The sequence below is a fragment of the Triticum urartu genome, chromosome 5A (genome assembly GCF_056163025.1).
Source record: "Triticum urartu cultivar PI428250 chromosome 5A, HENAU_Tu73, whole genome shotgun sequence".
Classification (NCBI taxonomy): Eukaryota; Viridiplantae; Streptophyta; class Magnoliopsida; order Poales; family Poaceae; genus Triticum; species Triticum urartu.
Window position 1 is genome coordinate 308,494,727 of NC_141877.1, and position 72,089 is coordinate 308,566,815.

The 72,089-nt window shown below is 44.9% G+C and overlaps 3 protein-coding genes across 3 annotated transcripts in view; 1 reads left to right on the forward strand and 2 right to left on the reverse strand.

Moving 5' to 3' along the window:
* Positions 1–21,638: 21,638 nt before the first annotated feature.
* On the forward strand, positions 21,639–26,973 carry LOC125508656 (glutamine--fructose-6-phosphate aminotransferase [isomerizing] 1). Its single transcript, XM_048673418.2, has 11 exons — positions 21,639–22,208; positions 22,677–22,849; positions 23,427–23,538; positions 23,658–23,797; positions 24,611–24,772; positions 25,095–25,416; positions 25,550–25,800; positions 25,884–25,998; positions 26,093–26,348; positions 26,429–26,597; positions 26,691–26,973. Exons 1-11 carry the CDS (start codon positions 21,962–21,964, stop codon positions 26,772–26,774), a joined length of 2,031 nt encoding a protein of 676 aa, XP_048529375.1. The 5' UTR covers positions 21,639–21,961; the 3' UTR covers positions 26,775–26,973.
* Positions 26,974–32,111: 5,138 nt separating this feature from the next.
* LOC125555908 (uncharacterized) lies at positions 32,112–34,118 on the reverse strand. The gene is made up of 3 exons (XM_048718711.2): positions 33,853–34,118; positions 33,362–33,734; positions 32,112–32,365 (listed from the first exon to the last, which is right to left on the reverse strand). The coding sequence occupies exons 1-3, from the start codon at positions 33,923–33,925 to the stop codon at positions 32,269–32,271; spliced, it is 543 nt and encodes a 180-aa protein (XP_048574668.1). The 5' UTR covers positions 33,926–34,118; the 3' UTR covers positions 32,112–32,268.
* Positions 34,119–70,579: 36,461 nt separating this feature from the next.
* Positions 70,580–72,089, reverse strand: part of LOC125555909 (protein HEAT STRESS TOLERANT DWD 1-like) — a 9,421-nt gene continuing 7,911 nt past the window's right edge. The window contains exons 8-13 of the mRNA XM_087522743.1: positions 71,914–72,017; positions 71,673–71,815; positions 71,517–71,589; positions 71,228–71,352; positions 70,982–71,099; positions 70,580–70,853 (exon numbers count right to left, since the gene is read on the reverse strand). Of these exons, the coding sequence (XP_087378869.1) occupies positions 70,704–70,853; positions 70,982–71,099; positions 71,228–71,352; positions 71,517–71,589; positions 71,673–71,815; positions 71,914–72,017 (713 nt within the window). The 3' untranslated portion in view covers positions 70,580–70,703. The remainder of the gene's footprint in view (positions 70,854–70,981; positions 71,100–71,227; positions 71,353–71,516; positions 71,590–71,672; positions 71,816–71,913; positions 72,018–72,089) is intronic.

Sequence of the window (72,089 nt, forward strand, 5' to 3'; positions counted from 1 at the left end):
ATATTCCTTTTTCCCTGTCTCGTGCGTTTCATCGAGCACATTGCGCACGCACCACCGGCCGCTACCGCGAGAGACAGACGACCGGACCCGACCACACAGCCGCTGTCCGTGCCACCTCGCACCTTGACTCTTTCGACCGCCGACATCCTGATGCGTGCGCCACTATGAGTTGCCGAGCTCCCGACTGTGAACAAGGCTGAGCTTCGATGCACCTGCGCTTCAGCCCACTCACGCAAGACTAACTCCCTTGCGCATATGCCCCAGCCCACTCCGACTAGGTCGACTTGCCCTCATCCCTAGTCGCTACGACAAGATGCTCAATTACACAACTCTAGTGGGGTGCAAGAACATCTAGGATGCTTGCATAACCTCTCCCCTAGGACGGACATGGAGCTTGTCGGCTCATCCGAGATCCCGACCTGGCTGGAGGGAGATCTTCTTGCGCCGGAATGTCGAGCCCCGGATCCTGATGGTGATCGACTTGGTCACTGGCTTGTGGCGGTGGCTAGTGGCCTGCCCTGGATTCGGGCGGGATTCTGCGCCCTTGGTGCTTGTCGAAGGAGGATAAACCGTTGAGAGGGAAGGACAATGCCAAGGGAAAAGGTGGGTGGGTCGGGGTTGCCTCGATGGGTAGATGGATGTGGAGGAGAGAGAGAAGGGAGAGACTGACAGGTCGACCCTTCATCAAGTTAACACCCCAACCAAATAGTGTGAGATTTTGGTGTCAAGTCAGCCTGACAGTGGGACCCACCAGTCATATTCAACACCAAAACACGTTGAATCGAGCTTTCAGTGATTCATGCAAAAAACTTATTGAAAATCGGTGTTTTTAGCAAATTGTTAATGAAATGATGGTCTTGTTAGAAGGCATGCGTAATTGTGGCGGTTTTCGACAATTAAGTCTTTTTTTTGCAGAAAACTTTTGATCTATTCATCAATTGTCAAGGTAGTACAAAGAACACTAGAAGTCAAATTTACATCCAGGTCCGTAGACCACCTAGTGACGACTACAAGCACTGGAGCGAGCCGAAGGCGTGCCGCCATCATCGCCCCTCCCTCGTCGGAGCCGGACAAACATTGTTGTAGTAGACAGTCGGGAAGTCGTCGTGCTAAGGCCCCATAGGACCAGTGCATTAGAACAGCAACCGACGCCGATGAAGAGAAATATAGACCGGAAGGATCCAACCTACAGACACACAAACGTAGACGAACGAAGACCGGATCCCGTCGGATCCACTGAAGACCAACGGCAACCCGATCCCATGAGATCCATCGGAGACAAACCTCCACGCACCTTCCGACGATGCTTGAAACATCACCGGGACAGGGCTAGGTGGGGAGGACCTTATTCCATCTTCAAGAAGTCGCCGCCGCCTCGTCTTCTTGAGCATGGCACAAACCCTAACAAAACTCAGAAAAGCATCTAAAAATGGAGCCCTCCCACCGGCAAGGGCGGGGGTCCACCGCGCCTCCATACTCCAAGGACCATAGGAGATGAGGCGGACCGGCGGCGCCGGCGAGAGGCAAGGAAGCCCTAGATGGGAGTTTTGCACGTGGGCGGGAGCGAAGGTCTCTTAAAAAACGGTAACCCCACTGCTTTAAAACAATTTTGTATCTAAATTATGAAACCTATATTTCAGTAGAAATCTAACGATACTATTTTTATTTCAAGAACGAGGAGCTTGTCCAGCTTTAGCGCTAGAAGTTCATGGAAAGTACGCATGGAAAAACAAAAATGTCGAGCTCAACGGCCACACACACCAACCATACAAACCCTATGCAAGGGTTCTCATAACCTATCGCTAAGTTCATGAAAATCTCCACAAAAGGTAGGTGCCCAACTACACCCCGTAATATCCCTAAGACACATCTCCTGCACCCAAAGAAGATATGGTCACAATCCTCGATTTCACCGCATAGGGCACATAGGCCATTGTTCGGACCATGTCTCTTCTAAAACTCCACACCACTAGGAAGGTGGTCACCAATCAACTGCCAGAGAAAGATCTTGATTTTGGATGGAAGTCTCGCTTTCCAGCATCCACGACCTTTGATTTAGCAGCGCCTTGATGCAACGTTTGTAGAGCGAGTTGGTAATTAATAACCCAAACCGCTCCAACTCCCAACTGAACGTGTGTAGGGCCGAGCTAAGAGAGCAAGAGGACATCAAGGTGGCTAACCGATGCCATTTCTCCCTCCAGGTCTTCCTTGAAGAACAATGAAATAATGGTCTCCAATGACGTTGCACCACACATCCTCTACTATGATGTTGCCATCGGTTGCAATGGCATACAACTATGAAAAGTCATAGATAAAGGGGTGTCACCAATCCAAAGGTCTAGCCAAAACCAAGTATTCTTGCCATTCCCAACTTCATGAAGGCACCAATAAGAAGCAAGTGCCTCACCTTCTCAATGGCGCACTGCTACTTCTTGAGCTTGCGTTGGTTTTTTACTTAAAGAGGAAAGGGTGATGCAGCAAAGTAGAGATAAGTATTTCCCTCAGTTTGAGAATCAAGGTATCAATCCAGTAGGAGACAACGCACAAGTCACCTAATACCTGCACAAACAATCAAACATCTTGCACCCAACGCGATAAAGGGGTTGTCAATCCCTTGATGGTTACTTGCAAAAGTGAGATCTGATAGAGATAGATAAACAGTAAAGTAAATATTTTTGATATTTTTGGTTTATAAATCGTAAAGTAAAAAATTGCAAAATAGTGATCAGAAACTAATATAATGAAAAATAGTAGATCGGAAACTTATTTGATGGAAAATAGACTCGGGGGCCACAGATTTCACTAGAGGCTTCTCTCAAGATAGCAAATAATACGGTGCGTGAACAAATTACTGCCGAACAATTGATAGAAAAGCGCAAGGTTATGATGATATCTAAGGCAATGATCATGAATATAGGCATCACGTCCGTGTCAAGTTGACCGAAACTATTCTGCATCTACTACTATTACTCCACACATCGACCGACTCCTGCCCTCATCTAGTATTAAGTTCATGAAGAGCAGAGTAACACATTAAGTAAGATGACATGATGTAGGGGAATTAACTCAAGCAATATGATGAAAACCCCATCTTTTTAACCTCGATGACAACAATACAACACGTGCCTTGCTGCCCCTACTGTCACTGGGAAAGGACACCGCAAGATTGAACTCAAAGCTAAGCACTTCTCCTATTGCAAGAAAAACCAATCTAGTTTGCCAAACCAAACTGATAGTTCGGAGAGAATTACAAAGATATCAAATCATGCATAAAATAATTCAGAGAAGATTCAAATAATATTCATAGATAAGCTCGTCATAAATCCACAATTCATCGGATCTCGGCAAACACACCGCAAAAGAGTATTACATCAGATAGATCTCCAAGAACATCGAGGAGAACATGGTATTGAGAATCAAAGAAAGAGAAGAAGCCATCTAGCTACTAGCTATGGACCCATAGGTCTGAGGTAAACTACTTATGCTTCATCTGAAGGGCAATAGAGTTGATGTACAAGCCCTCCGTGATCGAATCCCCTCTGGTAGGGTGCCAGAAAAGGTCCCTAGATGGGATCTCACGGGTACAGAAGCTTGCGGCGGTGAAAAAGTATTTTCGTGGATGCCTATGGTGGTTTGGGGATATTTGAGAACATATAGGCGAAAGAATTAGGTCAGGAGGGTCACGGGGGACCCACAAGGGTGGGGGCGCGCCCTCCGTCCTTGTGGCAACCTCGTGGCTCCTCCGACTTCATATCTAAGTCTCTTGGTTGTCTTCTGGTCCAAGAAAAATCATCGTGAATGTTTCATTCCGTTTGGACTCTATTTGGTATTCTTTTTCTGCGAAACTCAAAAATAAGGAAAAAAACAGAAACTAGCACTGGGCTCTAGGTTAATAGGTTAGTGCCCAAAATAATATAGAATAACATATTCATGCATATAAAACATCCAAAATAGATAATATAATAGCATCGAACAATAAAAAATTATAGATACGTTGGAGACGTATCACGCACCAAAATTGGAATCCTCTAGAGTTGGTTGCCATGTCAAGAGGGGTCACTCACAAATGTTACTTTCGGATGATATCCGACCATAGACCGGTTAGGATTGTAGTTTTTAAAACAGGACCAAACCACCGGCCCGACCACAAAAAACAGAACTAGCAACTCTAGTGGCTTCTTAAGCACAGGGGACCATCCCGTAAGCGGACTAGCGGAAATCAGAAAAACCTGTGATTTTGTTGCAAATAGGAGATTAAATCAGAGCAATTGAACCGGTTAATGCACATAAGGTTTACTTTTAGAATGGTTAATGTATGTAAGGTGGAAACATCAATTGTGTTGTCCAGGTTTCAAGCCATATGTGCTTGATCATAGGCCGAAGCCTCAAACATGGCCTAATAATCAACTGATCCCAGACTAGTTGTGGTACATATCCATGTAAATACGTATATTTGACCCTCTCTATTGACATATTTTGCATTTATTTACATATTGAAACGACAACCGAACCGGTTGAACCGATGGTCTGATTGGTGAAAACCGAAACAACCAAGCTCACCGATTTTGTCACTTGTATAGTTTTGTAAACTATGGTTTGGATCTTTCAAGACCATTTTGCCATAAGGAAACCATTCACGAGCTTGGTGTTGCTGGTCCCTAAATCGTCGACTTCCTTGTGCGAATAGATAGTGCTCCCATGTGGTATTTTTGTTTCCCCATTTCTTTCAGCCAGAAGAATCTAGAACAAACCTTGTCAAACTTCTCATGGACTTGATACTGGTGAAGGAAGAAACCCACTGCATATATACAAAGGTTGGACAGGCACGCGTTGATGAGTATGGATTTGCCACATGCGTACTGGTGTTTACCCTTTGTTTGCAAAAGACTCAAATCTATTACAGAGGATTACATAGAGGATCTTGCACCACCGCACGACCATCGCCATCGCTAAACCGAGCTAGTGATGCACTGTTGTGGCTGCGCCTATACCGAAGCCAGGGTTGACCTTGTCGATGACCGTCGAAAAGTCTTTAATCGACTTGAAGCGCCTGATACCAAATCTCACTTTCGGGCACATACGACGAGAAACTCTAATCTTGCCGCCCTAAGGAGAAAACATGGATCTAAGCTGAAGCTTTGTCACCTCCATTCCAATGGATGAACTCAAGGAGGATTAGAGCTCTGAACATTGACTCGAAGATGAAGCGTCATCCGCTCGGACGACGCCCTCGCAAGAGAAAAAAACTAACCTAAACTATTAGTCAGAGCCGAGGCACTAGGACCCCTCTCCCTGCCACTGGCCACCTGAGAGGCAGGCAAAGGGGGGGTGGATCCACGGGCTCGCCGGTTAAGGTGGGAGGGGATGAATGCCCTAGATGCCAAAGTCATGAGAGGAAAAGAGACCCTAATATGAGGATGGAAATTTCCTTTAAGAGACAACCTCTTGGACAGGTGTTTACCGACCTAAGGGTCCACCCTATTAGCCACTATCTGTGAGAAACCAAAATTCATGATCATGAGGTGCTTGTATTAGGGGAAGCACAAGATAATTGACGGGAGATATCCCAATTTACAATTCATTATGTGGGCAACCCTAAGTGTATCTTCTAGGTCACCCGCTATGGCCATAGTCTCGCTTTTGTTGAAGTTCATCCTCAACCGATATCGATTAGGAACACATCAGTAGACACTTAATATTAATAATGTTGACTGGGTCGTTCTTGACAAGGATAAGAATGTCGTCATCGTATTATAGAGTAGTGATGCCGCCATCTATAATACTCGAGACCAACCCATGGATGCGACAAGCAGCCTTCTTTTATTTGATCAACATATTGTTTTAGTTAATTATATATTTGTTATTAACCCTAGACTACAGTAATATTTTGATATTATCTTAGCTATCAAGACATGTTTGTTGTTTATCAGTAAGCCACGGACACGAGGCTAATAGAACCTGCCATTCATGATAATCATGACTTAGTGCGTCTAGACCTTACTTAATGTAAGATCCGTGTTATAATAAACAACATTGACCAATACTACACATCTAGAAGATGTTATATTTTTATACACATTCGTCAGTTCACACACAACCGAAAGAAATGATAGTACCAATTGATCATGGTGGTATAAAGGAGCATCGCGTCGCGAGAGCCCGAGTCGGGGCGACGCCACTGGTGGCAACATCTTCGACAAGGCCTCATTAGGAGCGCGCCAAAATTAGGGATGGCGTGGTTGTATGCAACATCGTCGGTGGAGGAGCAGCAATAGATTGACTGGTCTGAGCGGGGAATGCGTGGTAGCCAACAACAAATTTGGCATGTGGAGGTTTAGAGGCTAGTTGGGGAGTGGCGACAACACGCCAGAGGCTCAGGCACGAACGCTACCGATTGGGCATTGCAGGGGTTAGCAGTTCGGTCGATAATGAGTGGGGAATGCTTGTAGCCGACAACAAATTTGGTATGTGGAGGTTTAGAGGGCTAGTTGGGGGGCGATGGCAACACGACAGAGGCTTCGACTTGAGCGCCGCTAATTGGGCGTTGCAGGGGTTGGTAGTTCGGCCGACAATGAGCGGGGAATGCATGGTAGCCGACAAAAAATTTGGTATGTGGAGGTTTAGAGGGCTAGTTGGGGGCTGGCGGCAACACGCCAGAGGCTCTGGCTCGAGCGCCGTCGATTGGGCGTTGTAGAGGTTGGTAGTTCGGCCAACAATGCACAGGGAATGCGTGGTAGCCGACAACAAATTTGGTATGTGGAGGTTTAGAGGCTAGTTGGGGAGTGGCGACAACACGCCAGAGGCTCAGGCATGAACGCTACCGATTGGGCATTGCAGGGGTTAGCAGTTCGGTCGATAATGAGTGGGGAATGCTTGGTAGCCGACAACAAATTTGGTATGTGGAGGTTTAGAGGGCTAGTTGGGGGGCGATGGCAACACGCCAGAGGCTCCGACTTGAGCGCCGCTGATTGGGCATTGCAGGGGTTGGCAATTCGGCCGATAATGAGCAGGGAATGCATGGTAGCCGACAAAAAATTTGGTATGTGGAGGTTTAGAGGGCTAGTTGGGGGCTGGCAGCAACACGCCAGAGGCTCTGGCTCGAGCGTTGTCGATTGGGCGTTGTAGAGGTTGGTAGTTTGGCCAACAAAGAGCAGGGAATGTGTGGTAGCCGACAATAAATTTGGTATGTGGAGGTTTAGAGGGCTAGTTGGGGGGAGGCGGCAACACAGCAGAGGCTCCGGCTCGAGCACTGTCGATTGGGCGTTGCAGGGGTTGGTAGTTTGGCCGACAATGAGCGGGGAATGCATGGTAGCCGACGACAAATTTGGTATGTGGAGGTTTAGAGGGCTAGTTGCCGGGGGGCAGCGGCAACACGCCAGAGGCTCTGGCTCGAGCGCTGCCGATTGGGCGTTGCGGGTGTTGGTAGTTCGGCCGACAATGAGCAGGGAGTGTGTGGTAGTCGACAACAAATTTGGTATGTGGAGGTTTAGAGGGCTAGTTGGGGGGCAGGGCAACATGCCAGAGGCTCCGGCTCGAGCGCTGCCGATTGGGCGTTGCCGGGTTAGCAGTTCGACCGAAAATGAGCAGGGAATGTGTCGTGGTTTTGTCACGGCAGATGTCCTAGAGAAAGGACTTAGTCGTGGAGCCATCGCGACAGGTTAGCTTGAAGGGGTTAAAGCGGACACAGGGACGCAAGAGAGTTTATACTAGTTCGGCCCCTTCAATGAAGGTAAAAGCCTACGTCTAGTTGTGATGGAATTGATGGGGTTTCGATGACTAGGGAGCAAATAAGCTTCGCCTATGTCTCGAGTTGTTGTCTGTTGTCCCTAAACCGCCGCCGGGTCGTCCCCTTATATACACGGGTGACACCCGTCGGTTCACAGAGTCCCAACACCGGTCGGTATTCGTATCCGGGTTGGTCTCTCCTTATTCCTAACTTACAATACAAGCTTGCATACAACTTCCGGTTTACAGCTACATGTCTTGAACCGGCTACGGGCCTTAGGCCCTCATCTGCCTTCTTGGGCTTTATCACTTCTGGAACTACTGATGAACTTGACCCGGCCCAGATAGGCCGGTTTACGCCCAGCAGTAATATCCTCAACATTAGGCCCCAGATTGATTTGAACGGGTTCATGTTAATCCTTTAACAAAAACTTCATCTTCAACGTCTTCTCATAAATTGGTAAACCGCCATGATGTCATGTTCTCTGATTATTGTAAACCGGAGTGACGTCACCTGTCATAACGAAGATATCCATTATGCTTCTTTGTTTAATATATCTGCGGAAATCGAGGCGACATCTCCGTTTCATGGCCCCTTGATTGTCGCGCCTGACACATGTCTTTTTGCCTTATAAATAGGACCGAAGGGTCATTTCCTTTCTCTTTCCCTTCTTCCCCTTCTGCTTCGTCTTCCTCGCATCGCCCGTCTTCAGAGCTCCGCCGCCACCGTCGACCTCTGCCTCAACCTTGGCCGCTGCATCAACCTGGGCGCACCAGAGCATCGCGGCAACCTTCCGCGTCTTCCGCAGCTCCGGTAAACCTTCTATCCTTTCCCCCGCAGATCTGTTTTTAGGGTTTCACAGTTCTTCAGTATTCATCGTCTGCTTCTTGCTCATGCGATAGATCTTTAGATGAATCCGCAAATCTTTATTCTGTGCAATGATAGTTGTTTGACCTCCACCTTCACTTATGCATCTCAAAACCATAGATTTATATGAACATTTTGCTCATAGGTTCGGTACTGCTCCTTTTGAACCTCTAAGTATTTATCTCTTTTCTGAACTTGCTTCAGATCCAATGCTGTAAAGAAATCTTGTGAAACTTGTTTCTGCGTACTTGTCCATCCGTAATCTCAGCTTTTCAATGCTTAGATCAGGCGGTTTAACCTTATAGAAAAATTTTCCAAACCGGTATATGCCATTAGTCCCCTTGTTGAACCGCCAGATGTTGGTTGCTTCATGAAACTCCGGTTCAGATAGTTTTGTCTCCGGTTTAACAGTGCACATACCAACGTACCTTGATCAAATGTATTTTTGAACCGGGATCTTCTACCTTGTAGATTCCATCATGGCCAAGCAAGTATATGAGTGCAATTGGGTTCCTTCTCGCGTCATAGAGGCTCAACTGGACCATTTAGTCCTGATTGGCGCTTTAGGCAGCAAAGATACCATCCATTGGAGGGCTCCTGGCAAAGAATGCCCTTCCACACCTCGAGAAGGAGAGGTTGTTGTTTTCGTAGATCACTTGGCCCAGGGCTTTAAGCCGCCCGGTTCTAAATTTTACCGAGATGTTTTAGCCGATTTCCAACTCCATCCACAAGACACTGGCCCCAACTCTGTTACAAATATGTGTCACTTCCAAGTGCTCTGTGAGGTGTTCTTTCAAGAGGAGCCCACAGTGGAATTGTTCAGAGACCTTTTCCATCTAAACTGCCGTACTGAGTTTACTGATGGCTCTAATATGGAATTGGGTGGCGTGGCGATTCAGAAAGGAAAGAGGTCACATACCCTCACGCCAAGCTGCACAGCCACCCCAAAGAGTGGAATCAGACATGGTTCTACTACAAAGACACCTCCCCTGCTGGTGAGAATCCCTTGCCTGGCTTTCGTCCGGAGCGGCTCAGCAATACACACCCTTTTCCTCAAAGATTGACTGCCCAGGAAAGAAGCAAATATGCTCCCCAACTGTCAAAGCTCAGAGCCTTTATGGCCAACGATTTAACAGGGGTTGATCTCGCTCGATGTTGGATATCATGGAGCATATTGCCCCTTAGTCAGCGCTCCAGTTTGATGTGCGAGTATACTGACAGTGTTGATGACCCACTGCGACATTCAAAAATCCAGCTCTTCGATGAAGAAATCACAGAGGCTGTGAATAAGATGCTGAATGAACCGAAACACGTCTGCGCTAGAACCGGCCTGTTTCCCTTCTGTGCGACCAACAAACCGCCAGCTGTAAGACTTTGATTTATCTCTTTGCTGAATCTGTTATTGATATGTCTGGTCATTGTTTAATATCAGTGTCTGTGTAATCAGGGCAATGATCCGTTTTGGAGCAAAAAACTGCCGCAGGAGAAACCAGAAAAACCAGACAAACCGGAACGAGCAACTCGGCAAAAGACTAAAGCTGTGAAGAAGACTGCCCACAGAAAAAGAACCACGGCATCTTCTAATCCGGCCCCTAATGATGATGTGGATAATCCGGACCTTGAGGTAGAGCTTGACTCACTTGGTTTATTTTTCATGCGTCTTATTGATGATGATATTTGTCAGGATGATGCCGAAGCCAGCCATGCGGATGCTGCAGAGATAATTATTCTCTCTTCCGATTCAGAACCTTTGCCTTCATAAAAAATCCATCAGGCAAACCGGAAAGTTAAATTTTCTCATCCTCTTGCTTATTTGGATCCTGAATTTCTTATGAAGACCCAACAACATGAAGCTCGTCGCACAACCCGGCACAGCGGCCAGGTAGTTACCTCCGCCGGTTTACCGAACAGTCCGGTTCAGAAACACCATTCAGAGGTCTCTAATTTGCTTTTCAGTGCTTGTCCTAAAGCGGACTGCTTTCGTCAACCTCTTAATCCGCCTGACTCCGATTACCAGGTTACTTCCCACTCATCTTCTGACGAGTCATCGGCTACTCAGCTGCCACCGCTCAAAACGGTGCTTGGGTAAGCTATACTTATTGTGATATTTGCAGTACATCGCCTTAGAACATATGCTGTATTTGATTTTTTTATTCTTCTCAGGGCCAAACCTAGGCCAAGCAAGAAGGCCCGCCTGGACAAAGCGGCCGAAGAAGATGCCGTTCTTGAGCCAGGCAAGACACTCGATCTTGAAGCGGCTATTCCTGAGGATATACCCAACGATCCACCGCAGCAAGACGACGATCTTATTGCTGAAGAGAGACCTACTGATGCCTCAGGTCCTGTCAATCAGCCCACGGGCTCCATCCGGATTGAAAGCTCCACCGGTCCAGCAAAACCTACTGACAAGCCAACAGCTCCAGTGCAAACCGGCGGTACCAAGGATGATGAGGTTGTCATTACTGGCACTGGCCATACTGAGCCAAGCAATCCTGTCGCTTTATCCAAACATTCTGCCAAGGAATAATTTGTTGCCTTTGGCAAAGGCAAGTGGAACGCTGATCTGACGACTTACGCTGCTCTGAACGCCCAAGATATTCATTCCGGCTATCTGAACCGGCTGTATAACAGTCGCGACTATGAAGCCGGTCTGGTTAATATGATGAAAGATAAATATGAGGTAACTTCCATATGCTCCTTCCTGCTTGTATGCTTCCATTCTTGCTGACTCTCCTAGCCCCCAAGGGCCGGTTTGTAATATTCTTTCAAACCGGGACTTAATAATATAAATCTTGATGCTTTGAAATTCGCTGATGTAGCCCCCAAGGGCCGGTTCAACTTAGCGTAGTTAAATCGGTACTTTCAGTAATTGAAATTGCCGCATCAGAATATATATGAGCAAATAGCCATTAGCCCCCAAGTGCCAAGTTGAATACTTATATTGATCTTGGGACTTTGTAAGCAATTGAAAGATGAAGATCGAATATGCATTAGCCCCCAAGTGCTAAGTGCATAACTTGTTATGTGGTTGGTACTTGAATCCTTATACCGATTTGTTGAAGCATATATCTGTATGCATGCAGGCGGAGCTGAAGACGAAAGAAAACCAAGTCACCGATCTCCAAGAAAACCTGAAAACCCAACAGGCTGAAACCTCCAAAACAAAAGAGGAATTGGCCAGTGCTTTAAGCGCCATGGAACAACTTAAGGAGAACTTCAAGAAGAAGCGGGCGAATTGGGCCACTGAAAATTCCGCTTTGATCAAACGAGCAGAGGATGCCGAGGCTGCACTAAAACCAGTGGCGGATGAACTGACCAGCATAAAGCGGCACGTGCATGCCATGACTACTGCTATCTTTGGTAAGCCAGTTTGCCTTCTGAAGTGGCTCTGCCTTCTTACAGAGTCGCCGGTTTATTAACCCTTTATGGTATTTCAGGGACACGCATTGGTCACTTGGGGTCAGATGTGCGGAAGAAATTGAAAGCCGCCTATACATTGGTTGAACAATTGTATACTGGTGCCCAGCGGATCATCTGTACCGCATCTCATAACAAACCGGCGCCCACTTTGATTCAAGATACTCTGATGAAACTGTCAGTGCTTCTTGCCCGGGTTGAAGAGCTGAAGAAATCTGCTGCTCGAACCGGTGCAATCAATGCCTTAATCCGGGCAAAAGCCTGGGTGCCGGATTTTGATCCTATTGAAGCGGCTCAGGTCTATCTCAGCTTGAAGGAAGACGGGTCAGAATTTGGTGAAGCGGATCTACGAGCAATAAACCAGGAGGTACGCCCGCTAGCTTGTCAATTGGCTGAAGAAGCAGACTTATCTCATTATCAAGCCCAATATGACAGTCAAAACAAGCGAATAGCTGCACCAATCCATGAATCGGAAAATCTGATCCCTCCAATCCGTAAGCATACTTACGCTCCCGATATTGACCCATCATTACTAATCCATGATGAAGCTGTTTTTCAAGAATTAATGGGAATCGACTGGACAACTGTGGATTTCCAGCCACTGGGTAGAGAAACGGAGGCTAAAGCGGCGCAGGATGACCCACAACCATCAGGCCAGGCTGGTGACCAAGCTTGAACCGGAAGCCGGTTTTAAAACTGCCTCTCCTTTGCGAAAAACAATTATATTATTATGGGCACCATGTTGCCTTGTAATAGGCTAGCTGATACTTTTGATGTTGATATGCCTTCGCGCATAATTCGTTCTTCCTGTGGTGATGAACTTTCCAAAGCACTTTCTGAAATGAGAAATTCGTCAAGTGCCACCGCGGTTGTACCGTCAGGCGGAATATGATGTCTGCATATATGAAATCAAAACATCCAAAACAAAATTTTAAGTATATGATCAAATTTTTGAGATACATAATACCTGCCATCGTTGAGCGTGAAGTTGGCTTGGCCAATCTTGAAGCGGAGTTTTGCAAACCCACACTATTGAGGAGATAACAGCTCCTGTATATATATGACTCTGGTTTACCATGTAAACCGTGCCGGGTTATAATAAACATCGTGTTAGTCCATAAAAGGATGTTAACAACAAGGATCAAACCGGGCAAATAGTCTCCGGATTGACATGAACTGTGTTCTGTCAATTGATTGGTTAAAAAACTTTGTCGTTTTAAAAAACACAATAAAAAGCAAAAAAAACCTTCAAAGAAAAGTGTGAAGCAAAAGCAATGACAAAACCGTTTGCCAAAAAAGGTTTATTTGAGCTGATCAAATGGCGTTACCATGGCCAAACACGACCAAGCTCCCGTTAGGTGTAACTATGGTTCTAGTCAGCCAGGTCCCCAAATGAAACCGTGGCATTTATGCCGACCAAATGGCATGGTCATGGTTCGGGTTCGACCAAGCCCCCAAGTGATTCGGTGGCCTTAGGCCGATCAAGAGGCATGACTGGTTCAGACATGACCAAGTCCCCAAGTGATCTGGTGGCTCTCGTCTATCAAGAGGTATGGTATTGGTTCGGACACGACCAAACCCCCAAGTGATATAACATGATGCTTTTTAAAAAGCAAACTCAAGGGGTAAACCGGAGGCCGTTTTAGAGCAACTCCGTGTAACCTCACATGATGTAAAGAACAGATACCCCGCTTTAGCTGAGGTTCCGGTTTATTATATTTAATCATAATATATACATTGTTGTAATATGTACATAAGTATAGCCAATGGCTCAGGTATAGTAAGGCCGGAGATGAGCTATGTTCCACGGCCTGTTGGTCTCCTCCTCTGATGTGCGTGAGTCTTTATGCTCTCGAATATCGATCAGATAGTACGACCCGTTGTGCAGATTCTTGCTAACCACGAAAGGCCCCTCCCAAGGTGGGGATAGCTTATGCATATCAGTCTGATCTTGGATGAGCCGAAGCACAAAATCTCCTTCCTGAAAGGTTCTGGTTCTGACTCGGCGACTGTGATAACGACGAAGATCCTGTTGGTAAATCGCCGACCGGGCGGCTGCGATTTCACGCTCTTCATCCAACCGGTCCAGAGCATCTTGCCATGCCATCTCGTTGTCCGCTTCAATATAAGCCGTCACACGAGGTGAATCATGACGGATATCACTGGGGAGAACCGCCTCCGCTTCATAAACCATGAAGAACGGTGTGTATCCTGTTGATCTGTTGGGTGTTGTATTGATGCTTCATAACACAGATGGTAATTCTTCTACCCAACAACCCGGCGTTCTCTGCAAAGGAACCATGAGCCGGGGCTTGATGCCTCTCAAGATCTCTTGATTAGCTCTTTCTGCTTGACCATTGGACTGTGGGTGTGCCACTGATGAACGTCAAGCCGGATGTGCTCCCGTTCGCAGAACTCCTTCATGGCACCTTTGGACAAATTGGTACCATTATCTGTAATGATACTGTGCGGAAAGCCAAACCGGAAAATCACCTTTTTGATGAACTGAACCGCCGTGGCCACATCACACTTGCTAACAGGTTCTGCCTCCACCCACTTTGTAAACTTGTCAACCGCCACCAGGAGGTGGGTCTTCTTATCTTTGGACCTTTTGAAAGGCCCAACCATATCCAGCCCCCAAGTCGCAAACGGCCAAGTAATTGGAATCATTCTCAATTCTTGAGCCGGTACATGAGCACGTCTTGAAAACCTTTGGCAACCATCACATTGTCTAACCAAATCCTCCGCATCAGTATGAGCAGTTAACCAATAGAAGCCATGGCGAAACGCTTTAGCCACCAGAGACTTTGAACCGGCGTGGTGACCACAATCTCCTTCGTGGATCTCACGCAAAATTTCACGGCCTTCTTCAGGAGACACGCAGCGTTGAAAAGCTCCTGATACACTGCAATGATGCAACTCGCCGTTGATGATAGCCATGGACTTGGATCGCCGGATTATCTGCCGGGCCAGAATCTCATCCTCTGACAACTCGCCCCGGTTCTTGTACGCCGGATAAGGAAGCGTCTAATCCGGAATAATATGAAGAGCTGCCACCAATTGAGCCTCCGGATCAGGAATAGCCAAATCCTCTTCACCAGGGATCTTGACCGACGGATTGTGCAGCACATCCAGAAAAACATTGGGCGGGACCGGTTTGCGCTGAGAGCCCAGCCGGCTTAAAGCGTCCGCCGCTTCATTTTTTCGCCGGTCCACGTGGTCCACATGATAGCCTTTGAAATAACCTGCCACAATATCCACCTCACGACGATATGCTGCCATGAGTGGGTCCTTGGAGTCCCAAGTGCCAGACACCTGCTGAGCCACAAGGTCCGAGTCACTGAAGCACTTAACTCGACTTAGATTCATCTCCTTAGCCATCCAAAGACCATGGAGCAAGGCTTCATACTTAGCTGCATTGTTAGTACAAGGGAACATTAAGCGGAGAACATAACAAAACTTATCACCTCGTGGGGAAGTTAATACGACTCCAGCCCCCGAGCCTTCCAATTGCCTGGATCCGTCAAAATGGATGGTCAAATACGTATGATCCGGCTTTTCTTCAGGTGCTTGCATTTCCGTCCAATCATTGATGAAATCAACAAGTGCTTGGGACTTAACCGCTGCCCGAGGCACATACTTCAAACCGTACGACCCCAGCTCTATAGCCCACTTTGCAATCCGGCCAGTTGCTTCCCGGTTCTGGATGATATCTCTCAAAGGAGCAGAACTGACCACCATAATTGGATGCCCTTGGAAGTATTGTTTAAGCTTCCGGCTTGCCATAAAAACTCCATACACCAGCTTCTGCCAATGCGGATACCTTTGCTTGGACTCAATGAGCACCTCGCTGATATAATAGACCGGACGTTGAACTGGATGCTCCTTACCTGCCTCCTTTCGCTCTACCACAATAGCCACGCTGACCGCCCGAGCATTAGCAGCAACATATAGCAGCAACGGCTCCTTGTCAATGGGAGCGGCGAGCACAGGCGGATTGGCCAATTGCCGTTTTAAGTCCTCAAATGCTTCATTAGCAGCAGAACTCCAGACAAACTGATTCGTCTTCTTCAACATCTGATACAAAGGGATTGCCTTCTCACCGAGGCGACTGATAAACCGGCTTAACGCAGCAATCCGGCCTGCCAGGCGCTGAACATCATTGATACACTTCGGTTTGGCGAGGGAGGTGATGGCTGTGATCTTCTCCGGATTAGCCTCAATTCCCCTATTGGACACCAAGAAGCCTAATAACTTGCCCGCCGGTACACCAAAGACGCATTTGTCCGGATTAAGCATCATCTTGTACGTCCTTAGGTTATCAAAATTTTCCTTTAAATCACCAATCAGAGTCTCCTTCTCCCTGGATTTAACCACGATATCATCCACGTAGGCGTGTACATTACGGCCAATCTGTTTATGTAGACAATTTTGCACACAACGTTGATAAGTTTCCTGGGCACTCTTGAGCCTAAAGGGCATAGACACATAGTAGAAGGCTCCAAAGGGAGTTATGAATGCCGTTTTCTCCTGGTCCTTAACTGCCATTTTGATCTGATGATAGCCAGAATATGCATCCAAAAAACTTAGACGCTCACAACCCGCCGTAGCATCAATAATTTGATCAATACGGGGGAGGGCAAAAGGATCTGCTGGACAAGCTTTATTAAGATCTGTGTAATCCACACACATGCGCCAGGTACCATTTTTCTTGAGTACCAGCACCGGATTGGCAAGCCACTCAGGGTGAAAAACTTCAACAATAAAGCCAGCTAGTAAGAGCCTGGCTACCTCTTCTCCAATCGCCTTGCGTCTTTCTTCGTTAAATCGGCGGAGGAACTGTTTCACCGGTTTATATTTAGGATCCACATTAAGTGTGTGCTCAGCGAGTTGCCTCAGTACACCTGGCATGTCAGAGGGCTTCCATGCAAAAATGTCCCGATTCTCATGGATGAACTCAATGAGCGCGCTTTCCTATTTCGGATCCAAGTTGGCGCTGATGCTGAACTGCTTGGACGAATCGCCAGGTATGAAGTCAACAAGCTTAGTTTCTGCTGTCGATTTGAACTTCAGGGCCGGATCATGCTCCGTAGTTGGCTTCTTCAACGGAGTCATGTTCGCCGGATCAACATTGTCTTTATAATACTTCAACTCCTCGGCGGCACAGACCGACTCTGCATAGGCCGCATCTCCTTCCTCACACTCCAAAGCGATTTTGCGGTTTCTGTGAACCGTTATTGTCCCCTTGTGACCCGGCATCTTGAGATGCAAATACACATAACAGGGCCGAGCCATAAACTTGGCGTAGGCCGGTCGCCCAAATAGGGCATGATATGGACTTTGGATTTTCACCACTTCAAACATCAATGTCTCCGACCTGGAATCATGATCATCCCCAAAGGCCACTTCCAGAGCTATCTTACCAACGAGATATGCTGATCTGCCAGGCACTACACCGTGGAATACTGTATTAGACGGTTTGAGATTCTTATCTGTTAGTCCCATACGACGGAAGGTCTCATAGTACAGGATGTTAATGCTGCTCCCTCCATCCATGAGCACCTTGGTGAACTTGTCACCTCCCACCTGAGGCGCCACCACCAGAGCCAACTGACCCGGATTATCGACCTGGGGAGGGTGATCTTCTCTACTCCATATGATTGGCTGTTCAGACCAACGTAGATAACGGGGTATGGCCGGTTCAACAGAGTTGACCGCCCGCCTCTGAACCTTCCGGTCTCGCTTGTCCAAGCTAGTGGTGAAGACATGGTACTGCCCATTACTCAACTGCTTTGGGTTGCTCTGGTAACCTGACTGTTGCTGCTGTTGGTTGTAACCACCCTGGTTGTTCTGACTACTTTGACCATTATGTCCGCCCAGATTACCATTGAATCCTGAACCGGAACTTCCTCCACCGTAACCCGGCCCGGATCCTGAGCCACCGCCAGATTCGTGATCATACCGGAAATTATTAGAATTCTTGAACTCCTGCATAATAAAGCAATCCTTCAAAAGGTGGTTTGCTGGCGCCTCCTTCGTCCCATGTCTTGGACAGGGCTGGCTTAGCAGATATTTTAGGTGGTTTGGGTTAGGGTTCGGTGCTCCATTACGATTTTTCGGTCTACCCTTACGTCGCTGGCCATCGTCCTATCCATTGGTATTAGCCACAAAGTCCATGCTACCATCCGCTTTACACTTGCCTCCACCACCATTGCCTGCCCAGTGATGCTGCTGACCTTTGGAGCTGCTGTTATTCTTCCCTTTCCCTGTCTTGTCATCATCAGATTCGGGATCCTTGGTACTATCGGAATTAGCATATTTTACCAAAGCGGCCATGAGGGTCCCCATGTCGGTGCAATGACGCTTCATCCGTCCCAACTTCAGCTTCAGGGGCCCAAACCGGCAGTTGCCTTCTAGGGTTAATACTGCGGTGTCAGCGTTGATGCGGTCTGAGGAGTGCAATACTTGTGAAACCCGGTGCACCCAATGAGTCATTGATTCTCCTTCCTCCTGGACGCATGCAGCTAAGTCCACTATCGACATAGGCTGCTTACAGTTATCCTTAAAATTGCTGATAAACCGGGCTTGTAATTGGGCCCATGAACTGATAGAATTAGCCGGCAAGCTTTTTAACCAAGTACGGGTCGTTCCTTCAAGCATCATGGTGAAGTATTTCGCACACGCCGCGTCATCCACATCAAGCATCTCCATGGCCATCTCATAGCTCTCCACCCATGTCTCTGGAGGTTGATCCGCCGTGTAATTTGGTACCTTGCGCGGGCCTTTGAAATCCTTGGGCAGGCGCACGTTGCGTAAAGCGGGGATAAGGCAAGGCACCCCCAAAGAACTAGAAGTAACTCCAGGTTCAGTCAAGGTGGTTGGACGAACCGGCGTGAGCTGCCGAGCCTGATGTTGTGTGGCTAGCTCGGCCTCCCTGCGCGCGCGGGCCCGGTCCACTACTCCCTGAGCGTTATCAGCACCACCCGCCGGGTTGTTGTCACGGGGTGCTCCACGTCGTTCATTACTCGACACTGCTGGTTCATCCATATGTCTGCTATAGCTCCGGCTTGGACGGGGGGTCGAGTGGATCCGGTCGCGGCTGTACGAGTACGCTTCCTGTTGGGCCAAAGCTGTCCTCAGAAGTTCCTTGACCCGTCGCGTCTCTACTTCCTGCGGCGAGTCACCTTCAATTGGAATGGCCTCCAGCCGTGCAGCAGCGGCAACAAGAATGTCCATTGGGTTGGAGTAGTGACCCGGAGGTGTTAAAGCAGCCTGAGGTATAACGGTGTTTTGATGAGGCGGGTCCATCTGACGAGGCTGAATCGGTGCGCCGGCCCCGGGAGCTTCAGCCCGGTTTCCCTCCATCGGATTGCCGGTTCCTACTCCTGGAGTGTTGAAAAGGTCTCTGGCCTCAAAAACCGGAGGCAAACGGGATCGGTACTTCCTCCTCATGACTTCCTGCGACGCACTCTGGTCCAACATGAGCTTGTAGGCTTGTGCGTCTAAAGCAGCCTGCTCTGCGGCCATCCTGGTGTCCTCGGCTGCCAGATCTGCCTTGGCCTGGGTGATCTGTTCCTTCACTTTTGCAATCTCGGCGTTGTGAACGCCCTGATCCGCCGGGTTAGCCTCCGCCATAAGCACAGCCAATGCATCAAATAGCTCTGATAGAACTTGAGCCGGCAGGCGCACAGGGCCTCCTGCCCCGGCAGCCATTGCCGCTGCTGAACCGGAGGTCGTTGCCGCAGCGGTCAAAGAATGAAGCGCTGCTTGTGTGCCAGTCATGAATATTCCAACCCGGTTGGGCAGATCAGAGGGGTCCGGAATACTGTCGCCATCGGAACAGCCCCCAATCCGTCCGTCTTGTAGCTGATAAAGAGATTCGGTTTCTCCGGTCGATGACTCATCATCGGAACAAAGGACGGTATCGCCGCGAGATTCCGATCTATCCTCATAACTTCCTCCATGGATGACTCCCACGAAGGCACGCTTCATGGCCGGTTTAACCCGGGCGGATCGCGCACGTTGAGCCGTCTCGACGAGGTCGGTGCAGATGTCCGGCTCAGGGCCCGGTTCACCGATCTTGCCAATGAAAACGTGAATGCTACCAAAGGGGACCCGGTACCCGTACTCAATTGAGCCGGCCTCGGGGCCCCAGCCTGCGTCGTCGATGTAGAGCTTGCCGCGACGACTCTTAGTCATCCGGCCTACAGCGTAGCCCTTGAGTCCTTCAAAGCGGCCCTCCAAGAACCGGAAACCATCGTGCGATAGCCCCACGGTGGGTGCCAACTGTCGTGGTTTTGTCACGACAGATGTCCTAGAGAAAGGACTTAGTCGTGGAGCCATCGCGACGGGTTAGCTTGAAGGGGTTAAAGCGGACACAGGGACGCAAGAGAGTTTATACTAGTTCGGTCCCTTCAATGAAGGTAAAAGCCTACGTCTAGTTGTGATGAAATTGATGGGGTTTCGATGACTAGGGAGCAAATAAGCTTCGCCTATGTCTCGAGTTGTTGTCTGTTGTCCCTAAACCGTCACCGGGTCGTCCCCTTATATACACGGGTGACACCCATCGGTTCACAGAGTCCCAACACCGGTCGGTATTCGTATCCGGGTTGGTCTCTCCTTATTCCAAACTTACAATACAAGCTTACATACAACTTCCGGTTTACAGCTACAAGTCTTGAACCGGCTACGGGCCTTAGGCCCTCATCCGCCTTCTTGGGCTTTATCACTTCTGTAACTACTGATGAAGTTGACCTGGCCCAGATAGGCCGGTTTACGCCCAGCAGTAATATCCTTAACAGATGTGTGGTAGCCGACGACAAAGTTGGTATGTGGAGGTTTAGAGGTCTAGTTGGGGGGGGGGGCAACACGCTAGAAGCTTCGGCTCAAACGCTGCCGATAGGGGTTGGTAGTTCGGTCGACAATGAGCGGGGAATGCGTGGTAGCCGACAACAAATTTAGTATGTGGATGTTTAGAGGGCTAGTTGGGGGTGGCAGCAACATGCTAGAGGGACCGCCTCGAGCGTTGCCGCGGCCGGGGGGGGGGGGGTAGGACTTCTATCTAAGGAGGAAGAAATCGGTCGTCGGGAAGAGAAAGAAATGGGTTTCGGGCCAATTCGACTGAATCAAAACTCCATTTCAGCTAACTAGTGACCCCATTTTTATTTAAAATAGTTGCAACATGTTTTTTTACACATTATAGACGCAAACGCTCATATATACGTGCATACACTCATCCTTGAACGCACACACACACATCCTACCCCTATGAGCACATATGAGAGACTAACTGAGCCGGCATATCATGTTGAGATTTTACGAAGTCAACGTAGACGTCTCGTAGTTGACGGAAACGTCTCCTCCCACCGAGCGAAACACACATCGTCGAAATTCATGAAATAAATACAGGACAAATGCGAGCGTCAGAACTTGAATCCTGATAGACTGAGATACCATTGTTCACCTAACCATCTCACATGTTAGTTCGTATGTCTTTTCTTTTTTCTTGATTGATGAACAAAAACGCTTTGCAACGTGTTTGTTAAACATGGACACATGGCTCTAAATCTGAAGTCCTCTCATTTCACCCAAATAACGCCCTCCTCCCCAGATCTCAGAGAAGCGAAGGCGACCCACTTCTCAATCTCCACAGCCGGTTCGTGATCGTCTCCTCTCCCACGCCGGCCGGCCGGCGGCGCCCTCCGTCCTCCTGATTTCAGTTAAACCGCTGACCTGACCTCTTCCCGTCAGCAGGTGTGTGCAAGTGCAACCCACACCAAACATATAAAACGTGCTCAAAGGGCGAGCCTCCGCCCAAAATACGCGGCCTTTTCCTTCCTCCTTCCTCCTCCAGCTCGGTCGGTCGACTCCTCCCTCCGAGTCTCCACCTCCGACCTCCTCCGCTCCTCTCCTCTCCAAGCAGCTCCCCCAGCCCCGGCCCGCGCGCCGAGGATGTGCGGGATCTTCGCCTACCTCAACTACAATGTCTCGCGGGAGCGCCGCTACGTCCTCGAGGTGCTCCTCAACGGCCTCCGCCGGCTCGAGTACCGCGGCTACGACTCCTCCGGGATAGCGGTCGACGCGGACCTCCCGGCGCCCCCTGCGCCCGGCTCCGCGCCGGCTCCCTACGCCGGGGCGCCCCCGCTCGTGTACCGGCAGGAGGGCAAGATCGAGAACCTCGTGCGATCCGTCTACGCCGGTGAGCGCCTGCTTTTCCGCCTCTGGTTGTGCTCCAGCCCGGTCCGCCTTCTAGGCGCTCCTTTCGGTCAAAGGAGGCATGGTTTTTACGTTTTAGGCGGCCAAAGCTTTCGGCAATTTGGATTCTGCTCCACTCAGTTTTGGATTTGATGATGATCTTCGGGAGGGGAATTCTGCGGTCAGCACCTTCGCATTTTGACTCGGGATCTCATAGGCCTCAACATTCTGGATCTCTCCAGATAACACACAATTCGTCCCGTTAGGATCAAAGTCAAAATTTGCCTTTTGAGATTTATTATTATGCCATCTGACAGTTATTGATGCAATTTGGCGCATGCTTTGGGCCAATTTTACTGCATGCAAGTCCCACTTCCAAATTCTGCCACTTATCCTGATGCACGGTAGGTTGGCTACCCAAATTTCAAGCACAGAATCTAACGACTTGCTCAACTTCTGTTTTGCTCTTCAGAGGTTGATGAGAAGGATGTGAACTTGGATGCCGCATTCAATGTGCATGCTGGAATTGCTCACACCAGGTGGGCCACACACGGCGTACCAGCCCCGAGGAACAGCCACCCGCAATCTTCCGGCGCCGGTGACGAGTTCTTGGTCGTGCACAATGGCATCATCACAAACTATGAGGTTTGCAGGTTTTTCCCCCAGCATTATACAGATCCCCCCCCCCCCCCCCCCCCCCATAAGTATACTAGTTGATTTTGATCCTAGTTATCCTTACAGTTGTAGAGTTGTAGATGCACATGCATTGTGCATTATTGCCACTAGGATGACCTTGTGCTAGTGGACTATAAGAATTTATTTATTTTTGGGCGGGAGGGACTATAATAAGTTTAATCTCCCGGTCCGCCACATGGGTTGTCTCCTTATCTCATATACTACTGCTAAACAGCAAAAAGGATTTCCAAAAGAAAAAACAAACTAAACCGAGTTCAGTCGATTATTTAGTAACTGGAATTTCAAGTGCTGTTACTCCAGTTTAAATGGTTCTTTAAATATTTAGACCATATTACAATACGTAATATCATAATTCGCAAGAGGATAATTTGTTTATCACACATTTGTGGCTCGCAAGTATCTGAAACTTGTATGCATGATTATGATTAACCTTGTGAGATATCAAATTAATATTGCATGGATAACATGATGCAATGAGAATTTTTGTGTTCTATTCTAACTTGGTCTTTGTGATGTATCTATACAGGTTCTGAAAGAGACACTTACTCGGCATGGGTTCACCTTTGAGTCTGATACCGACACAGAAGTCATCCCTAAGCTAGCAAAGTTTGTTTTTGATAAGGCTCATGATGGAGAAGGTATATATGTGCTTTATGGTGTGATATTGTCGCTATAGTGAGAACTCGCATGATATACTGTGCTCTGTTAATTTTATTTAAGGTGACTTCTTTGTTCTTACACTTTATTGTTTTCACAGGTGATGTGACATTTAGCCAAGTTGTTAACGAAGTCATGAGGCAGCTTGAAGGCGCCTACGCCCTTATTTTTAAAAGTCCACACTACCCCAACGAACTAATCGCATGCAAACGAGGCAGCACACTGATACTTGGTGTCAACGTAAGCAAAAGAGTCCTTGTATCTTTTCTTGCTATTTGGTTGGTGCACCTCAAGAAGTTTTTAGTATGCTCAGATTTCTTTTCTTGCTCTTCAAGTTATATGAAATTATTCTTCTAATTTCGTATGCCTTTTGACGTGTGCGGTATTACTGACCCTAACATGTTAATACATACCTTGTCATCTCTGCATGCTTGTGGCCGCTTGCTTCCAAAAATATGAAATGCGGTAAAACTGCAAAGCGACAGCACAAAGCTTTACCCCTAACAAAATATAAAGCTTTGAAGCAGGATGTTAGTTCTACTTCTGCATACATATGATTGGTATATGCCTTTTTGTCGTATGTGTTTTATCGTGAAGGGGACTACTCACAAGTTACACATCAACTACTCGATGTAGTAAATTACATGGCTAGCTGACACGTGTTTCATTCCACTTAACCCCTGCACAGTATACTGGTTGCAGATTAGTTTCAATGCTTTTTGGAGAAGTCTGTCTGTTTAATAGTGAGGATAGTTTGGTAATAATTTTCGACGTGGCCTCTCTGCATTGCACCGTGCAGGGATAAGGCTTGCCTTGTATAATCCTTCCCCAGACCCCACCTGGTGTGGGAGCTTCTAGCACTGGGTCTGTCCTTTATAGTTTGGTAATAATTTCCTTTTCTCTGTCAATCACTATTGTGTTGCTATGCTTTCCATTTTTTGGTTAATATGAACATATAGATCTTGTAATTCCGCTAGAGTTGTAATTCCGCTTCTGTTGAGTTGAACTTTTATGCTGTACAAATTTTGACTCTCTTGTCTCTTGTGTTTTCAGGAATTGAGTGGTCAAAAGAGCGGGAAATCTTTCAATGATGTCAAAGCCCTGACAGCAAACGGAAAGCCAAAAGAGCTATTCTTCTCCAGTGATTTATGTGCTATAGTGGAGCATACCAAGAACTATTTAGCTATTGAAGATAATGAAATCGTTCATATCAAGGTACAGCTCAAGTGTTCTCTTGTTAGTATGCATCCCTACCCATAATTGTTCTTTTCCCTCCTTTTTGTTACAAATGCTGTTTTCTTGATTGGCGTGGTTTTGGGAATATACTTTTGGAAAATATTCACTATTCTTGCTTGCCTGCTACCATGCTCTAAGAAGAATGATTCACTACCTTAATCTTTGTCATTGTTGACCCTCCTTTTTCGGTGATTCCAAACTAAAAGCCGAAGGCGTACTATCAGCCGCATTTTGTTTCTTTCGTGAAGCTTGCACTTTATAGTTCATACCTGCTCATGTTCTAACAATTTACATATTGCAGGATGGCAGTGTGTCTATCCTTAAGTTTGACCATGACAAAGAGAAGCCAGCATCTGTGCAACGAGCATTATCTGTTCTTGAGATGGAAGTTGAGCAAATAAAGAAAGGAAACTATGACCACTTCATGCAAAAAGAAATCCATGAACAACCACATTCACTGACGACAACGATGAGGGGTAGACTAAAGGATGGTGCAGTTCTTTTGGGGGGACTGAAGGAACACCTCAAAACAATTAGACGCAGTAGAAGAGTAGTCTTTATTGGCTGTGGTACTAGTTACAATGCTGCGTTAGCTGCGAGAACTTTTGTGGAAGAACTAACAGGTGAGTCAGTTCAGTTTGGTCTGCTGCATCGTCCTTATGTGGAAGCTTTAGAAATGAAAACACTAATGCAATGCTTATTTAGGTAGTGACCTTTTAACATGTCTTTCTATCCCTTGCATTACTTTTGCATTAGGTATTCCTGTGACAATGGAGGTTGCAAGTGACTTGCTGGACAGACAAGGTCCCATCTACAGAGAGGACACTGCGGTTTTTGTTAGCCAGTCAGGGGAGACAGCAGATACCCTTCTTGCTCTTGATTATGCACTGGAAAATGGAGCACTTTGTGTTGGCATAACAAATACTGTTGGAAGCACACTCTCAAGAAGAACACATTGTGGAATTCATATCAACGCTGGTTGTGAGATTGGTGTTGCTAGCACTAAGGTAAGCTTTTGTGCATTCTCCTCTTGCAGTAGTTTTCAGTTTTTTGGCATCTTGTTCCCTAACAGTCTTTGAAAATTGTGCAGGCATACACAAGTCAAATTGTAGTCATGGCAATGATGGCCTTGGCTATTGGATCTGACCAAATATCCACTCAAGCTAGAAGGGAAGCTATCATCAGTGGTCTTTTCAGTCTTCCAAGTATGTTTTTACTTGAATCAACCATGTACCATGCACTCTGTAGAAGTGCTATATTCCATTGACGTTTTCAAACATATGCAACATCACCATGCAGGCAATGCTAGTCAAGTTCTGAAACTTGACTCTGAAATGAAGGAACTTGCCTCTTCATTGATCGACTCGGAATCGCTCCTTGTGTTTGGAAGAGGTTATAACTATGCCACTGCCTTAGAGGGTGCTCTCAAAGTTAAGGAGGTTGCGCTGATGCATAGTGAAGGCATGTTTGCTGGTGAGATGAAGCACGGGCCTCTAGCCCTAGTGGATGAAAACCTCCCCATCATCGTCATTGCAACACGCGATGCATGCTTCAGGTAATCGCTTTGAACAGAGCTTCTCGATCAGTTTTTGTTTCAGACAGAAAATACCTAATACTGTTATTCTCCTTTTGCAGCAAGCAACAGTCCGTGATCCAGCAGCTCCTTTCTCGCAAGGGGCGTCTGATCATAATGTGTTCAAAGGGAGATGCCTCTGCTGTCAATCCCGGCGGATCTTGTAGAGTGATTGAAGTTCCAAAGGTCGCGGACTGTCTCCAGCCAGTGATTAACATAATACCATTACAGGTTAGCCCCAGCTTTCTTTTTTCTCTCGAATTTCGAATTCGATTTCTCACTGCAGTTTGCCCACTGAAGAATGTTGTGTTATCTCTGCTTCAGTTGCTCGCATACCATCTCACCGTTCTTCGTGGATTCGATGTTGACCAACCAAGGAATCTGGCGAAGAGCGTGACCACCCAGTAAGTAGAGGAAAAACATGCAGAGTCATAGCTCAGAAGTATTCAGGTATTTCTTCTAGAAAAGAAGAAAGAGTGCTGTAGCCGTGAATATCGTGATAGTGTATATTTGAGGAGGTTAGCATCGTCGGCAGCCTGTTGATCAGCTCGTTGTGAAAATGTATGAATGTTATTTGCGAAAAAGAAAGCAGGTTATCTTTCATGTATGCTTTGCTTGTCGTAAACCTAAGATGATGCATTGGCTCGCTGGAATTGCTCATGTTGTAATTACTGAAAGACCTTTGTTTCTTATTATTACTACCGTTGGAAACATATTGAGAAATTAATAAAAGAAGTCACAACCAAGGAAGTATACAGATACTCCCTCTGTAAACTTCTACTGTATAATAGAAGTGCAAAATAATAATAATTTATAAGGACCGATCTAGCGAGCGGCTGGCTGCTCGCTAGTCGTCCCGAGCGGCCGGTCCAAAACAGATAATTTTAGTCCCTAATCCATAAAAGGTAATAATTTGTTCCTTCCAATTGATAAAGCAATTCTATTTAGAAAAAGTATCACGTACTGTACTACAAAAGCAAACATGTAAACAGATATGAACGCATTTATTTTAGGTTTTCAAATTTTTAAAAAGTCATAACTTTTAGATCGCACTTCGGAATTAAGATCCGTTTTCACTATTGGAACCCTCGCGACGTGCTCTTCAAAAGTAGATCTCATATGGGGATGTTTCGACGAACTAGTCTTTCTGCCAACCAAATATCAATATGTGTGCAACTAGAGTACATGTCGCGGCAACTAAGCATATGCGCGTGCCGATAGTCCTTCTGCCAACTAAACATCAATGTGTGTGCAACTAGACTACATTGCCGCGCTAACTGAGTATATGTGTGTGCCAATAGTCCTGCCAACTAAACATCAATGCATGTGCAACCAGACTACATTGTCATGCCAACTGAGCATATATGTGTGTAACTAGTCCTGCAACTAAATATTAATTTGTGTGCAACTAGACTACATTAACACATCAATTGCGCATATGTATGTGCAACTAGTGTCCTGCCAACTAAACATCAATACGTGTGCAACTAGACTAAATTACAAGCCAACTGAGCATATGTGTGTGCAACTAGTGTCCTGCCAACTAAACATCAATGTGTGTGCAACTAGACTACGTTACATGTCAACTAAACATCAATGTGTGCAACTAGACTACATTATAAGCTATGACAATTCATATGCGACTATACGGATCAGATTGTGCAACTCTGTGGCCGTGCATGTGCCAAGTAGGACTACCATGTGTGCAATACAACTACTGTGGATGCAACTCCAAAAAATTGGGTTTGAAAAAAATTGCACAATGCAGTACTAAAGTTGCACAAAGCAGTACTGAAGTTGCACAATATAGCACGAAAGTTGGCATCAAAAAAATTTCGTCGAAACATACTCATGCGAGATCTAGTTTCAAAGATCTCGTCGTAAAGAATTCAACAGTGAAGACAGATTTGAATTCCGATGCGCAGTTTGAAAGATATGACTTTTTAAAAATTCGAAAAACCAAAATAATTGTACGGGAAGCTGTTTCTTTCAAATCAGACTAATTAATGTGAACTCATTAAATGCTGATAACGACATGCACTAGCAGACAAAAGAAAACAAATTCATGCATGGCTAGAAAGCCCGACCACTCGTTCTCGTCAATTAGTGCGCGGCCACTTTTTAGATTTTAGGAATTTATAAATATAATAAAGTGGTCACCGGTTAGGCCATGTTTGGTTATATATAGTATATAGAGAAACCAAAGTCCCCGAGGGCCATGTTTGGTTATACCCACCCCTATCCGGATCGGGGCTGAAACCTGATCGAACCCAGCGGTTTTGCACTGCCTGGGGTGAAATCGAGGTGAGCTTGGTATCTCTCTCTCTGGTTAAAGAAAAAGTCCATTTTACTACCCTGAATAAAGTTGGTGGTTCACATTACCCCCTCATCTATTTTTTTGTTCCTTTCACCCCCTAAACAAACCCACACTGGACGAAAGACCCCCCTCGGTGGTTTGTCACCACTTGCTGCTGATGTGGCATTGGTCAATGGTGGTTTTGACCTGCGGGTGGGCCTCCCTTGTCAGGTGCAGCTGAGATTGACGGGTGGGGCCTAGAGGAGGCAGGCCCACCTGGCAGGTCTATCTCCTTCATCCGTCGCTCGCCCGCGGGACAGAGAGGAGCTCGGGCACTCGTCTCGGTGGCACAGGCCACCCCCGGCGGAGCTACGACCATCCGAGTGACCCCTATGATGCGACGCGTCCTCCCATCCGGTTCATGATGTCTGGGAACAACAGGGGCCACGGCGGGATCGGGCAGGGCGGTCGGCGGCGTCGGCAGATGATGGGCATGGCCGCATCAGCAGAGGCCAAGGGGGATGGGGAGATGGCTGGACGGCAGAGACGGTGGGGCATCGGAGCATGCCAGTGCACTGCTTGTCGTGTTCGACTGCAGCAGCGGGCGACGGAGCATGGACACGCAGGGAGAGGTCCTCGGGGGCGTGTGGCTCCAAATGGACTAGCCTGTCAGCTTTAGGGGAGCGCCATGGTGAATGGGAATCAGAAGAGGAGAATCAGGGGTCACTGGAGGATGAGATCAATGAGGCGGCGCTCGATGTCGGGGACGGGGAAGAAGACATGGCAAGGGCGATTTACAACGATTCAAACTAATTCCTTTGGCAAGAATGTGCACTGGATCAAGGTGAAGCTCTCAGACAAGGTTTCACATCGAGGAGGAGGCACTGGCCGCGCGGACAAATAACTACAGTAGGCGCCAGAGCTTGGCCATGCGGGAAGAGGTCCTTGGGGACGCGCTGCTCCAGATGGAGGGGATGATTAGCTTCAGGGGAGCGCGATGGTGCTCGGGAAGAAGAGGAGGAGAATCGGGGGTCACTGGACGAAGAGATCGAGGTGGCAGTGGTCAATGCCTGAGGCAAGGAAGAAGACATGGGTGACGGTGATTTGCGGCGACCCGAAGAAATTCATTTTCTAGGAATGTATAGCTGAGCGAGGTGAATCTCTTGGACAAGATTTCAACATGAGGACGAGGCGCTAGCCGCGCGGACGAAGAACGACAACACCATCGGCATGAACTGAGCGCCGGCTGCGCTCTTCACCTGACCACAAGGCCCCTTTGGTCAACAAACCACTTTGACAATGTCCATGTCAGCAAACCACCCGAGAAAATCCGCCCAAGATTATTTCTGAACAGTATTGGATAGATCAGGGGGTTAAGTGAACAAAAAAAAGTTTAAGGGGTTATGCGAACAACCCATTTTCTTCAAGGGAGTAAAATGGACTTTTTTCTTGGTTAAACCCACAGGGGTTCACACCCCGACCGATCCCTTTCAAAAGCGCCGGGTTTCACTGGGGAATCAATCCCCGCCTCTCCCCGCGTGGAATCAACCATTGCCCTTGCACCGAAAAAATGAGTTGTGCCTCTCTCCCATTCTCCTCTCGCGAACCCTAGGCAACAGCGGCCACAATGAAGGTGGCAGGGACAGAGGCACGACATTGGTGGGACCAAGAAGCGTCAGACTTTCGTGAGTGTGTCACCCTCGTCGACTAGTGCATGCCATCTGAGGCTAAGGCTCATCCGTGCTATATTTTGCAACTGGCTATGTCTGTTGTGGCCATCCTCGATGAGATGTTCACCACCGGAGAGATGCTCGTTGGAATTCTGAAATACCCTATGGCTTAATTAGTACTTGATATCTAGTATTAAATCATATCATTCTGTAATATCATTGATGCACATGGATGTTATATGTTGGAAGTTGAAACCTGTAAGTTTTTAAGTATTGGCATGCGAACAATGCTTGGCGACTGTTGCTGCTGGTCCTTGTACTGTTGTGTTCTTCTATTCAATAATATAACCATTGTTCTGAACTTGTAAGTTTTCTGATCTTCCTTTTCAGTTCTGCAGCAATACAACAACACAACAGTACTTGAAAGCATTTTTATCTGATGTTCCTTTTTTTGAAAAATAATACACACAACTTTATTCATTTGAAATAATAGTTATATCATTTATGAGAAAGGGTACAAGTTCAATTGGAGGCTCCTCAAGCAAATCATACGTCAAAGGAAATCTAGCCAACCTAGCGAGCTCATGAGCAACTTTATTTGCTTCCCTATTATAATGTTCAAACCTACAAATAGTAAAATCGCGAATAGAATGATAACAGTCGTCGAAAACCGCCGCCGCCCCCGAGGAATGACCACCCGTCTTCATAGTGTCAATGACCTCAAGATTGTCATAATTAATAACGAGTTCGTTGCATCCCATCCTTTGCGCAAGGGCAAGACCGAATCTGAGGGCCAAAGTTTCCGTCGTAGTAAGTTTTCTATGATGTTCCTTGTACAACAGAGCAGCACAATAGTAAGTTTTACAACGATGTTCTTTATATGACAAAGCAGCACAATAGTATTGTTTGTTCAATGGGCTGAAGGTTTAACCGAATGAATATTAGTAGCAGGGGAATGGAGGGAGAAGGGTTAGTGGGGATTGAATGACGGGAGGGGGTTCACCCAATCCCTCCAGGGATGGGATCCCCTATAGGTTTAAACCCCCTAGAACGGAACAAAGTCTAATGAAACTAATCCTCCCAGAAAGTAATTAGGTTGATCTCATACTTGTGAACCAATCCCCTGAACTTTGAAGTGGGTTTCATTCAACGGCTTCAGAGGAGTCCCCCCCCCACCCACCCCATGAAACAGGGTGGATTGGGCCGGGACTTCCCCGTCCCGGCCTCAACCAAACACACACATCACTCACCCAAGTGGTGAGTTCACATGTCCTTCCATGGACAAGAGGGAGTAGACCTCAACTTTAAAAGGAATGTCAATATTTATTTAGTCTGATGTAGGTGGGTCCATCTCTATTAACTATTTTAACTTTTATCTAGGATTCTAGGTGAATTGACTGGTAGTTAGACAAAGGTCAACATCTATAAAGGATCCCTAGTTGTGTTTTTATTTTTCTTTGATAGTTTCACAACCGTTTTGCACCCACAAATGAATGTGTTTTTTCTTCGTTCAGCGAATTATTCTTTTAAACGAGGGTATTCGTGCATGGATGGTAGCTCTAGAACATCATCATGAAAATTTTATATTCCTTGAGGAGGTTCTACAACGTGGAAACACTCTTTAGTGAAACTTTTGTTTTAGCTGGCCGTGACTAATAGACCACTGGCTTTGCTTGGTTAGCCGGGAATGTTAGACTTATCATTTTGTCTGGTAAACCTACTTGGAGCTCACGTAGCCCATGCCGGAGTAATCATATTCTAGGCCAGAGCAATGAACCTATTTAAAGATTGGTGAATTAATGCATCTATAGGTAAAATCTCTCACTCTTGCGAATCACGAGGTATCCTGCTTTACTTGTTCTCACTCACTCGTTTACACCTCTTCCGACTGTAATTCAGACTATAAAAGCAAAAGAAAACCCTGAGATTTCTCTTCTTAGAGAATTGTACATGGGCAACCGCCCCCATCGCCGTGTGAGTGATCCGACCCACCGTGATCGCCAGCTCCATGTTCCTCCGCATTTGCTCGCCGTCTGCATATGCAAATGAACCGTGTACGCCGTTAGACCGAGCTTACAATTAAATTTCATTATTTCGTTTCACTCAGTTGGATTTCGTTGCACCACAACGGGCCCATATCGACTAGAAAATATTTGGTTGTAAGTCGACTATCATGACATTCCTTATCCAACAGAAATCAGATAATTGCGTATTCAGAAATAATGTGCAAATTTAAGCGTGGTAATATACAACCAAGCACACCCAAAGTTGCAAACAATGTTTTTGTGCAACTCTAGGTTTCATGATGGGCAACTTGATAACCTTCGGTCAAATGATGCTTTTGAACTTCGGTCTACCGCACATGGATGCTGCTTTTATGTTTGTTGTTCCATTACTGGTTGATAGGAGAACCCGATCCTCTCAAGGATCGCATGGGGAAAAAACTGACGTGCAACTTGATCTACCTAGAACCTTTTTTGCGAAAATGATCTACTTAGAATCTGACAATTAACTGGGAAATATCAAATCCAACATTATTCAACAATGCAACAATTTACTTAGGCCCTATTTGGTTCACCTTTTATCGACGGATTCCGCTGCCGCGCAGCAGAAAACCAAAGGGTGAATCCAGCAAAATCCGATTTCAGAAATCCGCTGCCAAAATCTGAACCAAAAGCGAAAGCAGCCCAGGACGTGCTTTTCAAAATCTGATTCTGCCGCGGGCCAAAATCTAAAAAAGTTGTATCAGCTAGTTTTTCAAATGACCTACATCTTTTCCACATTAGTTTTTTCACAGCTATTTTTCCACAGCAGATTTTAGAAATCCACAGTTGAACCAAACAGGGCTTTAGAACCTTTTTTTTTCGAAAATGATCTACTTAGAACCTTTTTTTAGATTGATCAGTAGGAGAAATTCAACAATGCAATCCTAGAGTGCTGATATGATCTGGAGAAGAATGGAATGGAATGGAATGTTGGTCAGCAGGCAGCAGGGTCGATTGGGTGGACATTGGAGGAGCAGTACTCACTTTGCCATCATGACCTTGGCGAACTCCTTGTAGTTAATCTGCCCGTCGCCGTCGGCGTCGGCCTCCTGGAGCATCTCGTTGAGCTCGTCCTCGGAGAGCTTCTCGCCGAGGTTCTTCATGACGGTGCGGAGCTCGTCGAGGGAGATGAAGCCATTGTTGTCCTTGTCGAAGACGCGGAAGGCCTCGTGGAGCTCCTCCTCGGCTTCGGCGTCCCCGCGCATCTGCCGCGCCACCAGCCCCAGGAACTCGTTGAAGTCGATGGTGCCGCTGCCGTCGGCGTCCACCTCCTCCACCATGTCCTTGAGCTCATCCTCCGTCGGGTGCTGCCCCAGCGACCGCATCACCGTCCCCAGCTCCTTGGTCGTGATCGTCCCTGCGCCCGCCCAAATCACCCGCCGTCGCAAAAATCAAAATCAATCCACAGCGCGCGCGAATCGATTGGTCGAATCGGATCAGGAGGAGGATTGAATTGATTGATTGATGGCACGTACCATCGCCGTCTTTGTCGAAGAGCTTGAAGGCCTCCCGGAACTCCTGGATCTGCTCCTGGGAAAGCTCGTCCATTTTGCTCCCGTCTTCCGCCGGAGCCCGAGAAGACGGCCGGTGATCGATGGGGACGACGATCGGAAGGATTCAGCGGCTGATTATTCTTCTCGTGTTGCCGCCAAATCCATCATTATTCCCCTCCCTTGGGCTGATCGCCTGGATGTCGTCTTGTTCGTCGCGTTGGCTAAAATAAGTAAGGAGAAGGCGGGAGGGGGGAGCCCGCCATTTATACGTACCTACATGGAACTTACGCTGTGGCCAACAGAAAACAATGAACAGCTAAAGTGCTCTTGTGAGCTTGAGCTGGCATGCACCCTTTGCTATAATAAAATTTTAAACAATTACTTAATAAATTTTAAAAAATCATTTTTTGGCGACATGTGGAACAAACATAAATATCATTTCATCGCGAAACTTCGCATGCATGTGAAACACACATCAATATTTGTTAAAGAAACAGATTTTTATTTTTTTTGTATTTTTTGGATTTTACTAGCAAAGGATGCATGTGAGCTCAAGCTCACAAACTCCATGTCCGAAGAGACAACTGTGACAGCTAGTACTCCCTTCGTTCTGAACTATAATATATTTTAACCTTTTTTGAATCAGATGTATGTATACATGTTTTATTTTATTTGTTCATTAATTTCAGTCCGTATTTATCGATATTGAAATATGTAAAACATCTTATAATTCAGAATATAGATGATAGTAAATTATTGTTCTATTTAGAAGAGAGAAAAAACTAGCTGAGGGGAGACAGATCTGTGCCGTCACATTTATCACATTTTGTTACCAGAAACGAATACCCAAATAAATTATCGAAAACGAATACCCAAATAAATTATCAAAAACAAATACGAAATATATGCGCCAAAATACAAGTCCCTTGAATTATGTGCAAAATAACACAGCAAAACCAACAAATTAGTTCAATTTACTATGACGGCTGTAAATAGTCGTAAATCCGCATCTGAGCCCGGGCTCAGATGCTCCCGCTCAGAAAAAAATTCAAAACAAAAATTAGAAAAATTCAAAAAAAATTGACTTTTTTTGTGTGGTAGATAATTTAATGTGTGATGTCCGCTCCAAATTTTAACTCATTTGAATATCTGAGCAGCTCTCGGCAAAAAAGATAAATCGGGTCAAAAGAGTTCCTGAACAATGAACTTTTTTATAGACCCCGACTTTGTCTTTTTTACAGAGAGCTGCTCAAATGTCTAAACGAGTTGAAATTTGCAGTGAACCTCACGCATCAAATTATTTACCACACAAAAGAATTGGAATTTTTCAATTTTCTAGCATTTGTTTTGATTTTTTCCATCAGAGCGGGTGCAGCTGAGCACGGGAGCCAAATTGACCTTCTCAATATCATATATTAATGTATATAATATAACATCACCTTCTCAAAACATATAATATATTACCAAACGGGTGATTAGGTGAACAAATGGGCTTGAGAACATTTAGGACGTGTTTGGTTGAAGTCCTTAGACACATCGGCCTGGCCCGAGACATGCCTGAAACGTGCTTGGTCCTTGTTGATTCACAACCTGGAATCTCGGAGATGTTCCTGGCTTGGAGGTCACATGCATCTTGCATCTTGATTAGCCTGGCTAGTTGCCAGGCATTTTGCTTAGCCTGGCCAGGCCGATGGAATCGGATGCTTGGCTTCCAGGCATATGCGATTTTCAGCAACTTCATTACATGCATGTTGCACGTCCTGTCAAATTAGACTGCCAACCTGTTTTTTTAGTCTTAAAGTGTTGGATCTTTTACATCTTTGTTCTTAATTCAAACCCACTATTCATATTTGCCTTTAATTTCGAAGCACGCTCAAATTTACCCCTCTGTCATCAAGTCACCTTATAGAAATACCTTTCTGTACCGTTACCTGATACGTCTCCAATGTATCTATAATTTTTGATTGTTTCATGTTGTTACATTATCAATCTTGGATGCTTTATAATCACTTTATAGTCATTTTATAACTCATAAACTCATAAACTCATAATATAACTGTCATTCGGGAGACAAGCAGACATGACCGAGACAACTCTCCGGCCAATAACCAACAGCGGGATCTGGATACCCATGTTGGCTCCCACATGCTCCACGATGATCTCATCGGATGAACCACGATGTCGAGGATTCAATCAACCCCGTATGCAATTCCCTTTATCAATCGATATGTTACTTGCCCGAGATTCGATCGCCGGTATCCCAATACCTCGTTCAATCTCGTTACCGGCAAGTCACTTTACTCGTACCGTAATGCATGATCCCGTGACCAGACACTTGGTCACTTTGAGCTCATTATGATGATGCATTACCGAGTGGGCCCAGTGATACCTCTCCGTCATACGGAGTGACAAATCCCAGTCTTGATCTATGTCAACCCAACAGACACTTTCGGAGATACCCTTAGTCTACCTTTATAGTCACCCAGTTACGTTGTGATGTTTGGTATACCCAAAGCACTCCTACGGTATCCGGGAGTTACACGATCTCATGGTCTAAGGAAAAGATACTTGACATTGGAAAACTCTAGCAAACGAACTATACGATCTTGTGCTATGTTTAGGATTGGGTCTTGTCCATCACATCATTCTCCTAATGATGTGATCTCGTTATCAATGACATCCAATGTCCATAGTCAGGAAACCATGACTATCTATTGATCAACGAGCTAGTCAACTAGAGGCTTACTAGGGACATGTTGGTGTCTGTTATTCACACATGTATTACGATTTCCGGATAACACAATTATAGCATGAATAAAGACAATTATCATGAACAAGGAAATATAATAATAATGCTTTTATTATTGCCTCTAGGGCATATTTCCAACAGTCTCCCACTTGCACTAGAGTCAATAATCTAGTTACATTGTGATGAATCGAACACCCATGGAATTCTGGTGTTGATCATGTTTTGCCCTAGGGAGAGGTTTAGTCAATGGATCTGCCACATTCAGGTCCGTATGTACTTTACAAATCTCTATGTCTCCATCTTGAACATTTTCACGTATGGAGTTGAAGCGACGCTTGATGTGCCTTGTCTTCTTATGAAACCTGGGCTCCTTGGCAAGAGCAATAGCTCCAGTGTTGTCACAGAAGAGCTTGATCGGCCCCGACGCATTGGGTATGACTCCTAGGTCGGTGATGAACTCCTTCACCCATATTGCTTCATGTGCTGCCTCCGAGGCTGCCATGTATTCCGCTTCACATGTAGATCTCGCCACGACGCTTTGCTTGCAACTGCACCAGCTTACTGCCCCACCATTCAAAATATACACGTATCCGGTTTGTGACTTAGAGTCATCCAGATCTGTGTCGAAGCTAGCATCGACGTAACCCTTTACGACGAGCTCTTCGTCACCTCCATAAATGAGAAACATTTCCTTAGTCCTTTTCAGGTACTTCAGGATATTCTTGACCGCTGTCCAGTGTTCCTTACCGGGATTACTTTGGTACCTTCCTACCAAACTTACGGCAAGGTTTACATCTGGTCTGGTACACAGCATGGCATACATAATAGAACCTATGGCTGATGCATAGGGGATGACGCTCATCTCTTCTATATCTTCTGCCGTGGTCGGACATTGAGCTGAGCTCAATTTCATACCTTGTAACACAGGCAAGAACCCCTTCTTAGACTGATCCATATTGAACTTCTTCAATATCTTATCAAGGTATGTGCTTTGTGAAAGACCTATGAGGCGTCTCGATCTATCCCTATAGATTTTGATGCCTAATATATAAGCAGCTTCTCCAAGGTCCTTCATTAAAAAACTCTTATTCAAGTAGGCCTTGATGCTGTCCAAGAGTTCTATATCATTTCCCATCAATAGTATGTCATCTACATATAATATGAGAAATGCTACAGAGCTCCCACTCACTTTCTTGTAAACACAGGCTTCTCCATAAGTCTGCGCAAACCCAAAACGCTTTGATCATCTCATCAAAGCGAATGTTCCAACTCCGAGATGCTTGCACCAGCCCATAAATCGAGCGTTGGAGCTTGCACACCTTGTCAGCATTCTTAGGATCGACAAAACCTTCTGGCTGCATCATATACAATTCTTCCTTAAGGAAACCATTAAGGAATGCCGTTTTGACGTCCATTTGCCAAATTTCATAATCATAAAATGCGGCAATTGCTAACATGATTCGGACGGACTTCAGCTTCGCTACCGGTGAGAAAGTCTCATCGTAGTCAACCCCTTTAACTTGTCGATAACCCTTAGCGACAAGTCGAGCTTTATAGATGGTCACATTACCATCCGCGTCTGTCTTCTTCTTAAAGATCCATTTATTTTCTATGGCTCGCCGTTCAACGGGCAAGTCAGTCAAAGTCCATACTTCATTTTCATACATGGATCCTATCTCGGATTTCATGGCTTCTAGCCATTTGTCGGAATCCGGGCCCGCCATCGCTTCTTCATAGTTCGAAGGTTCACCGTTGTCTAACAACATGATTTCCAAGACAGGGTTGCCGTACCACTCTGGTGCGGAACGTGTCCTTGTGGACCTTTGAATTTCAGTAGGAGCTTGATCAGAAGTATCTTGATCATTATCATTAACTTCCTCTCTAGTCGGTGCAGGCACCTCAGGAACATTTTCTTGAGTTGCGCCATTTTCCGGTTCAAGAGGTAATACTTCATCAAGCTCTACTTTCCTCCCACTTACTTCTTTCGAGAGAAACTCTTTCTCTAGAAAGGACGCATTCTTGGCAACAAAGATCTTGCCTTCGGATCTGAGGTAGAAGGTGTACCCAATAGTTTCTTTTGGGTATCCTATGAAGACACATTTTTCCGACTTGGGTTCGAGCTTTTCAGGTTGAAGTTTCTTGACATAAGCATCGCATCCCCAAACTTTTAGAGATGACAGCTTAGGTTTCTTCCCAAACCATAATTCATACGGTGTCGTCTCAACGGATTTCGACGGAGCCCTATTTAAAGTGAATGCGGCAGTCTCTAAAGCATAGCCCCAAAACGATAGCGGTAAATCGGTAAGAGACATCATAGATCGCACCATATCTAATAGAGTGCGATTACGACATTCGGACACACCATTACGCTGAGGTGTTCCAGGCGGCGTCAGTTGTGAAACTATTCCACATTTTCTTAAGTGTGTGCCAAACTCGTGACTCAAGTATTCTCCTCCACGATCTGATCGTAGAAACTTGATTTTCCTGTCACGTTGATTCTCAACCTCACTCTGAAATTCTTTGAACTTTTCAAAGGTTTCAGACTTGTGTTTCATTAAGTATATATACCCATATCTACTTAAATCATCAGTGAGCGTGAGAACATAACGATAGCCACCGCGAGCCTCAACACTCATTGGACCGCACACATCAGTATGTATGATTTCCAATAAGTTGGTTGCTCGCTCCATTGTTCCTGAGAATGGAGTCTTGGTCATTTTACCCATGAGGCATGGTTCGCACGTGTCAAATGATTCATAATCAAGAGACTCTAAAAGTCCATCAGCATGGAGCTTCTTCATGCGTTTGACACCTATGTGACCAAGGCGGCAGTGCCACAAATATGTGGGACTATCATTATCAATTTTACATCTTTTGGTACTCACACTATGAATATGTGTAGCAATACGCTCGAGATTCATTAAGAATAAACCATTTACCATAGGAGCATGACCATAAAACATATCTCTCATATAAATGGAACAACCATTATTCTCAGATTTAAATGAGTAGCCATCTCGAATTAAACGAGATCCCGATACAATGTTCATGCTCAAAGCTGGCAGTAAATAACAATTATTGAGGTTTAAAACTAATCCCGTAGGTAAATGTAGAGGTAGCGTGCCGACGGCGATCACATCGACCTTGGAACCATTCCCGACGCGCATCGTCACCTCGTCCTTTGCCAGTCTCCGTTTATTCCGCAGCTCCTGCTGTGAGTTACAAATATGAGCAACGGCACCGGTATCAAATACCCAGGAGTTACTACGAGTACTGGTGAGGTACACATCAATTACGTATATATCAAATATACCTTTGGCGTTGCCGGCCTTCTTGTCCGCTAAGTATTTGGGGCAGTTCCGCTTCCAGTGACCCTTCCCTTTGCAATAAAAGCACTCTATCTCAGGCTTGGGTCCATTCTTTGAGTTCTTCCCGGCAGCTTGCTTGTCGGGCGCGGCAACCTCCTTGCCGTCTTTCTTGATGTTCTTTTTACCCTTGCCCTTCTTGAACTTAGTGGTTTTATTGACCATCAACACTTGATGCTCCTTCTTGACTTCTACCTCCGCTGATTTCAGCATTGAGAACAACTCAGGAATGGTCTTTTGCATCCCCTGCATGTTGAAGTTCATCACAAAGCTCTTGTAGCTTGGTGGAAGCGACTGGAGGATTCTGTCAATGACCGCATCATCCAGGAGATTAACTCCCAGCTGAGACAAGCGGTTATGTAACCCAGACATTGTGAGTATGTGCTCACTGACAGAACTATTTTCCTCCATCTTACAGCTGAAGAACTTATCGGAGACTTCATATCTCTCGATCCGGGCATGAGCTTGAAAAACCATTTTCAGCTCTTCGAACATCTCATATGCTCCATGTCTCTCAAAACGCTTTTGGAGCCCCGGCTCTAAGCTGTAAAGCATGCCGCACTGAACGAGGAAGTAGTCGTCAACACGTGTCTGCCAAGCATTCATAACGTCTTGGTTCTGTGGGACGGGAGGATCACCTAGCGGTGCTTGTAGGACATAATCTTTCTTGGCAGCTATGAGGATGATCCTCAGGTTCCGGACCCAGTCCGTATAGTTGCTGCCATCATCTTTCAGCTTGGTTTTCTCTAGGAACGCGTTGAAGTTGAGGACTACGTTGGCCATTTGATCTACAAGACATATTGCAAAGATTTTAGACTAAGTTCATGATAATTAAGTTCATCTAATCAAATTATTAATGAACTCCCACTTAGATTAGACATCCCTCTAGTCATCTAAGTAATACATGATCCGAGTTAACTAGACCATGTCCGATCATCACGTGAGACGGACTAGTCAATGTCGGTGAACATCTTCATGTTGATCGTATCTTCTATATGACTCATGCTCGACCTTTCGGTCTTCTGTGTTCCGAGGCCATGTCTGTACATGCTAGGCTCGTCAAGTTAACCCTAAGTGTTTTGCATGTGTAAAACTGTCTTACACCCGTTGTATGTGAACGTAAGGATCTATCACACCCGATCATCACGGCGTGCTTCGAAACGACGAACTTTAGCAACGGTGCACAGTTAGGGGGGAACACTTCTTGAAATTGTTATGAGGGATCATCTTATTTACTACCGTCGTTCTAAGTAAACAAGATGCAAAAAAACATGATAAACATCACATGCAATCAAATAATAAACGTGACATGATATGGCCAATATCACATAGCTACTTTGATCTCCATCTTGGGGCTCCATGATCATCTTGTCACCGGCTTGACACCATGATCTCCATCATCATGATCTCCATCATCGTGTCTCCATGAAGTTGCTCGCCAACTATTACTTCTACTACTATGGCTAACGCGTTTAGCAATAAAGTAAAGCAATTTACATGGCGTTTCTCAATGACACGCAGGTCATATAAAAGAATAAGGACAACTCCTATGGCTCCTGCCGGTTGTCATACTCATCGACATGCAAGTCGTGATTCCTATTACAATAGCATGAACATCTCATACATCACATATAGATCATTCATCATTCATCACAACTTTGGCCATATCATATCACAAACCACTTGCTGCAGAAACAAGTTAGACGTCCTCTAATTGTTGTTGCAAGTTTTACGTGGCTGAATTAGGGTTCTAGCAAGAACGTCTTCTTACCTACGTTAAAGCCACAATGTGATTTGTCAACTTCTATTTACCCTTCATAAGGACCCTGTTCATCGAATCCGCTCCAACTAAAGTGGGAGAGACAGACACCCGCCAGCCACCTTATGCAACTAGTGCATGTTAGTCGGTGGAACCGGTCTCACGTAAGCGTACGTGTAAGGTTGGTCCGGGCCGCTTCATCCCACAATGCCGTTGAAGCAAGAAAAGACTAGTAGCGGCAAGAAAGTTGACAAATCTACGCCCACAACATATTGTGTTCTACTCACGCAAGAAGAACTACGCATAGACCTAGCTCATGATGCCACTGTTGGGGAACGTTGCAGAAAACAAAAATTTTCCTACTCGTTTCACCAAGATCTATCTAGAAGTTCATCTAGCAATGAGTCATCAGATGCATCTAGATACCTTTGTAGATCGCGTGCGGAAGCGTTCAAAGAACGGTGATGATGTAGTCGTACACGACGTGATCCAAATCACCGATGACCAAGCGCCGAACGTACGGCACCTCCGCGTTCAACACACGTACGGGACGGGAAACGTCTCCTCCTTCTTGATACACCAAGGGGAAAGGAGAGGTTGATGAAGATCCAGCAGCACGACGGCGTGGTGATGGATGCAGGGCGTCACAGTAGCAGGGCTTCGCCTATACTACGAGAGAGAGACGTAACGGGGAGAGAGGGAGGCGCCAAAGCTCAGGTATGAAGTCCCTCCTCTCCCTCACTATATATAGGGGTGCCAAGGGGGGGGGGCGCCGGCCCTAGTAGATGGCATCTACTAGGGGGGCGGCGGCCTAGGGTGGGGGGCTTGCCCCCCAAGGCAAGGGGGCGGCCCCTCTAGGGTTTCCCCTCAACCCTAGCCGCATGGGCCCTAGGGGGGGTGGCGCCCCAGCCCACTATGGGCTGGGTTCCCTCCCACTTCAGCCCATGGGGCACCCCGGGATAGGTGGCCCCACCCGGTGGACCCCCGGGACCCTTCCGGTGGTCCCGGTACAATACCGGTGACCCCGAAACTTGTCCCGATGGCCGAAACAGCACTTCCTATATATAATTCTTTACCTCCGGACCATTCCGGAACTCCTCATGACGTCCGGGATCTCATCCGGGACTCCGAACAATATTCGGGTTACTGCATATGCATATCTTCACAACCCTAGCGTCACCGAACCTTAAGTGTGTAGACCCTACGGGTTCGGGAGACAAGCAGACATGACCGAGACAACTCTCCGGCCAATAACCAACAGCGGGATCTGGATACCCATGTTGGCTCCCACATGCTCCACGATGATCTCATCGGATGAACCACGATGTCGAGGATTCAATCAACCCCGTATGCAATTCCCTTTGTCAATCGATATGTTACTTGCCCGAGATTCGATCGCCGGTATCCCAATACCTCGTCCAATCTCGTTACCGGCAAGTCACTTTACTCGTACTGTAATGCATGATCCCGTGACCAGACACTTGGTCACTTTGAGCTCATTATGATGATGCATTACCGAGTGGGCCCAGTGATACCTCTCCGTCATACGGAGTGACAAATCCCAGTCTTGATCTATGTCAACTCAACAGACACTTTCGGAGATACCCATAGTCTACCTTTATAGTCACCCAGTTACGTTGTGACGTTTGGTATACCCAAAGCACTCCTACGGTATCCGGGAGTTACACGATCTCATGGTCTAAGGAAAAGATACTTGACATTGGAAAACTCTAGCAAACGAACTATACGATCTTGTGCTATGTTTAGGATTGGGTCTTGTCCATCACATCATTCTCCTAATGATGTGATCTCGTTATCAATGACATCCAATGTCCATAGTCAGGAAACCATGACTATCTATTGATCAACGAGCTAGTCAACTAGAGGCTTACTAGGGACATGTTGGTGTCTGTTATTCACACATGTATTACGATTTCCGAATAACACAATTATAGCATGAATAAAGACAATTATCATGAACAAGGAAATATAATAATAATGCTTTTATTATTGCCTCTAGGGCATATTTCCAACAGAACTATCGAGTAGTCATCAGCTTTGCTCTGCCAGACGTTCATAATATCTGGTGTTGCTCCAGCAGCAGGCCTGGCACCCAGCGGTGCTTCCAGAACGTAATTCTTCTGTGCAGCTATGAGGATAATCCTCAAGTTACGGACCCAGTCCGTGTAATTGCTACCATCATCTTTCAACTTTGCTTTCTCAAGGAACGCATTAAGATTGAACGGAACAACAGCACGGGCCATTTATCTACAATTAACATAAACAAGCAAGATACTATCAGGGACTAAGTTCATGATAAATTTAAGTTCAATTAATCATATTACTCAAGAACTCCCACTTAGATAGACATCCCTCTAATCATCTAAGTGATCACGTGATCCAAATCAACTAAATCATAACCGATCATCACGTGAAATGGAGTAGTTTTTAATGGTGAACATCGCTATGTTGATCATATCTACTATATGGTTCACGCTCGATCTTTCGATCTCAGTGTTCCGAGGCCATATCTGCATATGCTAGGCTCGTCAAGTTTAACCTGAGTATACTGCGTGTGCAAAACTGGCTTGCACCCGTTGTAGATGGACGTAGAGCTTATCACACCCGATCATCACGTGGTGTCTGGGCACGACGAACTTTGGCAACGGTGCATACTCAGCGAGAACACTTTTATCTTGAAATTTAGTGAGAGATCATCTTATAATGCTACCGTCAATCAAAGCAAGATAAGATGCATAAAAGATAAACATCACATGCAATCAATATAAGTGATATGATATGGCCATCATCTTGTGCTTGTGATCTCCATCCTTGAAGCACCGTCGCCATCGTCACCGGCGCGACACCTTGATCTCCATCGTAGCATCGTTGTCGTCTCGCCAATCTTATGCTTCTACGACTATCGCTACTGCTTAGTGATAAAGTAAAGCATTACAGGGCGATTGCATTGCATACAATAAAGCGACAACCATATGGCTCCTGCCGGTTGCCGATAACTCGGTCACAAAACATGATCATCTCATACAATAAAATTTAGCATCATGTCTTGACCATATCACATCACAACATGCCCTGCAAAAACAAGTTAGACGTCCTCTACTTTGTTGTTGCAAGTTTTACGTGGCTGCTACGGGCTTAAACAAGAACCAATCTTACCTACGCATCAAAACCACAACGATAGTTTGTCAAGTTGGTATTGTTTTAACCTTCGCAAGGACCGGGCGTAGCCACACTCGGTTCAACTAAAGTTGGAGAAACTGTCACCCGCAAGCCACCTGTGTGCAAAGCACGTCGGGAGAACCGGTCTCGCGTAAGCGTACGTGTAATGTCGGTCCGGGCCGCTTCGTCCAACAATACCGCCGAACCAAAGTATGACATGCTGGTAAGCAGTATGACTTATATCGCCCACAACTCACTTGTGTTCTACTCGTGCATATAACATCAACATATAAAACCTAGGCTCGGATGCCACTGTTGGGGAACATAGTAATTTCAAAAAAATTCCTACGCACACGCAAGATCATGATGATGCATAGCAACGAGAGGGGAGAGTATGATCTACGTACCCTTGTAGATCGACAATGGAAGCGTTAACTTGGTTGATGTAGTCGTACGTCTTCACGGCCCGACCGATCAAGCACCGAAACTACGGCACCTCCGAGTTCTAGCACACGTTCAGCTCGATGACGATCCCCGGACTCCGATCCAGCAAAGTGTCGGGGAAGAGTTCGGTCAGCACGACGGCGTGGTGACGATCTTGATGTACTACCGTCACAGGGCTTCGCCTAAGCACCGCTACAATATTATCGAGGACTATGGTGGAAGGGGGCACCGCACACGGCTAAGAATATGATCACGTGGATCAACTTGTGTGTCTATGGGTGCCCCTTGCCTCCGTATATAAAGGATCCAAGGGGGGTGCGGCCGGCCCTAGTTGGAGGCGCACACGAGGAGTCCTACTCCTACCGGGAGTAGGACTCCCCTCCCTTTCCTTGTCCAAGTAGGAGAGGGGGAAGGAGAGAAGGAAAAAGGGGGGGCGCCGCCCCTCCCTCCTTGTCCAATTCGGACTAGGGGGAGAGGGGGGGCGCGGCCTGCCCTGGCAGCCCCTCCTCTTCTCCACTTTAGGCCCATGAGGCCCATTAACCCCCCGGAGGGTTCCGGTAACCCCCCGGTGCTCCGGTTTTATCCGAAACTTCCCCGGAACACTTCCGGTGTCTGAATATAGCCGTCCAATATATCAATCTTTATGTCTCGGCCATTTCGAGACTCCTCGTCATGTCCGTGATCACATCCGGGACTCCGAACTAACTTCGGTACATCAAAACTCATAAACTCATAATATAACTGTCATCGAAACCTTAAGCGTGCGGACCCTACGGGTTCGAGAACAATGTAGACATGACCGAGACACGTCTCCGGTCAATAACCAATAGCGGAACCTGGATGCTCATATTGGCTCCTACATATTCTACGAAGATCTTTTATCGGTCAGACCGCATAACAACATACGTTGTTCCCTTTGTCATCGGTATGTTACTTGTCCGAGATTCGATCGTCGGTATCCCATACCTAGTTCAATCTCGTTACCGGCAAGTCTCTTTACTCGTTCCGTAATACATCATCTCACAACTAACTCATTAGTTGCAATGCTTGCAAGGCTTATGTGATGTGTATTACCGAGAGGGCCCAGAGATACCTCTCCGACAATCGGAGTGACAAATCCTAATCTCGAAATACGCCAACCCAACATGTACCTTTGGAGACACCTGTAGAGCACCTTTATAATCACCCAGTTACGTTGTGACGTTTGGTAGCACACAAAGTGTTCCTCCGATAAACGGGAGTTGCATAATCTCATAGTCATAGGAACATGTATAAGTCATGAAGAAAGCAATAGCAACATACTAAACGATCGGGTGCTAAGCTAATGGAATGGGTCATGTCAATCAGATTATTCATCTAATGATGTGATCCTGTTAATCAAATGACAACTCTTTGTCCATGGTTAGGAAACATAACCATCTTTGATTAACAAGCTAGTCTAGTAGAGGCATACTAGTGACACTCTGTTTGTCTATGTATTCACACATGTATTATGTTTTCGGTTAATACAATTCTAGCATGAATAATAAACTTTTATCATGATATATAAGGAAATAAATAATAACTTTATTATTGCCTCTAGGGCATATTTCCTTCAGTCTCCCACTTGCACTAGAGTCAATAATCTAGATTACACAGTAATGATTCTAACACCCATGGAGCCTTGGTGCTGATCATGTTTTGCTCGTGGAAGAGGCTTAGTCAACGGGTCTGCTACATTCAGATCCGTATGTATCTTGCAAATCTCTATGTCTCCCACCTGGACTAGATCCCGGATGGAATTGAAGCGTCTCTTGATGTGCTTGGTTCTCTTGTGAAATCTGGATTCTTTTGCCAAGGCAATTGCACCAGTATTGTCACAAAAGATTTTCATTGGACCCGATGCACTAGGTATGACACCTAGTTCGGATATGAACTCCTTCATCCAGACTCCTTCATTCGCTGCTTCCGAAGCAGCTATGTATTCCGCTTCACACGTAGATCCCGCCACGACGCTCTGTTTAGAACTGCACCAACTGACAGCTCCACCGTTTAATGTAAACATGTATCCGGTTTGCGATTTAGAATCATCCGGATCAGTGTCAAAGCTTGCATCAACATAACCGTTTACGATGAGCTCTTTGTCACCTCCATATACGAGAAACATATCCTTAGTCCTTTTCAGGTATTTCAGGATGTTCTTGACCGCTGTCCAGTGATCCACTCCTGGATTACTTTGGTACCTCCCTGCTAGACTTATAGCAAGGCACACATCAGGTCTGGTACACAGCATTGCATACATGATAGAGCCTATGGCTGACGCATAGGGAACATCTTTCATTTTCTCTCTATCTTCTGCAGTGGTCGGGCATTGAGTCTGACTCAACTTCACACCTTGTAACACAGGCAAGAACCCTTTCTTTGCTTGATCCATTTTTAAGTTATTCAAAATCTTGTCAAGGTATGTGCTTTGTGAAAGTCCAATTAAGCGTCTTGATCTATCTCTATAGATCTTTATGCCTAATATGTAAGCAGCTTCACCGAGGTCTTTCATTGAAAAACTCTTATTCAAGTATCCCTTTATGCTATCCAGAAATTCTATATCATTTCCAATCAGTAATATGTCATCCACATATAATATCAGAAATGCTACAGAGCTCCCACTCACTTTCTTGTAAATACAGGCTTCTCCAAAGGTCTGTATAAAACCAAATGCTTTGGTCACACTATCAAAGCATTTATTCCAACTCCGAGAGGCTTGCACCAGTCCATAAATGGATCGCTGGAGCTTGCACACTTTGTTAGCTCCCTTTGGATCGACAAAACTCCCGGTTGCATCATATACAACTCTTCTTCCAGAAATCCATTCAGGAATGCAGTTTTGACATCCATCTGCCAAATTTCATAATCTTAAAATGCGGCAATTGCTAACATGATTCGGACAGACTTAAGCATCGCTACGGGTGAGAAGGTCTCATCATAGTCAACCCCTTGAACTTGTCGAAAACCTTTTGCGACAAGTCGAGCTTTGTAGACAGTAATATTACCGTCAACGTCAGTCTTCTTCTTGAAGATCCATTTATTCTCAATTGCTTGCCGATCATCGGGAAAGTCAACCAAAGTCCATACTTTATTCTCATACATGGATCCCATCTCAGATTTCATGGCTTCAAGCCATTTTTCGGAATCTGGGCTCACCATCGCTTCTTCATAGTTCGTAGGTTCATCATGATCTAGTAGCATGACTTCCAGAACAGGATTACCGTACCACTCTGGAGCGGATCTTACTCTGGTTGATCTACGGGGTTCAGTAGTATCTTGTTCTGAAGTTTCATGATCATTATCATTAGTTTCCTCACTAATTGGTGTAGGTGTCACAGAAACAGGTTTCTGTGATGTACTACTTTCCAATAAGGGAGCAGGTACAGTTACCTCGTCAAGTTTTACTTTCCTCCCACTCACTTCTTTCGAGAGAAACTCCTTCTCTAGAAAGGATCCATTCTTAGCAACGAATGTCTTGCCTTCGGATCTGTGATAGAAGGTGTACCCAGCAGTCTCCTTTGGGTATCCTATGAAGACACATTTCTCCGATTTGGGTTCGAGCTTATCAGGTTGAAGCTTTTTCACATAAGCATCGCATCCCCAAACTTTAAGAAACGACAACTTTGGTTTCTTGCCAAACCATAGTTCATAAGGTGTCGTCTCAATGGATTTTGATGGTGCCCTATTTAACGTGAATGCGGCCGTCTCTAAAGCATAACCCCAAAATGATAGCGGTAAATTTGTAAGAGACATCATAGATCGCACCATATCAAGTAAAGTACGATTACGACGTTCGGACACACCATTACGCTGAGGTGTTCCGGGTGGTGTGAGTTGTGAAACTATTCCGCATTGTTTCAGATGTAGACCAAACTCGTAACTCAAATATTCTCCTCCACGATCAGATCGCAGAAACTTTATTTTCTTGTTACGATGATTTTCAACTTCACTCTGAAATTCTTTGAACTTTTCAAATGTTTCAGACTTATGCTTCATTAAGTAGATATACCCATATCCGCTTAAATCATCTGTGAAGGTGAGAAAATAACGAAATCCGCCACGAGCCTCAACATTCATCGGACCACATACATCTGTATGTATGATTTCCAACAAATCTGTTGCTCTCTCTATTGTACGGAGAACGGTGTTTTAGTCATCTTGCCCATAAGGCACGGTTCGCAAGTACCAAGTGATTCATAATCAAGAGGTTCCAAAAGTCCATCGGTATGGAGTTTCTTCATGCGCTTTACACAGATATGACCTAAACGGCAGTGCCACAAATAAGTTGCACTATCATTATCAACTCTGCATCTTTTGGCTTCAACATTATGAATATGTGTGTTACTACTATCGAGATTCATCAAAAATAGACCACTCTTCAAAGGTGCATGACCATAAAAGATATTACTCATATAAATAGAACAACCATTATTCTCTGATTTAAATGAATAACCGTCTCGCATTAAACAAGATCCAGATATAATGTTCATGCTCAACGCTGGCACCAAATAACAATTATTTAGGTCTAATACTAATCCCGAAGGTAGATGTAGAGTTAGCGTGCCGACCGCGATCACATCGACTTTAGAACCATTTTCCACGCGCATCGTCACCTCGTCCTTTGCCAGTGTTCGCTTAATCCGTAGTCCCTGTTTCGAGTTGCAAATATTAGCAACAGAATCAGTATCAAATACCCAGGTGCTACTGCGAGCTCTAGTAAGGTACACATCAATAACATGTATATCACATATACCTTTGTTCACCTTGCCATCCTTCTTATCCGCCAAATACTTGGGGCAGTTCCACTTCCAGTGACCAGTCTGCTTGCAGTAGAAGCACTCAGTTTCAGGCTTAGGTCCAGACTTGGGTTTCTTCTTCTGATCAGCAACTTGCTTGCTTTTCTTCTTGAAGTTCCCCTTCTTCTTCCCTTTGCCCTTTTTCTTGAAACTAGTGGTCTTGTTGACCATCAACACTTGATGCTCCTTCTTGATTTCTACCTCCGCAGCTTTCAGCATTGCGAAGAGCTCGGGAATAGTCTTATTCATCCCTTGCATATTATAGTTCATCACAAAGCTCTTGTAGCTTGGTGGCAGTGATTGGAGAATTCTTCAATGACGCAATCATCTGGAAGATTAACTCCCATCTGAATCAAGTGATTATTATACCCAGACATTTTGAGTATATGCTCACTGACAGAACTATTCTCCTCCATCTTGCAGCTATAGAACTTATTGGAGACTTCATATCTCTCAATCCGGGCATTTGCTTGAAATATTAACTTCAACTCCTGGAACATCTCATATGCTCCATGACGTTCAAAACGTCGTTGAAGTCCTGATTCTAAGCCGTAAAGCAAGGCACACTGAACTTGTTGGGGAACGTTGCAGAAAACAAAAATTTTCCTACTCGTTTCACCAAGATCTATCTAGGAGTTCATCTAGCAATGAGTCATCAGATGCATCTAGATACCTTTGTAGATCGCGTGCGGAAGCGTTCAAAGAACGGTGATGATGTAGTCGTACACGACGTGATCCAAATCACCGATGACCAAGCGCCGAACGTACAGCACCTCCGCGTTCAACACACGTACGGGACGGGAAACGTCTCCTCCTTCTTGATCCAGCAAGGGGAAAGGAGAGGTTGATGAAGATCCAGCAGCACGACGGCGTGGTGATGGATGCAGGGCGTCACAGTAGCAGGGCTTCGCCTATACTACGAGAGAGAGACGTAACGGGGAGAGAGGGAGGCGCCAAAGCTCAGGTATGAAGTCCCTCCTCTCCCTCACTATATATAGGGGTGCCAAGGGGGGGGGCGCCGGCCCTAGTAGATGGCATCTACTAGGGGGGGCGGCGGCCTAGGGTGGGGGGCTTGCCCCCCAAGGCAAGGGGGCGCCCCCTCTAGGGTTTCCCCTCAACCCTAGCCGCATGGGCCCTAGGGGGGGTGGCGCCCCAGCCCACTATGGGCTGGGTTCCCTCCCACTTCAGCCCATGGGGCACCCCGAGATAGGTGGCCCCACCCGGTGGACCCCCGGGACCCTTCCGGTGGTCCCGGTACAATACCGGTGACCCCGAAACTTGTCCCGATGGCCGAAACAGCACTTCCTATATATAATTCTTTACCTCCGGACCATTCCGGAACTCCTCGTGACGTCCGGGATCTCATCCGGGACTCCGAACAATATTCGGGTTACTGCATATACATATCTTCACAACCCTAGCGTCACCGAACCTTAAGTGTGTAGACCCTACGGGTTCGGGAGACAAGCAGACATGACCGAGACAACTCTCCGGCCAATAACCAACAGCGGGATCTGGATACCCATGTTGGCTCCCACATGCTCCACGATGATCTCATCGGATGAACCACGATGTCGAGGATTCAATCAACCCCGTATGCAATTCCCTTTATCAATCGATATGTTACTTGCCCGAGATTCGATCGCCGGTATCCCAATACCTCGTTCAATCTCGTTACCGGCAAGTCACTTTACTCGTACCGTAATGCATGATCCCGTGACCAGACACTTGGTCACTTTGAGCTCATTATGATGATGCATTACCGAGTGGGCCCAGTGATACCTCTCCGTCATACGGAGTGACAAATCCCAGTCTTGATCTATGTCAACCCAACAGACACTTTCGGAGATACCCTTAGTCTACCTTTATAGTCACCCAGTTACGTTGTGACGTTTGGTATACCCAAAGCACTCCTACGGTATCCGGGAGTTACACGATCTCATGGTCTAAGGAAAAGATACTTGACATTGGAAAACTCTAGCAAACGAACTATACGATCTTGTGCTATGTTTAGGATTGGGTCTTGTCCATCACATCATTCTCCTAATGATGTGATCTCGTTATCAATGACATCCAATGTCCATAGTCAGGAAACCATGACTATCTATTGATCAACGAGCTAGTCAACTAGAGGCTTACTAGGGACATGTTGGTGTCTGTTATTCACACATGTATTACGATTTCCGGATAACACAATTATAGCATGAATAAAGACAATTATCATGAACAAGGAAATATAATAATAATGCTTTTATTATTGCCTCTAGGGCATATTTCCAACAGTCTCCCACTTGCACTAGAGTCAATAATCTAGTTACATTGTGATGAATCGAACACCCATGGAATTCTGGTGTTGATCATGTTTTGCCCTAGGGAGAGGTTTAGTCAATGGATCTGCCACATTCAGGTCCGTATGTACTTTACAAATCTCTATGTCTCCATCTTGAACATTTTCACGTATGGAGTTGAAGCGACGCTTGATGTGCCTTGTCTTCTTATGAAACCTGGGCTCCTTGGCAAGAGCAATAGCTCCAGTGTTGTCACAGAAGAGCTTGATCGGCCCCGACGCATTGGGTATGACTCCTAGGTCGGTGATGAACTCCTTCACCCATATTGCTTCATGTGCTGCCTCCGAGGCTGCCATGTATTCCGCTTCACATGTAGATCTCGCCACGACGCTTTGCTTGCAACTGCACCAGCTTACTGCCCCACCATTCAAAATATACACGTATCCGGTTTGTGACTTAGAGTCATCCAGATCTGTGTCGAAGCTAGCATCGACGTAACCCTTTACGACGAGCTCTTCGTCACCTCCATAAATGAGAAACATTTCCTTAGTCCTTTTCAGGTACTTCAGGATATTCTTGACCGCTGTCCAGTGTTCCTTACCGGGATTACTTTGGTACCTTCCTACCAAACTTACGGCAAGGTTTACATCTGGTCTGGTACACAGCATGGCATACATAATAGAACCTATGGCTGATGCATAGGGGATGACGCTCATCTCTTCTATATCTTCTGCCGTGGTCGGACATTGAGCTGAGCTCAATTTCATACCTTGTAACACAGGCAAGAACCCCTTCTTAGACTGATCCATATTGAACTTCTTCAATATCTTATCAAGGTATGTGCTTTGTGAAAGACCTATGAGGCGTCTCGATCTATCCCTATAGATTTTGATGCCTAATATATAAGCAGCTTCTCCAAGGTCCTTCATTAAAAAACTCTTATTCAAGTAGGCCTTGATGCTGTCCAAGAGTTCTATATCATTTCCCATCAATAGTATGTCATCTACATATAATATGAGAAATGCTACAGAGCTCCCACTCACTTTCTTGTAAACACAGGCTTCTCCATAAGTCTGCGCAAACCCAAAACGCTTTGATCATCTCATCAAAGCGAATGTTCCAACTCCGAGATGCTTGCACCAGCCCATAAATCGAGCGTTGGAGCTTGCACACCTTGTCAGCATTCTTAGGATCGACAAAACCTTCTGGCTGCATCATATACAATTCTTCCTTAAGGAAACCATTAAGGAATGCCGTTTTGACGTCCATTTGCCAAATTTCATAATCATAAAATGCGGCAATTGCTAACATGATTCGGACGGACTTCAGCTTCGCTACCGGTGAGAAAGTCTCATCGTAGTCAACCCCTTGAACTTGTCGATAACCCTTAGCGACAAGTCGAGCTTTATAGATGGTCACATTACCATCCGCGTCTGTCTTCTTCTTAAAGATCCATTTATTTTCTATGGCTCGCCGTTCAACGGGCAAGTCAGTCAAAGTCCATACTTCATTTTCATACATGGATCCTATCTCGGATTTCATGGCTTCTAGCCATTTGTCGGAATCCGGGCCCGCCATCGCTTCTTCATAGTTCGAAGGTTCACCGTTGTCTAACAACATGATTTCCAAGACAGGGTTGCCGTACCACTCTGGTGCGGAACGTGTCCTTGTGGACCTTTGAATTTCAGTAGGAGCTTGATCAGAAGTATCTTGATCATTATCATTAACTTCCTCTCTAGTCGGTGCAGGCACCTCAGGAACATTTTCTTGAGTTGCGCCATTTTCCGGTTCAAGAGGTAATACTTCATCAAGCTCTACTTTCCTCCCACTTACTTCTTTCGAGAGAAACTCTTTCTCTAGAAAGGACGCATTCTTGGCAACAAAGATCTTGCCTTCGGATCTGAGGTAGAAGGTGTACCCAATAGTTTCTTTTGGGTATCCTATGAAGACACATTTTTCCGACTTGGGTTCGAGCTTTTCAGGTTGAAGTTTCTTGACATAAGCATCGCATCCCCAAACTTTTAGAGATGACAGCTTAGGTTTCTTCCCAAACCATAATTCATACGGTGTCGTCTCAACGGATTTCGACGGAGCCCTATTTAAAGTGAATGCGGCAGTCTCTAAAGCATAGCCCCAAAACGATAGCGGTAAATCGGTAAGAGACATCATAGATCGCACCATATCTAATAGAGTGCGATTACGACATTCGGACACACCATTACGCTGAGGTGTTCCAGGCGGCGTCAGTTGTGAAACTATTCCACATTTTCTTAAGTGTGTGCCAAACTCGTGACTCAAGTATTCTCCTCCACGATCTGATCGTAGAAACTTGATTTTCCTGTCACGTTGATTCTCAACCTCACTCTGAAATTCTTTGAACTTTTCAAAGGTTTCAGACTTGTGTTTCATTAAGTATATATACCCATATCTACTTAAATCATCAGTGAGCGTGAGAACATAACGATAGCCACCGCGAGCCTCAACACTCATTGGACCGCACACATCAGTATGTATGATTTCCAATAAGTTGGTTGCTCGCTCCATTGTTCCTGAGAATGGAGTCTTGGTCATTTTACCCATGAGGCATGGTTCGCACGTGTCAAATGATTCATAATCAAGAGACTCTAAAAGTCCATCAGCATGGAGCTTCTTCATGCGTTTGACACCTATGTGACCAAGGCGGCAGTGCCACAAATATGTGGGACTATCATTATCAATTTTACATCTTTTGGTACTCACACTATGAATATGTGTAGCAATACGCTCGAGATTCATTAAGAATAAACCATTTACCATAGGAGCATGACCATAAAACATATCTCTCATATAAATGGAACAACCATTATTCTCAGATTTAAATGAGTAGCCATCTCGAATTAAACGAGATCCCGATACAATGTTCATGCTCAAAGCTGGCAGTAAATAACAATTATTGAGGTTTAAAACTAATCCCGTAGGTAAATGTAGAGGTAGCGTGCCGACGGCGATCACATCGACCTTGGAACCATTCCCGACGCGCATCGTCACCTCGTCCTTTGCCAGTCTCCGTTTATTCCGCAGCTCCTGCTGTGAGTTACAAATATGAGCAACGGCACCGGTATCAAATACCCAGGAGTTACTACGAGTACTGGTGAGGTACACATCAATTACGTATATATCAAATATACCTTTGGCGTTGCCGGCCTTCTTGTCCGCTAAGTATTTGGGGCAGTTCCGCTTCCAGTGACCCTTCCCTTTGCAATAAAAGCACTCTATCTCAGGCTTGGGTCCATTCTTTGAGTTCTTCCCGGCAGCTTGCTTGTCGGGCGCGGCAACCTCCTTGCCGTCTTTCTTGATGTTCTTTTTACCCTTGCCCTTCTTGAACTTAGTGGTTTTATTGACCATCAACACTTGATGCTCCTTCTTGACTTCTACCTCCGCTGATTTCAGCATTGAGAACAACTCAGGAATGGTCTTTTGCATCCCCTGCATGTTGAAGTTCATCACAAAGCTCTTGTAGCTTGGTGGAAGCGACTGGAGGATTCTGTCAATGACCGCATCATCCAGGAGATTAACTCCCAGCTGAGACAAGCGGTTATGTAACCCAGACATTGTGAGTATGTGCTCACTGACAGAACTATTTTCCTCCATCTTACAGCTGAAGAACTTATCGGAGACTTCATATCTCTCGATCCGGGCATGAGCTTGAAAAACCATTTTCAGCTCTTCGAACATCTCATATGCTCCATGTCTCTCAAAACGCTTTTGGAGCCCCGGCTCTAAGCTGTAAAGCATGCCGCACTGAACGAGGAAGTAGTCGTCAACACGTGTCTGCCAAGCATTCATAACGTCTTGGTTCTGTGGGACGGGAGGATCACCTAGCGGTGCTTGTAGGACATAATCTTTCTTGGCAGCTATGAGGATGATCCTCAGGTTCCGGACCCAGTCCGTATAGTTGCTGCCATCATCTTTCAGCTTGGTTTTCTCTAGGAACGCGTTGAAGTTGAGGACTACGTTGGCCATTTGATCTACAAGACATATTGCAAAGATTTTAGACTAAGTTCATGATAATTAAGTTCATCTAATCAAATTATTAATGAACTCCCACTTAGATTAGACATCCCTCTAGTCATCTAAGTAATACATGATCCGAGTTAACTAGACCATGTCCGATCATCACGTGAGACGGACTAGTCAATGTCGGTGAACATCTTCATGTTGATCGTATCTTCTATACGACTCATGCTCGACCTTTCGGTCTTCTGTGTTCCGAGGCCATGTCTGTACATGCTAGGCTCGTCAAGTTAACCCTAAGTGTTTTGCATGTGTAAAACTGTCTTACACCCGTTGTATGTGAACGTAAGGATCTATCACACCCGATCATCACGGCGTGCTTCGAAACGACGAACTTTAGCAACGGTGCACAGTTAGGGGGGAACACTTCTTGAAATTGTTATGAGGGATCATCTTATTTACTACCGTCGTTCTAAGTAAACAAGATGCAAAAAAACATGATAAACATCACATGCAATCAAATAATAAACGTGACATGATATGGCCAATATCACATAGCTACTTTGATCTCCATCTTGGGGCTCCATGATCATCTTGTCACCGGCTTGACACCATGATCTCCATCATCATGATCTCCATCATCGTGTCTCCATGAAGTTGCTCGCCAACTATTACTTCTACTACTATGGCTAACGCGTTTAGCAATAAAGTAAAGCAATTTACATGGCGTTTCTCAATGACACGCAGGTCATATAAAAGAATAAGGACAACTCCTATGGCTCCTGCCGGTTGTCATACTCATCGACATGCAAGTCGTGATTCCTATTACAATAGCATGAACATCTCATACATCACATATAGATCATTCATCATTCATCACAACTTTGGCCATATCATATCACAAACCACTTGCTGCAGAAACAAGTTAGACGTCCTCTAATTGTTGTTGCAAGTTTTACGTGGCTGAATTAGGGTTCTAGCAAGAACGTCTTCTTACCTACGTTAAAGCCACAATGTGATTTGTCAACTTCTATTTACCCTTCATAAGGACCCTGTTCATCGAATCCGCTCCAACTAAAGTGGGAGAGACAGACACCCGCCAGCCACCTTATGCAACTAGTGCATGTTAGTCGGTGGAACCGGTCTCACGTAAGCGTACGTGTAAGGTTGGTCCGGGCCGCTTCATCCCACAATGCCGTTGAAGCAAGAAAAGACTAGTAGCGGCAAGAAAGTTGACAAATCTACGCCCACAACATATTGTGTTCTACTCACGCAAGAAGAACTACGCATAGACCTAGCTCATGATGCCACTGTTGGGGAACGTTGCAGAAAACAAAAATTTTCCTACTCGTTTCACCAAGATCTATCTAGGAGTTCATCTAGCAATGAGTCATCAGATGCATCTAGATACCTTTGTAGATCGCGTGCGGAAGCGTTCAAAGAACGGTGATGATGTAGTCGTACACGACGTGATCCAAATCACCGATGACCAAGCGCCGAACGTACGGCACCTCCGCGTTCAACACACGTACGGGACGGGAAACGTCTCCTCCTTCTTGATACACCAAGGGGAAAGGAGAGGTTGATGAAGATCCAGCAGCACGACGGCGTGGTGATGGATGCAGGGCGTCACAGTAGCAGGGCTTCGCCTATACTACGAGAGAGAGACGTAACGGGGAGAGAGGGAGGCGCCAAAGCTCAGGTATGAAGTCCCTCCTCTCCCTCACTATATATAGGGGTGCCAAGGGGGGGGGCGCCGGCCCTAGTAGATGGCATCTACTAGGGGGGCGGCGGCCTAGGGTGGGGGGCTTGCCCCCCAAGGCAAGGGGGCGGCCCCTCTAGGGTTTCCCCTCAACCCTAGCCGCATGGGCCCTAGGGGGGGTGGCGCCCCAGCCCACTATGGGCTGGGTTCCCTCCCACTTCAGCCCATGGGGCACCCCGGGATAGGTGGCCCCACCCGGTGGACCCCCGGGACCCTTCCGGTGGTCCCGGTACAATACCGGTGACCCCGAAACTTGTCCCGATGGCCGAAACAGCACTTCCTATATATAATTCTTTACCTCCAGACCATTCCGGAACTCCTCATGACGTCCGGGATCTCATCCGGGACTCCGAACAATATTCGGGTTACTGCATATACATATCTTCACAACCCTAGCGTCACCGAACCTTAAGTGTGTAGACCCTACGGGTTCGGGAGACAAGCAGACATGACCGAGACAACTCTCCGGCCAATAACCAACAGCGGGATCTGGATACCCATGTTGGCTCCCACATGCTCCACGATGATCTCATCGGATGAACCACGATGTCGAGGATTCAATCAACCCCGTATGCAATTCCCTTTGTCAATCGATATGTTACTTGCCCGAGATTCGATCGCCGGTATCCCAATACCTCGTTCAATCTCGTTACCGGCAAGTCACTTTACTCGTACTGTAATGCATGATCCCGTGACCAGACACTTGGTCACTTTGAGCTCATTATGATGATGCATTACCGAGTGGGCCCAGTGATACCTCTCCGTCATACGGAGTGACAAATCCCAGTCTTGATCTATGTCAACTCAACAGACACTTTCGGAGATACCCATAGTCTACCTTTATAGTCACCCAGTTACGTTGTGACGTTTGGTATACCCAAAGCACTCCTACGGTATCCGGGAGTTACACGATCTCATGGTCTAAGGAAAAGATACTTGACATTGGAAAACTCTAGCAAACGAACTATACGATCTTGTGCTATGTTTAGGATTGGGTCTTGTCCATCACATCATTCTCCTAATGATGTGATCTCGTTATCAATGACATCCAATGTCCATAGTCAGGAAACCATGACTATCTATTGATCAACGAGCTAGTCAACTAGAGGCTTACTAGGGACATGTTGGTGTCTGTTATTCACACATGTATTACGATTTCCGAATAACACAATTATAGCATGAATAAAGACAATTATCATGAACAAGGAAATATAATAATAATGCTTTTATTATTGCCTCTAGGGCATATTTCCAACAGAACTATCGAGTAGTCATCAGCTTTGCTCTGCCAGACGTTCATAATATCTGGTGTTGCTCCAGCAGCAGGCCTGGCACCCAGCGGTGCTTCCAGAACGTAATTCTTCTGTGCAGCAATGAGGATAATCCTCAAGTTACGGACCCAGTCCGTGTAATTGCTACCATCATCTTTCAACTTTGCTTTCTCAAGGAACGCATTAAGATTGAACGGAACAACAGCACGGGCCATTTATCTACAATTAACATAAACAAGCAAGATACTATCAGGGACTAAGTTCATGATAAATTTAAGTTCAATTAATCATATTACTCAAGAACTCCCACTTAGATAGACATCCCTCTAATCATCTAAGTGATCACGTGATCCAAATCAACTAAATCATAACCGATCATCACGTGAAATGGAGTAGTTTTTAATGGTGAACATCGCTATGTTGATCATATCTACTATATGGTTCACGCTCGATCTTTCGATCTCAGTGTTCCGAGGCCATATCTGCATATGCTAGGCTCGTCAAGTTTAACCTGAGTATACTGCGTGTGCAAAACTGGCTTGCACCCGTTGTAGATGGACGTAGAGCTTATCACACCCGATCATCACGTGGTGTCTGGGCACGACGAACTTTGGCAACGGTGCATACTCAGCGAGAACACTTTTATCTTGAAATTTAGTGAGAGATCATCTTATAATGCTACCGTCAATCAAAGCAAGATAAGATGCATAAAAGATAAACATCACATGCAATCAATATAAGTGATATGATATGGCCATCATCTTGTGCTTGTGATCTCCATCCTTGAAGCACCGTCGCCATCGTCACCGGCGCGACACCTTGATCTCCATCGTAGCATCGTTGTCGTCTCGCCAATCTTATGCTTCTACGACTATCGCTACTGCTTAGTGATAAAGTAAAGCATTACAGGGCGATTGCATTGCATACAATAAAGCGACAACCATATGGCTCCTGACGGTTGCCGATAACTCGGTCACAAAACATGATCATCTCATACAATAAAATTTAGCATCATGTCTTGACCATATCACATCACAACATGCCCTGCAAAAACAAGTTAGACGTCCTCTACTTTGTTGTTGCAAGTTTTACGTGGCTGCTACGGGCTTAAACAAGAACCAATCTTACCTACGCATCAAAACCACAACGATAGTTTGTCAAGTTGGTATTGTTTTAACCTTCGCAAGGACCGGGCGTAGCCACACTCGGTTCAACTAAAGTTGGAGAAACTGTCACCCGCAAGCCACCTGTGTGCAAAGCACGTCGGGAGAACCGGTCTCGCGTAAGCGTACGTGTAATGTCGGTCCGGGCCGCTTCGTCCAACAATACCGCCGAACCAAAGTATGACATGCTGGTAAGCAGTATGACTTATATCGCCCACAACTCACTTGTGTTCTACTCGTGCATATAACATCAACATATAAAACCTAGGCTCGGATGCCACTGTTGGGGAACATAGTAATTTCAAAAAAATTCCTACGCACACGCAAGATCATAATGATGCATAGCAACGAGAGGGGAGAGTATGATCTACGTACCCTTGTAGATCGACAATGGAAGCGTTAACTTGGTTGATGTAGTCGTACGTCTTCACGGCCCGACCGATCAAGCACCGAAACTACGGCACCTCCGAGTTCTAGCACACGTTCAGCTCGATGACGATCCCCGGACTCCGATCCAGCAAAGTGTCGGGGAAGAGTTCGGTCAGCACGACGGCGTGGTGACGATCTTGATGTACTACCGTCACAGGGCTTCGCCTAAGCACCGCTACAATATTATCGAGGACTATGGTGGAAGGGGGCACCGCACACGGCTAAGAATATGATCACGTGGATCAACTTGTGTGTCTATGGGTGCCCCTTGCCTCCGTATATAAAGGATCCAAGGGGGGTGCGGCCGGCCCTAGTTGGAGGCGCACACGAGGAGTCCTACTCCTACCGGGAGTAGGACTCCCCTCCCTTTCCTTGTCCAAGTAGGAGAGGGGGAAGGAGAGAAGGAAAAAGGGGGGGCGCCGCCCCTCCCTCCTTGTCCAATTCGGACTAGGGGGAGAGGGGGCGCGCGGCCTGCCCTGGCAGCCCCTCCTCTTCTCCACTTTAGGCCCATGAGGCCCATTAACCCGGAGGGTTCCGGTAACCCCCCGGTGCTCCGGTTTTATCCGAAACTTCCCCGGAACACTTCCGGTGTCTGAATATAGCCGTCCAATATATCAATCTTTATGTCTCGGCCATTTCGAGACTCCTCGTCATGTCCGTGATCACATCCGGGACTCCGAACTAACTTCGGTACATCAAAACTCATAAACTCATAATATAACTGTCATCGAAACCTTAAGCGTGCGGACCCTACGGGTTCGAGAACAATGTAGACATGACCGAGACACGTCTCCGGTCAATAACCAATAGCGGAACCTGGATGCTCATATTGGCTCCTACATATTCTACGAAGATCTTTTATCGGTCAGACCGCATAACAACATACGTTGTTCCCTTTGTCATCGGTATGTTACTTGTCCGAGATTCGATCGTCGGTATCCCATACCTAGTTCAATCTCGTTACCGGCAAGTCTCTTTACTCGTTCCGTAATACATCATCTCACAACTAACTCATTAGTTGCAATGCTTGCAAGGCTTATGTGATGTGTATTACCGAGAGGGCCCAGAGATACCTCTCCGACAATCGGAGTGACAAATCCTAATCTCGAAATACGCCAACCCAACATGTACCTTTGGAGACACCTGTAGAGCACCTTTATAATCACCCAGTTACGTTGTGACGTTTGGTAGCACACAAAGTGTTCCTCCGATAAACGGGAGTTGCATAATCTCATAGTCATAGGAACATGTATAAGTCATGAAGAAAGCAATAGCAACATACTAAACGATCGGGTGCTAAGCTAATGGAATGGGTCATGTCAATCAGATTATTCATCTAATGATGTGATCCTGTTAATCAAATGACAACTCTTTGTCCATGGTTAGGAAACATAACCATCTTTGATTAACAAGCTAGTCTAGTAGAGGCATACTAGTGACACTCTGTTTGTCTATGTATTCACACATGTATTATGTTTTCGGTTAATACAATTCTAGCATGAATAATAAACTTTTATCATGATATATAAGGAAATAAATAATAACTTTATTATTGCCTCTAGGGCATATTTCCTTCAGTCTCCCACTTGCACTAGAGTCAATAATCTAGATTACACAGTAATGATTCTAACACCCATGGAGCCTTGGTGCTGATCATGTTTTGCTCGTGGAAGAGGCTTAGTCAACGGGTCTGCTACATTCAGATCCGTATGTATCTTGCAAATCTCTATGTCTCCCACCTGGACTAGATCCCGGATGGAATTGAAGCGTCTCTTGATGTGCTTGGTTCTCTTGTGAAATCTGAATTCTTTTGCCAAGGCAATTGCACCAGTATTGTCACAAAAGATTTTCATTGGACCCGATGCACTAGGTATGACACCTAGTTCAGATATGAACTCCTTCATCCAGACTCCTTCATTCACTGCTTCCGAAGCAGCTATGTATTCCGCTTCACACGTAGATCCCGCCACGACGCTCTGTTTAGAACTGCACCAACTGACAGCTCCACCGTTTAATGTAAACATGTATCCGGTTTGCGATTTAGAATCGTCCGGATCAGTGTCAAAGCTTGCATCAACGTAACCGTTTACGATGAGCTCTTTGTCACCTCCATATACGAGAAACATATCCTTAGTCCTTTTCAGGTATTTCAGGATGTTCTTGACCGCTGTCCAGTGATCCACTCCTGGATTACTTTGGTACCTCCCTGCTAGACTTATAGCAAGGCACACATCAGGTCTGGTACACAGCATTGCATACATGATAGAGCCTATGGCTGACGCATAGGGAACATCTTTCATTTTCTCTCTATCTTCTGCAGTGGTCGGACATTGAGTCTGACTCAACTTCACACCTTGTAACACAGGCAAGAACCCTTTCTTTGCTTGATCCATTTTGAACTTCTTCAAAATCTTGTCAAGGTATGTGCTTTGTGAAAGTCCAATTAAGCGTCTTGATCTATCTCTATAGATCTTTATGCCTAATATGTAAGCAGCTTCACCGAGGTCTTTCATTGAAAAACTCTTATTCAAGTATCCCTTTATGCTATCCAGAAATTCTATATCATTTCCAATCAGTAATATGTCATCCACATATAATATCAGAAATGCTACAGAGCTCCCACTCACTTTCTTGTAAATACAGGCTTCTCCAAAGGTCTGTATAAAACCAAATGCTTTGGTCACACTATCGAAAAGGGTTTTGACCGTAAATACAGGCTTTCTTGTAAATACGTAGCTTCAAGCCGCATCATTACCGTCCGGCCAAAGGGCTTTGACCGTCTGGTGAACAGTAACTCGGTGAACAATAAATTTAAAAAAAAAGCAAAAACATAAAAAAAAATCTAAAATTTTATAGGATCGAAGATACTCGAGTGCACAAGGCGTGTGCAAATTTTCATGGTGTTTGGACATTTCATGAGCCCATGAGAAAGGAAAGAATTTAAGCCGTATGCCCATGAATAGTAAATTCAAAAAAATAGCAAAGTAAATAAATAAATCTGAAAATTTGCGAGATCGAAGACGCTCGGGTTCAAGATGCGTGCAATTTTTTGTGATCAAATGACACGCGAGGAGCTCTAGCCAAAAAAAAACAAAATAGTGCAATTTTTTAAAACAAATTGAGCCAAATTTTGATTTTCTTTTTCTCCATGAGCTCCTGCAATATCCAAACACCACAAAAACTTGAACGCACCTTGGACACCTGAGCGTCTTTGATCTTGCAAAATTTCAGTTTTTTTTTGATTTTTTGCTATCTTTTTTCGAATTTATTGTTTATGGGCATACAAATTAAATTCTTTCCTTTCTCATGGGCTCCTAGAATGTCCAAACACCACGAATATTTACAGCATCTTGCGCACTGAAGTACCTTCTATCCCAGAAAATTTCCGTTTTATTTATTTATTTTTATTTTTTCAAATTTACTGTTCAACGAGTTACTGTTCATCAGATGGTCAAAGCCTTTTGACCAAACGGTAACTTGACAGCAAAGGAGCAAATTTGAGCACGCTTTAAAATTAAGGACAAATATGAGTAGGTGGTTCGAATTAGGGACAGAATTGTAAATGGCCTAAATTATTTGTCCTAGGCCAGGGTTCCAACCAAACACCACATGCATATACGTGCCTGGCCAGGCACCTTTTTCCTCTTCTCCAGGTTAACACTAGGCGTTACTTTTTACCAGCCATGGTTCTCAGGACTTGAACCAAACATGCAATACTGACAACTACTCCCTGTTCATAAATATAAGATGGTCTAACTTTTTTTGTAACTCGGATGTATATCGACACATTTTAGTGTGTTTGTTCACTCATTTCAATTTGTATGTAGTCTATATTTAAAAACAACTAGCTGATGTGATTCAATGAGCGGAAACTCGATATGCTGTCACATTTATTTGCTTCCACATTTTTTTAGCATAAAGGAATACGCAAACAAACTACTCTAAACATATGAGAAAAGTATACTTTTTGTTCCTTAACTTTTGGCGGAGTCTAGATTTAGTCCCTCAATTCTGAAACTGGGCAATTTACACCTCCAACTATTGAAACCGGACAAGGTTAATCCCTGATCTCGGCTTTGAGAGGTTTTGGTGCTGACTCACCCCGGTTTTGATCGGTGCTGACTTAAATACGCGTATATTTTTTAAATTCGTGAATCTTTTGAAATTCGAGTACTTTCTTCAAATTTGTTTACTTTTTCATGTCCGCATTTTTTTCAAATTCACATACCTTTTTGAAATTCGCACAATTTTCAAATCCACGTACTTTTTCGAGTTCACATAACTTTCCAAATTCGCATACTTTTTTCTAGTTCGCATATTTTTCTTAAATCCACGTACTTTTTTCAAGTTCGTGCACTGCTTTCAAATCCATGTACCTTTTCAAATTCATGAACTTTTATAGAAAGTACACAGATATGATAAAAGCACATGAACTTGAAAATGGTATGCAGACCTAAAAAAATGGATTTGAAGAAAGCACATGAATTTGAGTCAGCACCGGTCAAAAGCGGCGAAAGTCAGCACCAAAACCGGTTCAAACCGTGTCCAGAGACGAACCTTGTCCGGTTTTAGTAGTTGGGGGTGCAAGTTGTCTGATTTCGGAGTTGAGGGACCAAATCTAGACACTGGCAAGAGTTAAGGGACGAAAAATATACTTTTCTCTAAACATATACAAAAACATATGTGCCGAAACACAAAAGTGCCTTGAATTATGTGCAAAAAACACAACAAAACTAACAAACTAGCTCAATTTAATAACATGATTATAAAAATTATCATATATTAATGTACTCCCTCCGGTCCTTTTAGTTTACATATAAATTTTGTCCGAAGTCAAAGTATCTCTAATTTGACCAAACTTGTAGAAAAAAGTATCAACATTCATAATGCCAAATCAATATCATTAGATTCATTATGAAAAGTAGTTTCATATTATATATATTTGGTATGGTATATGTTGATATTTTTAATATAAATTTGGTCAAACTTTGTAAAGTTTGACTTGATATAAATCTTTACGTGGAGTAAAAAGGACTGGGATGGAGTATGTAATAGTGTATCACTTTCTAATAATATGCTCCTTCCATTTCTAAATATAAGTCTTCTTAGAGATTCTAATCTGGACTATATACAGTGCAAAATGAGTGAATCCACACTCTAAAGTACATCTATATTCATTCGTATGTAGTCCATGTTCAAATATTTAAAAAGACTTATATTTTGAAACGGATGAAGTAGTACCAAAAGGCGTGATTAGGTGAACAATTGAGTATGGCAGAGGAGTTATGGTTATGGTATAACTGAAAGGGATTGATAGACTTGGACCACATATATATGAAGAATGAGTCCGTGTGACCAGTGACAGGGCTGCATGTACAACAAAAATAAAGAACATCGCATACGTATATGTTTTTGCATTTATTCTTTTGCTCGATATCGGCGCCTTGTTTCCGTATCCGCACATAAGTTTTCTTTTCTTTTTTATTTCGAGTGAACTTTGTTTGTACTTTCCTCTAGTACAGTTGGAAACTTTATGTACAAATTTCACTGCCTAAATCAGGGTAAAGTTTGCTTAATTCTTCTCTTTGGCGTAGCAAGGCTTAACACAAGATCTGAAATCCTAGGTTTGACATCTTTTGTGTCTCTTCAATATGGATTATCTTACTAAGACGAATTATCCTTTCAGTGGTACGTAAGCAACGTATCCGTCTATAGCAAAAGATCCTTCATGAGTTTGCCAATCATGATGATATGCGACTCCAGTCTTGACATTGTGTGAGTGCGTGTGTGTGTGATGATGTGCATGCGTGTGTGTCGATGTATGGACCCTCAATGTGCTACACCAATCGAACTCCTACGATTCTTCCCTTTTATGAGTGAAAACTCGGGAAAGAAAGATGAGTCACATCTCACGATTCAATGTTTAGAAAAACGTGGGCTCACTCTAGGTGTGGTGCACAAACTCCTGCGATTCTACTTTTCAAGAGAGGAAAGTCGGAGAAGAAAGAAGATTAGCATCTCATTATTTAATGTTTGCAAATGCACTTGCTCAAACTAGGTGTAATGCATACGAAACACTTACGATTCTTCAGACAGGAAAGAAAGAAGACTCACACGCAGAATGCAAAACAACTCCCAAGAACATATATTCCAGGGTGTAACAAACAACTTTGCAAATGTCAAAACTTTGCAAACAAACAGGCATGTATTTTGTTCGTGTTTATTTGGGTATCTGTAAATTTTGATGGAAAATCACAATATTATAGCCTGTGCAAAAAAACCTTCAAAAATAGCCATTTTAGAGCATCTTTTTGTTTTCCTTCGAAAATAGCTGTTTCAGAGCGCTTTTTTTTGTTTCACTAGCAAAAGGGCCCGTGCGTTGCAACGGGAGAGAAAATTGACGTGTTCATCAAAATATCCACATGCATGATATGATAGCATTGGATGACATACAATTTGCTGTAACATAGATTGACCTCGCAACGATATACGTCTGACTTTACATCAATGTCGGTCGTTCTTACCGTGTTCATGTGGTCAGCTTTGCGACGTCGTCCTTCTGACTTAAAATACCACCAGCCGTCTTTGTAAGGTATGCATAATTGGCTCGTCCTTCCAACTTAAAATACCACCAACCATCCTTGTAGGGTATGCATAGTCGGCTTTGCAACACGGCGGTCACCGGTCGCTGCTGGTCATGTACATACGTGTCCTGGCAGTTGCGATCCCTGTGGTGATGCTTTCATGGTAACACATCAGAGGCACAAATCCAAACGGCCGACTCTCACCAAATCAATCCCTTTTACTACTTAGGGATCAATTCCTCTTAATTTCCCCAGCCATGCACAAAGCGCGTTCCTCCCTGCATTAATTATTCTCTTAATTACAGACTATTAGGTACAGAGCCTTGTTTTTCAACAGACAGGCATGCTGGCTCTACTGGTTGCGGACTTCGCTCCCGGAAAATCCTATATGACGCATTCTGCGTCAAGATGTCGACCTTTCGCACAGGAGGTCGCGATCTAGCGTCGCGATGGCCCGGCCCGTTCATGTGTTCTTCGTTCCCGGTTTCGGGACGCTTCTAGTAGGAGGTTTCAGCCGGTCTTTTCCGGTTTGAGGAATCTTCTAGAAGGTTCCTAAACCGGTTCTTTTGTTTCTTTTTTGTTTTCTTTTCGTTCGTTTTTCAATTTTTTTTCTGTTTCGTTTTTTCCTTTTTCTTTTCTTCTTTGTTTCCTTTTCAGTTTCCAATTTTAAATAAATTCAGAATTTCATAATTTGTTTGGAATTTCAAATTTAGTACAAAATTTCAAATAATGTTTGGAAAAATTGAATTTTGATCACGTTATTCAATAAATGATAAAAAATAAAAAATGTTCAGATTTTCAAAAGTTTGTTCAAATATAGGAAACTTGTTCTATTAATACAAAAAATGTTTGAGTTTCACATTTTAAAAAATGTTCAGATTTTCAAATTTTTGTTCACGTTTTGAAATTTTGTTTCTATTAATTTAAAAAATGTTCGAGTTTCAAAACTTGTTCGCATTTTCAAAATTTTGTTCACATTTTCAAACGTTGTTTCCATTAATTCAAAAAATGTTTGAGTTCCAAAATTTGCTCACATTTTCAAAATATGTTCAGATTTTCAAAAAAAAAATCACATTTTAAATCTTATTTAAATTAATTCAAAAAATGTTTGAGTTTCAAATCTTGTTCGCTTTTTCAAAAAATGTTCACAATTCAAAATAATGTTCGATTGCCAAATTTTGTTCAGAGTTACAAAAAATGTTCCCTTTCTCAAAAATTGTTTCCAGATCCAAAAATATGTTCGCTTTCTTCTAATTTTGTTCCAAGTTTCAAAAAATGTTCGCTTTTTCTTTTTTTCGTCTAAATTTTATGAAATGTTCTTGTTTTTAAAATTTGTTGAACATTACAAAAAGGCTTTGCTGTTTTTCAAAAATTTGTTCACAGGTCAAAAAATGTTCAACATTTTAAAATAATTATTCGCTATTTTTGGAATAGTCCGCGTTCAAAGAAAGATACAGGTTTTGAAAATAAACTGCGTTTTTTCTGCAAAGAAAAGAATGAACTGCATTCAAACTTCTAAAAACGTTTAGATCTGTCGTGGATTATGTTCTTATAGTTTTTGCTGCTCAACATTTGCAAATAACATTTAGTGGTGCAATGGCAAGCGCACGCGGGTACTAAATGGGAGGTCTTGAGTTCGATTCTCCAGCCGCCCTCTGTTTTTTGGCGTTTGTGAGTTCGAAACTCACACAAGCGCCTAATTTTTAGCTGCTCCCCAATAAGGCCCAGGTTGGCCCATGGCGTTTGTGAGTTCGAAACTCACACAAGCGCCTAATTTTTAGCTGCTCCCCAATAAGGCCCAGGTTGGCCCATGCAGGACAGTCAGACGAAATTCAGCCCAATTACTAAAAAGCAAATTAATAGCGGGATTCAATTACTAAAAAGCATATGAATAGTATCACCTCGGATAATATGAGCGAAAAAACTGAAAGCGTAAATTTACGGGAAGAAGTGTATTGTGACGGTGAACCCACAGAGTCAATCCGTGCTTTATTATTAGGGATAGATTATAGCATATGCATTTTTTTCATGAAACTTTGTACGTGGATAGAAGACACAAACATTATGTAGTAATTTTTCTTTGAGATTTTTGACGTGCCCAACTCATGTGCCACTATTTAAATGGTATTTTTGCTTTTCAATGATATATATGGTACACATGCATCTCGGTGCACCTACACCATGGTTTTCATACCCAAGAACTTAAACAGAATTAGAAATGTAGACAAAATACTCCCTAGTTCACTACTTTCGCATGTGAGCTCACCAAACATGAAAAGGCCCCACGACTTGCTTTAACGTTGCTCTTCCCTCTTCCCTTTTTGAAGAATTTCTTTTGAAAATTGCATTATTTTACTTGTCCAAAGCAACAAAATGTACATGCATTTGGGCGGCTGCCAAATTTCCTAATCGAATAAAATTAGCATCGGATCGCCTGCAACGCTTTGCAAACTTGCGAGCAGTACAAGCACTGCCGAAAGATGCCAACACAACCGCGCAAATTCCAGTCCGAATCGGATTCCCGGAAATCCTGCACAGTAGCAAGTACAATTACAAAAGACACACAACAGTGGCGCGAGCGTAGACTAAGCATGCACTTTTAGCTCAGCTCCAACAGGAACCAGGCTGCAGCCAGCATCCAGACTGATGAAAAGAAAGGCTGTTGATTGAGCTGATTATTCTCGCAATCGCAGGACGTAATCCGACAAGGGAACAAACTACAGCTGTGAAATGATGGTTTTTTCCTTGTATTCTTGACTCAAATAATACGCAAAACTGTCGAACAAAAATAAATCACGAGATACACTGTTATATCTTCTATGTAGCGCAGCACATTGTAAATGTTGCTTGATTATCTTCAAGCAAAAGGGCAATAACATCTTATGCAGAACTGAAACTCCTGGTATAAAAATAATATGAGAAAGCCATATACTACGTGGTACCACTAGCGAAAACTGAGAATTCGCACTGTCGTCTCGTAGTTTCATCAGTTCACGAATTTATTCACCTGGAGTCAGGTGACCGGCTGCTCACATACGCATAGGAATCGATGCCCCGGCCGATGGAATGGTTGCGTCAATGTTGCTAGGCATCAACACGTTGAAGCCATCGGCTGCTGTGGATATGATCATCCCAGGTATCTGTGGATGCCAGTGCAATTCCTTCAAATCTTTCTGGCCCTGCGTGCAGAAGATAATGAACATTATACATGTGATTCAACTATGAAACATAGCCAGTTCTCTTATGTCTACATGGGCTTAGCTCTGCCACTGTGTATTGCAAGAGCGAATATGATAATAGTACGCACCTGATGAACAAAGAGAAGTTGTGGGGGCAAATCTCGGGGTGCATTTGCTTGTTCTTTCATCTTGGCTTTGAATTCGGCCTCCTCTTCTGCGTCCCTTTCCAACGAAAGATCCCAAATCCTGGCACAAATTAATTATTATGTTATTATGGCATAGTAGTATGAGATGTCAGATATTTAGGGAAAAAGTTCGGCAATTCGGTGCAATCATAAAACATGAATGGGAGGAGGGTGGGCAGAGTTACGTACGTCAGTTGATTGTCGGCAGATGATACGGCCAAAGTTGATGCTTCATATGGACTCCATTCCACAGACGTAATCGGGTGCTTGTGGTACGCAAAATGTGCTACCAAGGACTTACCAGGCTCGCCGCTCTGCCAGCAAATAAAGTCAGAAGGGAGAAACATTTGATATTATAAACACATTATCACAAAATCCCAGCTTTATTGTGAGTTGACCGCAAGAGTACTACTAGTTGAGGAGGTCCACCGAAAACCGACAAGCCAAGGACCTTGTGTTTTTATCAGCATGGAATTACCTCGATTGCTCTAATATCATGGACTGAGATACTGCCATCATCACAACCTGATGCTATAAGAGAACCTGCAAGCCTGAATATGAAATTCAGAGAAGTTGTAATGTACTATGTAGAAGACATTATAGTGTGCATAAAGATAGCAGATAGAGCACATACGAATTCCATGAGATCACATTCACGTCAGAATTGTGAACCTTAACAGGAGCATAACAAGGGTTCCTCCCTATACGTATATCCCATATAGCTATCGTCCCATCCACGGAACAAGAGGCAAACATATTTTCTTCTGTGGGATTCCACTGCAAAACAGAATTGTAGTAGCTGATATATTAAACAATATTATAGCTCATAGGATATATATATATAAATATATATAATACATTATTGTGTTGCACACCTGCAGATCTTCAACGCTTGCAGAGTGTCCAACAAATGGCTTGGCGTCTACACTCCAATCGCTTGAAGTCGGCTCCCAAAGGTGAATGCACTTATTGCAATCGCCTGCATTTATACAAAGAATAAACTGATCTATGTCAATTTCCATATACCCCCACCAAACTTATTCTATGAATG

Coding starts and splice junctions, on each gene's coding strand:
- LOC125555908 (XM_048718711.2), bottom strand. CDS start 33,925: ATGGACGAGCTTTCCCAGGAGCAGATCCAGGAGTTCCGGGAGGCCTTC. Junction 33,735..33,852: donor CTTCGACAAAGACGGCGATG/GTACGTGCCATC, acceptor GGGCGGGCGCAG/GGACGATCACGACCAAGGAG. Junction 32,366..33,361: donor GCCAAGGTCATGATGGCAAA/GTGAGTACTGCT, acceptor TTGCATATGCAG/ACGGCGAGCAAATGCGGAGG.
- LOC125508656 (XM_048673418.2), top strand. CDS start 21,962: ATGTGCGGGATCTTCGCCTACCTCAACTACAATGTCTCGCGGGAGCGC. Junction 25,801..25,883: donor TTGGTGTTGCTAGCACTAAG/GTAAGCTTTTGT, acceptor AAAATTGTGCAG/GCATACACAAGTCAAATTGT. Junction 26,598..26,690: donor TTAACATAATACCATTACAG/GTTAGCCCCAGC, acceptor TCTCTGCTTCAG/TTGCTCGCATACCATCTCAC.